Raw genomic sequence first — 72,089 nt, 5'->3', positions numbered from 1 at the left:
CAGCGGGCAAAAGTTGCCGGCCATATTAGGCTTGCGGCACTTCTGGAGAGTGCCATGCTCTTTGTAAGTAAAACATGGTTAATATTCACGGAGTTTTATAGCTTTCTACTTCTATACACACAACCATAGTGCTGTATGGTAAGGTCTTTCGCTCATAGAGAAACTGAAATCTGACGAACTGGTTGCTGATGGAACTCACAAACTTCGCACATGGCGCTACTGATTGAGATAACAATCTCTTGACCTCAAACTGTCAAACTGGACCCACTTCCTACTTCATTCCATGCCCTTTTCGTAATATCTTTACAGGAATATTTGGGAGCCTGTGATTAACAATTATTTCTCAACATCTGCCACAAATTTTAAATTAAAAATCGGTTCGCCCATCCATAACTTTTGACGTCTTGATTTTGTTATTGCTTGTTCAGTTGTTCAGTTTTGGTAGGAAAATAATGATTTTTCATTGAATGTACTGATATTGGCACACCTCTTTTATGGGGGACTGGAAACTGAGAGACTGGGAGACTAGCATGTCACGTCTCTTCAGTTTAGTCGCGAACGTTTTAAAACTGAGAGATTCCAGTCTTACCTTGAGAGAGCCACCATTGAAATACATTAGCTAGATACTGGCTGGAATTTTAGTTTCAGTCTCGACTTATTTGAGTATTCTCGTGAGCGCAAGGCCTAAATGCACCAAAATAGATTTGCTGGAATGATAAACAAAAACTATAAACAAATAATATTTCATTAGTTCACAATAATATGGCAATCCGTATTTGTCAATATTCATTTGTCAACAGTTTAATAGATAATAGTACGGCTATGCTAAGAACAGGCCACAAATAATATTGCTAGTACATAATTTGGTGGTCAACAAGTTCAATTAATAAAAAAACATATTATTTCCAGTCGGAAGAGCCGATAGACTGGTGTTCGAACCGTTGGGGTTGGACTCCCACGGAACTGGTAGAACAGGAAGCTGAGGAAGAGTCCAAGGTAGATTTGAATCTGACATCGGGTCCCGGGACACACGAAGGCCTGCGGCCTCAAGAACTCCGTGAAGCCAAAGACCGCTTGCTGGTCGACACCAGTGATATGCTTAGGGTGCCGCTCTTCACGGCCGAGGCACTGCTCAGGGATAACGGTAAGCTGAAAAGAAAGATGAGTGTGTGCGTGGCGAGCACATGCGGTAGAAGTGAAACTGTTTATTTTGCTTTTCCTTTTCAACAGAATTCTCCTCGTCACTGTAAACCATCTTATAAAGTTACTCAATAGTTGCATAGTCTTAGTGACATATTTGTATATTATGTAAAAGACATTGGTGTAGTACTTAACAAGAAAGTCCCAGAGCATTGATTAATTACAATATTTTAGGAATCCTCTCATCCTAAAATGTTGTGTTTCAAGAATTTTAGAACGAAGTCAGACAGAAGTTAGCCATATTGTCAGTGTATAAACGTAATAAAGATTGTAATTTTTCCCATAATCAGTCCGGAATGGGACTGTTCAATCGTTTTTTTCACATTTTCACGATTAGTTTTTTGGACCCAAGTTAAAAATAATAACGACACAATTTTCTATATTCATCTGGCTTAACATTAATGTGTCTAACGTAATATTGATTAAACAATTTTTTGAAAAAGAGCCGGAGCGTCGTTCCGGAGTTTCTTTTACAGTTACACATTCATGTATTATTTTGGCTCTGTTTAGTAGACAAGGTTTTTTTCAATATTGTTTTGGGCAGTATAAATTTCTAGTAAATGTGCAATATTTTATATAATTTTATCGTTCAACAGAATGGTGCAAGGATGTTCTTGTGGAAAGGTGGATGAAGGACGCTTTGAGCTGCTGCCAGGCAGCTGGAGTGTCCCTTCCTCTTCCGGGGGCCGGCTCACTCGACAGCGAACATCCCGATGACACTATTGCTGGACAACAACAGCAAAAGACTATCGAGGTAAAAATTTTCTGCTTACTCATATTTTGGAAACATTATTTTGAAAAATTTCGAATTGAATTAAAATATTTTTGCCCATTTTAAATACCTACTATAAATTCTGGATCTTTATTATTTTTAATTTCTTTAATTGTGTTAATTTGTGGTTAATTCATGGTAGAAATGCATTGTATTAATAATTTTAACAAAACAAAATTTTTTGTACCGAATCGACTTTTTTATAATTTTCAATGTCAATTCGACATTTTCAATGATTATTTTTATTTAGTGATCGGTACACACATAGTTTCAGCGTCTGTTATTTTTTATTGTTATTATTAAAATCTCACATACATGTTGGAGTAGTGGCAGATCATCACTGCATCAGAACATGTTCCTCGCGCATTCGATTCTGCTTCTGGAAAAATTCGCATATTTTGTTTCAACATATTTGTGATTCACAGCTATCTTAATTGGAATTATTAATTATTATTATTCATTGTCGAATTTATTGTTTCTTAAGACTTTTCACATCAAAATAAACGATCTGTAATTCCCGTAATAATATTATGTAATTTAATTGTAACATTTTCAGTGTGGAATATGTTGTGAAGATGTCCCTGTACAAGAGGCAGGCGGAGGGTCGTGCGGACATGCGTACTGCGGCTCGTGCTGGCGGCGTTACTTGTGGGGGCGCGTGCGAGATGGAGATGCTCGGCCCGTCTGCCCCGCGCCCCGCTGCCGCCGTCCGGCCCCTCCCGCCCTCCTTCAATCTTGCCTCACACCCGACACGCAGAGGAAATATCTTCTCTTTGATATCAAGGTATAATTGAAGATGTTGAAGATCAACTTTCTTCTATGATATATGAAAGTGAAGTTCAAAATAACGTTACTAAGTCTGACAATTAAATTAGTTGCAAGTCATTTATCTTCGCAACTTCACTTTTGTGGTCTGATATTGAAATGGCTTGAATCAGTGTTGGGCTTAAATACCACAGAATGAAATGTGGCTAGAGCACAGGTGTCAGTTTTCCTAGTGGTGTGACCACTTAACCAAAATTCAATACAAATTGATACTGCCACTGCAATCCGTTGTTCTGTTGGAGGGCGGACGCCTTCCTACCTCCAGCCATCCGGTGTGGTATCCGGGATATCCTTTGGCAATTGCACACTGGTGTGAGCAAGTTCCAACTGGTGTTGCACATTATTGTTCAAACAAATTGTAACATCTACAATCTTACTCCAATTTATATATTATTTATTCAACACATGGATTTTATTAATAATTACTCTGTTTATATTTTAGGCATTTGTGGAAAGCTCCCGAGGAATGAAGTGGTGTCCAATTGCCGGCTGTGGGAGAGCTGTACGATTATTAGAACCAGAATTATCTGTGAGTCAATTGTATATTTTCATTCTCCTTAAGGCCTTTCACCACATGTGAAAAGATCCTAACTCCCTCGCCAATGTAAACGTAAAATGTGTAATCTCATGTCGGCAATAAGTAATAACAATACATCAGATTGTAATAATAATGTGTCGGTAATTTATTTTCAAAGTGAATCTAAAGCGTAACAGTAACAAAAAACGATTACCACTATCATTCATCGATAAAATCCTATGACAGTTATTTTCTACCTTTGTTAGCATTTATTTGGCTCAACATAGAGGTTGATGGCCCCTAATTATCACTCCTGCCCCGCACCACACCCTAGTCTTAATTGGACGTGTCATGGGACACTATGTTTGAATGTGATGCATCAGCAATTTTTCATACCTATGTCTCAGGAGCAGTTGCCCAAGACTGAAGTCGCCATGCACTCAAGTATGGTCTGATTGAGTTTCAAAAGATTTTTTTTTTCTGTATACATTTAGGACATACTCAGATGATGTGGTTTCCATCTTGTATTGCTTAGCAAGTATGTTATTTTTTCTCCTTTCATCTTTGTGTCAGTGAATATAAAAAGGTATATAGACTGAAACCTTTCACAAATCAGCAATTATCGACCACTCCATAAATAAATGACATATTCTTTGGTATTGACAGGTTCCAGTTGCTGTGGCTGCCAGCGGTGATGACACAGAAGATCCCTGTACTGGCGGCTATCCAACAATATCCAGGGGTGTGGACTGCGGAGATTTTCACTTCTTCTGCTGGGAGTGTAACGGTTTGTACAAATATTGCAATCATACCTTTTATAAAAAAATAAATGCGTGATAAGTATATACGACAGAAATAAAACTTTTTGTTTTGGTCTCGATTTTCATAATTGTCAATGTATGACAACTGCACACAGTAATCTCGTCACCACTGTAAATCATCTGATCTTTACATCTACTAAGGTTTTCTGCATACAAAAAAGAGGACGAGTTTGTATATCTGGGATTGACTATTAGAAGAAAAGGCGGATTTGAAGCAGAGATAAGAAGGCACACACAGATTGCAAAAAATGCGATGACATGTCTTTTTACAACTATATGGACGAATTGGGGAATTTCAATTACAACAAAAATGATGCTTGTGCAAGCATTAGTGTTCTCCATATTTTTGTACGGTTTTGAGTCATCGACCCTGAAGGCAAGGGAACAGAAGGCATTTGATGCCTTCGAAAGGTGGTGTTGACGCTGAATGTTGTGCTTAGTGTTCTATAATATTTTCAGATTTACCACAGATGCAATGGTGCAATTGGTAGTTCGCTCGGCTGTCAACCAAAAAGTCGGTGTTTCAAGACCGACCGTGGGCACTTTTTGAATTGGCTATAATAATTTTTTGTTACACGTCGCACATAAAAAAAAATCATTTAATAAATGGTAACCGTGCATTTTTTATATGTTTTGATTCTTGCAGGAGAGGCTCACGCTCCACTGGGCTGTGCGTCATGGGCCCGCTGGACAGCACGTGCCGGCAACGCCCCACCCGCACCCATGGCTGCCGCCTGCGGGGCTGAGAGCGCCGCTTCTAGCCTCTGGCTCTTGGCCCACTGCAAGCCTTGCCCCTCGTGCTCCTGTCCCATTCAGAAAAACGATGGATGTAACCATATGAAGTGTACTAAGGTAGCTCAACAAAGTTTGAAACCTAAATGCCAAGATATCGAGGTTGCTTATTAATTAGGTACTCTATGCATGGTTGACAGTTTATCAAAACAATATTACTTTTGCTGGTTAGGAGTGCTGCCATCTTTCAATTACGATATTCCATTTTTTTTAAATATTTAAAAATTGATAGTATAAAAAAGCACATTATATTCAATACATACTCACAAATCAATAATAGTTAATATAAACCTTCAATCATTTAATGTTTGTTTTATCAGTGGTTTATTTAAATAAATGCATGCACCATGGAGACTGTGCCCTGAATTTATTATTGAAATGGCAACACCCTCGTCTTGATCGTTATTCGTAAATTTCTCCACCGATTATCAATCAAAATAAAACTAAGTACCATCGACAATAATTTTATTGTTCTTAATGGTCCGAAACTATTTTTACTTGATTTTTGTTTACAATACGTATTTATTTGACACCAAGTCCTATTAGTGTCATTTCTGTTTAAATTTTACCATGTTTCGCTATGTCAATAATATTAATACTAATTTATTTGTTTTAGTGCAAGTTTGACTTCTGTTGGGTGTGTCTGGAAAGTTGGAAGCGTCACGGATCGGCAACAGGAGGATACTTCCGCTGCACGAGAGAAGAGGCCGCTACCAGAGCTGATCAGTCGAGAGGTGCTGCACTCGCCGAAGCCAGGGTTAGATTAATTGAATTGCTAGTAACATGCTGTATTGTAGCATATGAGTGTCTTAAGTCAAGTATGTTTTGTTTCATCTAGTAAACTTTGATACCAAATACAATATAAAAACGTTTTTACGAAAGAATAGATGACACTCGTGATGGCATAGTTGATAAAGCACCTGTCTCTAAAACCATGAATCATGGGTTCCATCATGTGGCTGACAAAAACACTTGCTATATTTTCAATATGTGTTTGATCCAATGCAAGGACCCCAAGTGTTGGGTGAATTGTTAACAAATGTTCCCTAATATAACCTACACTCTATAGAGATCCATAATGTTCTGTGTAGACTTAGATAAAGACAGTTTTGGAAATGTCTCTGAATGTACAGGTTCAAAACGTGGAAGCACAGGAGCAATGGAGGTTTGCGGTGCAGTGCGCAAGGTTCCGAAGACACCAATTGAGATGGATCACGGAGAAAACCTTACTGTCTGCTATCCCTGCCAAGGCCAGGTCACTCGATCCTACAGGTAATCAATAATGACTTCTAATCAACTGTCACTAATCATTATCAGACAATCGTTGGTCTAGCGGATTTTCAGGCAGCCATGTGATCATTTAGTACCCCTTGGGTACCACCGTATTCTGAACTGTATTAGTCCAGCAGTTCTCCACTTGCCAAGTGACATGTCCAGCCCATCAGTTTGACAACCTTTATCACGTATGAGAAATGAGTCACATGCGAATATGAGATTGATTCAATTACATCTGTTGATTCATTCAACGATTAGGTCATTTGATTCACAGGACTTCTATGTATACAAAAGGTGCGCAATATTCGTAAAATCATAACAGATATCTCTGACTCTGAGTCACATCCCATTTTAAGCAAGTGGTTTAAGGGCCCGCTGAAGAGCCCGCCATTCAAATATAATTCAGTATAAAAAGGACCTCGGCGTCGTCGTAACTATGTCAATTTAAATCGATCTTTTCGCAAAAAGCAAAAATCACTAATCATCGGAGATTTTATTTCAAGAAATATTATTATTATTACTGATAATTTCTGCCGCGCAGAGAATTATTATTATTTTATGAACACCTGCGAGATGAAGCCGATCAGAAAACAGGGCTGTCAAAATAATATTAAGCATTCATATTTTTTAAATGTTAATTTCATCATGGTTTTTAATCAAACCTGTGCAAGTACGTACTGATAACTTGGGTGGATTTTGTAGCAAACATACTATTGATATATATACGGGTATATTATTATTATAACCCAATTCAAATTGAACATAGGTTGATACTCAAATACTATTATAGTATGTTTATGATTTCGAGAAAATAATACGATGGTATAATTAATCCATATCAATTATTTGAAAACATTACATTCGCACTTTGCACAAAATTACAAACACATTCGAAGTTTGCCGCACACGTACAGACCACGTGATATTTGTTTACGCAAAATCGTCGCTTTTCAAAATGGCGAATTTGATTACCAGATTTTACTGCGATGAATCAGTATGTTCCTTTTTGTCTTTTTTTATTCGTAGGTTTGTTTACTATGTACACCGAGAAATTTCCATTTATAAACTCGGAAACGATTTTTACAGAAGAGTTTTGGAATATAATGCAACCAAAACTGGAAAAAAATTCTATCATGGGTGTTGACTTCCTGAATTAGCTAACCCCAGGTCCATGCCACTACGTGAACCACAGTGGATATTAAGCCATTTCCACACTGGCAACAAGTTGCTGGCAACCTCATTAAATTTTACGATACTTACCATAATTGCTTAAGAAATTTTACAATAATTATCGTAAAATCTAACGAGGTTGCCAGCAAATTAACTTGTTGCCAGTGTGGACCCGGCATTAGATGCACAAAACTTAAATAATATATATTATAAATAAAAATTTAAAATTATAAATATATATTATGATTTATGTCTTTGACAGCCCTGATGAAATAAATGTGAAATATGAGTTGGATCAGTCACAGAGCAAATTTATTAACACAAACAACTTTGACACGACCTTTTTATATTAACTAGTAGACCAGATATTATGGACCACATGTTAAAAAATCATATTTTCAATTCTCAAGGCCAATTCTGTAGAACGTCCTCTTAAGACCTAACTCTAACGAGTCCACATATTATATCTTCAGACTAATCAAATGGTGTATGGACGATTAGTAATGAGACTGTTGTATTAAAGACTCCCTCTCAAATGCAGACCTTTAAAATCTCATCCTACTGTGTCCACATATGACTTGAGCGGCAAATTAGTTAGATGGCAAACAGAAGATTAATATTGAGGCTGGATCATTTCAAGTAGAGTGTTTGTGATTGACATATTTGTAGTACATGGTAAACATCATCATCATCATCATCATCATCAGGGGCGCGACAACCCGGTGTGGGTCTTGGTCTCCTCCAACAGCTCCCTCCACCTGTCCCTATCCAGTGTGGCCGCTTTCCAATTCGGTACCCCCAGAATACGGCAGTCACTGGCAGCTCCAGCAACCAGTGAATCTTTGGCCTGCCTCTTCTACGCCCTATTGGATTGCTGGACATCACTCTCTTTGCCGGTTCATTGTCATTCATACGGTGCACATGACCTAGCCATCGCAGTCTTCCAATCTTAATTGATTGAACTAGTACATGGTAAACAATATAATATAATTCTATTTTTTCAGGTGCAGCATGTGGTATCTTGGAAGCTGCTGCCAGAGAGTTGGCTCTGTGCAGGCGATTGTTGGCAGGAGCCTGTGCATATACTTTTGTTATGCCGTCCACTGCGCCGCACAGAGCGGCTTTTCATTACGCTCAGGTAAGTTATCTCATTTCAATTGTCAATTTAAGTATAATTACTTGGTCAGCAAGACTAGAAAGGTCAGTGAGAGACAAAGAGAAAGCTGAAATGATGAACTTCACAAATTAATGGAATCATTAGATTTAGATTATAGCCTTAAACACTTTCAAAATAAAAAGCCTCTGCCCTATGTATGGGCTAATCAAGGATATTTGAAGGAAAATATACAATGTTGAACAAGGATTTGCGATGTAATGAGTTTGGTAAAAACCTCAAATGGAAATGGGCTGGACACATAGCTCGAAGAAAGGACAATCGCTGGATAAATTTAGTCATTCAGTGGTATCCAAGAGGCACAAACCGCTGGATCGATGAAATGATAAAGTTCTGCAGAAGTACGTGGCAACGCAATGCACAGGACTGAAAGAAGTGGAATCAGTTTGGAGAGGCCTTCATTCAGTAGTGGATAGATTCAGGCTGATGATGATACAATGTTGAGCTCCATGGCCCATATGAAGTTTCCAGCGCAGTTCAATCAATTACGATTAGGATACTGCGTTGACTCTATTGTATGAATGACTGTGCACCGGAAAATTGAGTAGGTATATTATAGTGTTGTATGGTGTTAGTAACAAAACTTTTGGTTCAAATTGAAAAATACATTTGAAAACAAAAGCACAAAAATAAAATCACAGAACTAGTCATATAACAAGTCATGGTCACAGTGAGACCGGCAAGGCACCAATCCACACAGCATAACTCAACAGGCAAAAGGAGTGATCCCTCAGGAGAAAAGGCCGTCGAAAAATTTACTGGCTAATTAAAGCTACCGATAAGTGTCAAATGTTTATGGTACCAAATGGAAAATTAGTCACATAAGATAGGGACAGGTGGAAAGACTTGTTAATTGACACCAATCAGGTTGTCGTGCTCCCGATGGTTATTAATATTTACTGCATAATATGAAGAAAGTACTCAAGTAGGTGAATCTTTTGTGTGATTTATAGGAAGAACTGGAGAGATGTGGTGCTCGGCTGGCATTCCTGGTGGGCCGTGAGATAGTGGAAGCTCCTCTGAAAGCTTTACAAAGAACATCATCCATTTGCCGACGGTGGCGATTGGCTCTCGTGAGAATTACTAGACCGCCTCCACCACCTGCGGCATTGTCAGCTCCTGAATTGAGATTAATGGTAAGTCATGGAAACATAATATTAACGATAGTAAAGTTTATTAAAGTTAATGATTAAATTAGCTTCAAGCTATTTTGCATTTCAGATTTATTTGTAGCAAACATTACAATAGTATCATCCAAATCTGCCAGAAACAGCGAGCATTTCAACACCATTTTTGATTCCCTATACATACATTGAACACAAAACAAGGTTGACTTGTACCAAAACCAAAACATTTACATTATAATGCTAATACGCCCATGGTAGCCAAGCGGATAACGTGTTTGCCTGTAATGTCGTGAATCCCAGATTCAAATCACATGTTGTTTTTCAATGTGTATTTGGACCCAGAGTACGGACAATTAGGTTGAGCAAGTGGCTAACATCCATTGTTTCTTGTAAAAACAAAAATCTGTTAATACAACCTGCACCCTGTGTTGGCCCATATTATGATCTCGTTAGGATCGGACAGAGTAAAAAAAAACTCAAGGAAGAGGACACACCATGTAGACTGATAGTTGACCAAATACACCGAACCATCATTCTTTTTAAATATTTAGATGAAAGCTCATAAAATCGTAAATGTCGTACACAATAATGAAATGTCAAAACAGTTGCCAAAGATGTTTCAATGCGCCAACATACAGAATATTGAATTTTCTATGGCTGACAATTCAACCTGATGGAAGATGTTGCAGAATCGCTATCAAGTATTGTAATGCACATTGCACTCTTCACTTATAATATTTCTCTGATTATTTTAGCCTTACTACTATACTATATCATGACTACGTGTTAGCGGCGAACCGCGTAACTACGTTTCCCCCCGCACTTTCAGGCGTATTTTTATGGCCCCGACTCTTGCTAAAGTCTAGCCAACTGCATACAGCACAATAAAGTCGTAGCCAAGGTATAATGGTTCTACTATACTAATTGTTCCTTGCATCTCACAGGCCAGGTTGTATGCGAGAGGACGGTTGGATGCCAGAGACCCTTGGAGATTCTCGTTAGGGCCGAGAGGTGAACCGCTTCGATTACCAGAACCGACCCCTGATCACACCATACTACAGGTAATTTTTTATTTACTCAATCCCGATGCTTCCACTTATGCATCTTCATACAGATTAACTTTAATTCGGATTTCGACCCTCGAGTACTATGTATGTTGTTTTTATCAATAATTTAATGAAATATTATTTAATATGTAATAAAAGGATATTGATAACAATAAATTAATGTTATGCAGGAACCTCAACTCACCATTTCACCCCGTTCGGCTCCAGAAAGATCAAATACATCGACGGATGCAGATGGTATGTTTGAATCCCTGATTAATATGACTATGTATATTTCATGATTGTATGAAAACCATCTCATAGACAAGATAGTTACAAGAATACGACAATATTAGGCTTGTCATGTCATATGCTGGATTAAAACAAGATACACAAACAAATCTGTTCCATATCGACTGTGGAAAGGAAAAAGGATGTAATCCACACATCAAATTTTACATGAGGCACAAAACGTTTTTGTTATGGTTTTCGGTCAAAGTTAAAATTCAAAGTAGACAAACCCTTGAAATGCATGATAATAAAATTATTAATTTGATATTACTAATCTGATATTAATTATTGAGTTAATTAAAGAAAACCCAACAAAAAATAATGGTTAATTCGTTTTACCCACTTATTTCTTCTTTCCTTATTTTTTTTAATTTTCAGCTAAATTTATATAATAAATCGGCATTTGCAACTTACATCCTTTGGACACAACGTGTATTTAGTCGTGTACGTTATTATCCAATAAAACCTGTTTTTAAAAAAACTGTGGGTCATGTCCTTTTTCCTTTCTACAGTCAATATGTATTTAACATCTACAATTTTTTTATAAATCAATCAAATATAATTCCGTTAATTGAAACACGCTAAGACAGAATTATGTAGAATACACATTTGTGATATCTTTACATGATGTTCGTTATAATTATTGGTGGTGAGTTAATTAATTAACCGGAATGAACATACGGGCACGACCATCGAGATGCTGAACACGTTCTCTGGGACTGCCCGCTGATGGGATCAGACCGAGCGGAGCTATTTGCCACGGTCTGTCGACACACAGGCCCAATTGGCTATGCCGACTTGATATCATTTTAAAAGTTTGCTGCGTCGTATGGATAATGAAATAATTCCGATCCCTCCTTAGATTCATCACTTTCAACTCCTGACTCCTTTGATTCGGCAGAGTTACAGTATACAAGTACAGATGACACATAATGTCACTAAAGATAAATGATGGCAGAGCAAGTCAAAATTCTTTTTTTATTTTCTAAACTCTTTTATTCACCAAGGCATGGTCTTGGGACAAGTAAGTGTGGCACTAAAATATTTTTCATTCAGACACGTTTATAGCATCATGGAAGGTGGCTGTGCATAAATCGCGGTTGTTATACATGACGGGTGTAGATAGGGTAACTCAAATCATTGGTACTGAATCTACTAATATACTAAATTCGTGTCCTTAGAAACTGGTATAGGTTTTAATTTAAACAGTCACTTGTCAGATTTTTTTACAAGTTTAGTGGGTTATATTGACAAATTACTTCACATATAATAAGTGATTTAATTTTTATTTCACGATTGCCTACTATAATATTAAATGAGTCAAGGATTACCAGATTACCAGACAGAATAAGAGCGGAGTACCTAGTGTAAATAAATATAATCTGAAAACATCTTCAGAAAAAATCAGATTAACCATTTTAATGTAATTCAATTTTTTATGCAATGTAAAACCAATGTTTTATATATTATAGTGTACCGAATAAACGTATCGGAATACAACATGGACTTGATCATCGCACTAGAGATGTCAAGGCTTCAGATGCTGGAAGAACAGGCAAGAAGAGGAGCCGATCCTGACACTTCTTATTCGCCAGGTTTGTAAACACACCTATCATTAGTAATGGTGATATTTTATAACTTAATAAAAATAGTATTTTATTCATTTCATGTAATATTATGACTAATTTTTTTAATTCATTGCTTATGAGAATATATAACTAAGAAAAATCGATTCGGATTTCAGCATATACCTAGCCATCAAGCTACTGACCCGAGTGATGAAATGAATTATATTTTATAGAAATTATTTAGGAATTATTAGGTTTTCTTAAAGTAAAATGCGTAATTGTGTCCACAGATGTCACCTTAAGTCATAGTCGTCAACGTCCTGGTCGGCTCAGCATTTCTGTTTCCATTGCAGCACCGCCTAATTATGGTGAGTATTTAAATAAAATATATCTATTAATTATATTATTTGTAATAATGATAGAATTTAAATAGACATTCTAATTGGTGTAAGTTTTGGACTATTTCAAGATTCATAATATGGAATAGTACAAAATTTACATTGATTAGAATTTTAATAACCATTCGTCACCCCCCATCAAACTCGCGAAGGAAAAGATGTGTTCACCTTCTCGCTCAGTATGCTGGTTGAAGGCATCGTCTGTTTGGGGACTTCGGAGTAATAATATAATAAACACCTCGGATGATGGTTTGAAAACGGCGAGATTTATTTAAATAATACTGGTGAAGTAATTTGTATACACTTTTATATTAGGATTTGCGGGGAAACGAGAGATTAGTGTATGGGAAAAGAGCAGAAATTTACTTACATTAAGACTGAAAATGATTTTATGCAATGTTTTTGATGTAAAAGTTCTGAAAGGGTTAAGGCTATACCTCAGCTGAGGCATGGTCTAAAAAGATCGTGACTAGGCGATGCGAGGATTGTGCAAATGACGCGAGCCGAATGAAATATAATTTGTCATAAAAATTCAACATGCGTCCTTTTAATGTTACGTTTATTATTATATTCGTAATAATAATAGTATAATCATTGACATGTTTTCTTTTTCAAGTACATGCGGAACGTTTTTTAGTCATCTTTACACGATTTAAGAATATATTCTTCCGATGCCATCACAAAACAAATTGACGTGCTCACAGGTCGACTATCGCTTTCCGACTGGCAATGCGGCCGAAATTACATCCCACACACTGTTGAAAGTTATTTGCCGTTACACTTATGTATGCTCTTAAGTGCTAGAAATTGGTCCGTCTCGTAATCGACTCCTGCTCATATTACTATGAGCCTGCTCGAAAATGGTTCCGGCGTAATTAGACCCCCAGAGAAAACATCCCCAAATGGGGACAATTTGGGTGTCTGACACATTCCTTTTCAGTTCGTCATTCGATGTAGCTTCTTATTGCATGTAGAACCATCCAAAGTCTAATATTTATGGGGGTTATGATTCTGGGGTTTAGTTCACAATTTTAGACTTATACAAGTTGTACTTACAATCACTATGATTAGCCAACCGATCGATCCAACTGAGGGTTCAATTGGACCGAGAAGCTCTTCTTTGAAACCTTGTTACTGTAATGTTTGTCAACACTAATTCAATGAATTGATGTATTCAGCAGAGGACAAAGTGAGTCTATCAGATGACCAATTGAAACTGGCGATTCAGCTGTCTCTTCAAGAGATGAGAGTACCTCGCGGGACAGACGCTTCCGACTCTGACCTACTTCATAGTGGCCTGGATTCGGAAGCGGGAGGATCCAATGCTGCGGACAGGGCTCAGAGAGGCAATGGTGACCCGGGGAAAGACACGGATGCTGACTTTTCTAGGAGCGCTCGTCTTATGAGACAGGTTAGTTATGATGGATGGCGTAGAGAATTAAACCTTTTGCCATAGATTTTTTTTGATTCATCATGGTATACGTATTGTTCTCTGAGTAATGAACTAACCTTACTCCACATTTATTTAAAAGAAATGGTTAAAACCTTAAAAACAGTGAATTGTAGGACTGAGGGAAATGGATAGATATGATATAAAATGTATTTCGAAGAAAAGGTTTCTATACTTATAGTTAATGTCTTTTTTTGTTGAAAAATAGCTCTGCAGCCTATATGTTAAATGTAGGTCAGGCATTCGAGAATTGAATAGTCCTTACCTTTCGAACCAATGATTTTTTTCAGAAATATTTAAAAAATTACAAAAAATCATTTGAACTTTGAACTTGCAGGAAGAGAGATGGTCAAGAGCTGCTGACATAACGGTGGGCTACTTTCTGAAAGCGCTCGGGGGAGCTCCTCTAGACTTACCCAATCTGGCTCTGGGACTGGATTTGCTCACCCCTCGGCAGGATAAAGCGAGCAAAGATTTGCTTTCCCGACAGGTACATAATATGTAGATATTTAGTAAGTCAGTTTTTTATGAGACATTTTTTTAGTGCTCATAATAGAGAATTCACCTTTGAATTTGTAAGTCGCAGGTTAGAATCCTGCATCTTGCAATTTTACAAGTTATTTTTTGATGGTGCAAGTTAAAGACCTAATGTGTTTGGCAAACTCGTTACTGTAAAGCAGCACCGACTGAGAGTCCCAGATATTCCATACTAAGTTGAATGCAGCTCAGTCCATTCTGATTCAGATAGCGAGCTTGTTTTGTGACGTGCAAAGCTATCGTTATTTTCATCTTCTGTCGATAGTTGATCAGATGGCAATCTTTATTGAGAAAGATTCTATTTATTGCACATAACGTTGGGTTTCTTCATTGTTGATTTTGAGATCAATAAATATATACAAACATTTTTCTCACGCAGATGGGAGGGTATGAAGATGGTTCAGGATCCAGCCAAGGAAGGGATGATCAGATGACAGCTGGAAGCAGTTATGCAACATCAGGCTTCTTTACTTATTGCCGAGATGGTATGCTACAAAATTTACTAACTACACTATATTGTTATACCTGTACATAAATTTAATATTTGGACGCATTGTCAAATAGAGGTATTTAAAGTAGTTAATTGTTATTGCCTATTTTATATCTTTTAATAATAAAATTTTGTAGACCTATCTTGTTTTTGGATTAATGTTGTAATTAAAAATATACCTCTGAATATTAAATGCATAAATCTTATACAATGCAACATAGATACTAGTAGATAATATAGCCTTTTAAAAATCTGGATAATGATATCCGTAAATTTTTTTTTTATCTATAATCTATTTTTGCAGTAGATGATGAGGTGGAGATAAAAGGTCGTTGTTGCGTGGATGTTTGGAGGAGGAGATTAATGATCAATACAAGAATACACTGAATACAATAATAAGGATGATAACGTGAGATTATAATCGCGGGTAATGATGTTACTGGTGAGATCGATGTGATTAAGAGATTGGTTGTATTAATGTACTGAGAGACTTGATTCGAGTGAAAGACTCGTCACAACAATAGTGCGTCTCGTGACGGACTCGATGAGTCGAGTGAGGATTTCTGCATTGTCCTTCCAATAAATGCAGTACATATATTACAAGAGTTGCAATTACCAATCACAGCAGACCCAACTGATTTAGCTATGATTAAGGAATTGCTTACGAATATTATTGCTTTGTTTCGACAACAAAACATACATATTAAAGTGTGTCACTCATTTAATGCTGAGCGGTATCATTGCTACATGTTTAAAAAGAAACTTATGTTCAATTCTATTGTTTCTGTCTCAATAGTCCGGTTTTAAAATATATATCGTTGCCTTGGTGGTGAACTGATCTACTACATATAGGTATATTTAAAAAATGATTTTATTTGATCTAATGAACTATATTACTGAAATTTACATTGTCTTGGTGGTGTAGGCACTGATCTATGCTACATTCGTAAACTTCAAAGATACTAACACATACATCACTACATGTTTTTTACACAATATTTGAGGAGTTCCTTAGCAAACACAGCCAAGTCAACACCTTAGTATCAAACACAGCCAAGTCAACACATTAGTATCACACACAGCCAAGTCAACACCTTAGTATCAAACACGGCCAAGTCATATATTCAAGCTGATTTTCTGACAAAACTAAGCATCTTCAATGCAATTTTACCTTTTCAATTGTCTTATAAAATGCCGTGAAAAGGTAGTCGAACAAACTTTCGCCTCTCCTTAAAAAAAAAGTGAACATGACTTGGCCTTGTTTGATAATGATCTCCTTATTTCCATTTATATTATTATTATCCTGTTCATAAATACATGTATCATACATGGTCAGTTCACCATGAAGAAGACGAATTATACAACAGGTCTGTTATACAACAAGTTCACCACCAGGGTGACAATATTTCATATTATCGGTGTTTAGGCTCAAACCAAATAAGACCCCCTCTTCTGCGATCGGGAGCGGCAGGCCAGCGACCTCCGCTGCTACGCCAGAGCTGTGGCAGTCGAATGCGCCGTTCCTGGAGTATGGGAGACATTTCTGTTAGGAGTACCAGCACTGAAGACACTAACACGTGAGATATATATTTTTTACCATCTTTGTGAATGGGTGAATGGAAATTTAATTATATTGAGGCTGCTAAACCAAGGGGGAATTAGGGATGTTATGGCAAAAAGAGTTATTTATTAGGATCGGATATGGTCAAAAGAAAGAAGAAAAATTTCACAGAATATGTTACTTTCAAATGTCTGTATATTCTGCTTTGGAATGAAAATGGTGATTTACCTTTTTTATGAATTTGAACACAAAAGTAGTACCTTTATCAATTTTAATCGACACCTTTACTCTAAGGTACTGAAGTAAGATATTATTCAGTAATAGCTAGGTTTCTATTAGTTTTTAGGGGTCGATTATTGCAGTAGGTACATGTCAACACCATTAAATACATTTTGCTTGTTTATCTTTATAGAGACCCCACCATATGTTGAGAAGATTGAGAACTACAAAGTTCTAAGTGTTTGTTCTTGGCGAAACAAAAGTAACAATGAGGCAGCTTAGAATACTACTTCATTGTTGGGTTTGTTTTCTCAAGGATGAACACGTCTTATAACTAGGGAATCCAATCCCGAGCCAAAATTCTGATCCCGGGATTTCAGGATTACGATTTGACAATCCTGGGATCCCGGCCCGGGACTGGTCCCGGGATTGGCATTTTTTTCCATTGTTAATATAAAATTTTTATATTTACAAATAACATTGATAAAATCGGTCAAAAATAAATCTAGTATAATTTATACTATTTAAGACATTCATTGTTAATATTGTATACGTACAATCTTGGAAATACATAAGTTTAATGGAGTAAATAATATTGTAATATAAATAATAATGTGAATTTAAAATGAGATTGCTGTTTCTGATAGTAAAGACTTAGTGAATGGGTTAGCGAGATTTAAAATAGTAAAGCAAATCATGGTGTACTTATAGCCTTTCTGCTTCATAAATCTAATTAGTCAGCCAAATATGAAACTGCTGTAAAACGTATGAGATCATGGTGGAATTACTTTGTTAAAAGAGCGAAGCGTTGTTTTTTTTCCAATCTTTCTGATTTTTATTAATTCATGTGAAAAAATAAAATGAATCGGCAACTTATACATGGGTATAAATCAAACTTCATTCAGACTCAGTTTATTTCTAATGTAGTTATTTGTTATTGAAAGTATTTTTTCTGTTACGTTTTTATTTTATTTTCCATAAAAATTGATAAAAAAATCAATCCCGAAAGATTCAGGATTATGTTTATCAATCCCGGGATTCATAGGTATCGAAAATAGCTCGGGATCCCGGAATTCGAATCCTTACTTATAATCTTGTAGTATTAGGGTTGCGATATGTAGCTTATTAACAGTATTACTGATCTCTCATTTCCACTCTTAATGGCATGTTGTTTAATTTTCAGATACAATAAGATGATGGAGGATTCATTCATTGGATCTGAGTTAGGTAAGCCCCAAAGATGTTCCGATTTGATTTTATTTATTTTTAACGACACATTCTAACTCCTGGTGGAATCATGCTAGATTACCAGTAGTTGTTGAAATTTTATGTTTTGATACAAATCATGTGTCAGGCCTAAATTACATGTTATGAATTATTGTGTTCGATCCAGAGCAATGGGTCGGGCAAATGTCTAACAATCTTTCGGAAAGTCTGTTAATCTTCACCTGCCTATATTTTGCTCTACTTAAAAGTGAAAATGGTAATTTACTTAACTTTCCAGTACATATGTAGAAGGGTGCGAGGGGTGGAGGTAGGCTGGCTGTTAATAGTGCACATGGTGCTGGTTAGTTTTTAAAATTTAATTAAACCATGCCAAAACCAAACCATAATAGTTTAGGTATGCTATGGGAGATCCGAAAAAAATAGTGCACATTTTTTCAGTTATACTTATTTGTTTTTGTTGAATTAAGAATACATATTACAGATGGCGTTGGTTAGTTTTTTAAACTGTCTTACCTACTGTTATCTACCATGGCTTGAATTAGGCAGGGTTTAATGGAATTTTAAAAACTAACAAAAATACGAAGTACACATTGTGGTTTTTGTTCAATAAAAACAAATATGTTTGATTGAAAAAGTTTAGCGTGCACTGTTTATGTTGGATCTTAATACCCTACCTCCACCATTCGCAACTGTAGTAGGACTAATTGAAACTTGGAATAGGTAAAATGTACAGGAGTAAAACTTGTTTTTGTAACTTTCAGAACAACTTCCTCATGAAAATGCAGATCAAAAGCCATCGGAACCTACTCCGGTTCATCAGCAACACCAGCTTTCACAGAAGTCTCAAACGCAATTCCCACCTGATGACAGAAAAATCCACGACATCACAATCACAAGAAGTACACAGCAGACAAGTGATAACTCCCCGCATAACCGTAAAACAAATGAGCTTGCGACAAATAATAACAACGCCGTGAAAAATAATTCTTCATGCTCAGAACATTTGAAAACTATTAATATTACAAGTAACCAAATGTCCACGGCACCGTCGAACGTTAGTAAATCTGCAAAAGAGAGGAGAATGCCACCGTCTTTCCCGATGACCCCTCCGTGGGGGCAGTTCTGTTGCGAGAGGAAGTGTGTCGTCACCAGCAATAGCAACATACTTGGGCAATCTCCTCCGCCCAAGGGAAAAGAAAATCGCCAAAAGATCGGATTGATTGTACCCGACGCGGAGCCACCTGCCACTGTCAGCGTCGATTGCCGAGGGAAGATCAATTCGGGTGCATCCGTATTTGATTTCAGTAATGATAAAACTATACATCTACCTGACTTAAATTCGAGCCACTTGAAAGTCAACACGTATTTGACGAGAATCGCGATTAATAAACATATTGGCCTGCTCGGAGAAACGTTACCAAAGTACTCCTTGAATCAGAATGAAATTATCGGAGATAATTTTCGAAGGCATTCAGATCACATTCCTAGGTCTGAAAGAGGACAACACCCGCCACCCGTGAAGGCGTCTAGTTCAGAAAAACACATCGGCGAAAAGTCCTTGTTTATCATTCCTGATAACATCAGTATTAAAGCTGACAGTGGCAATCAAAAAGAAAGCCCTTCGAAGAAATCAAAAAGTGGTGAAACGAGGGGCAGGGCTTTGAGTATAAGAATTTGCGATGTGGACAAAAATACCAATGCCGTAACAGAAGCGACTCCTCATAAGATTCGACGTGGCTTAGAGACGGACAGTAGCAACGAATGCGAATCGGAAACTGGGATTCCGAAATCGCCCACGCTTTATATTTCTGGAGTGTCTATTTGCAGAGAGACCACTTCGCCTAAAATGACCACTTCAACGGTGATCCCTGCGGTGGGATCAGATTCAAATGTAGCCCAATACTTTGCACGAAACGATTCCTTTAGAGTTAGTAATACTGCTTCTGAGCAGCAACAGAGATCTCCGAAGATAAGGCAAAAAAATTCGTGGAGAGAATTAGATGTCGTTTCTTCAGAAACCTTTGAACTGCCATCGAGTCCGGTTATTGTGAGAGTCACTTCCCCGTCTCTCTCTCCATGCAGTGAAAGAAATATTGTCGGGGAGACTTCGACAGGTTCTCAAGAAATATACACGCCATCACTGCTGAGATCTGCGACTCCGACCGGACCGGTTATGTCAGCTTTTGTAGATGACGGAACTTCTAATCTCGGTATGCTGGATATAACCGTATTGCCCCCGTCACATTTCAGTGATGACGTTTTCTTGGATGACGACGATCCGGGCCTGATGATGGACTGCGGGGACGGTGGATTGCGATTGGAAACTTCAAACAGCTCCAGTCGATGTTCATTGAGGGGAACCGTCTACACCGGTTGCCACAGCGGAGGCATAATGATAAGTAATGTGGCTTCGATAGGAGTTACGCAACAGGATTGTTCGAAAGCAAGCTGCAGTCAAGAATACAAATGTAGTTCGCCCAAACACACAGGAGAAGCGCTGTATGAGAATATATATCCGCAGTCTGTGATCAACGACCAGATAGCGTTTGAAATGTCTTTGCCGAATTCGCCGACTGGAGTAGGTGTCATCAATAGCAGCGGGGCGACTATTCAGAAATCATGGTCCGCGAGACCGCTGGCGAGTGCTCAAGAATTCACCGACGAGAATCAAGCCAATGCCAAATTGAAATCGAAAAGTGCCAACGAACCGGAGAGGGATCGGGAAATGTTTCACTTTCCCAAATCGTCAACAGACGGCGCGTTGAGTTCCGTTCTACACGTGCAAGAGTCTAATTTGAGCTCCGACGATTTCCACGAAGCTCTGTTTTTGCTAGAGCGTTCTCCCAAAACGCGAGATTCCAAAAGGAGAAAGCGAAGCAAGAAACGAGACAAAAGCGGCAACGACAAAGACGGAAATAAACGAGAACGAGACAACGGTGACAGAAAGTCAGATGTTAAACAGATCGAAGATAATAATTGTGACGTTAACAAACAAGAGAAGTGTTCAGATAAAGTAGTGAACGATAAAGTTGATCTGAAAGTTGAAAGTTGCTGTGAAAATGTGGTTGAAAACGATTCTCCGTCAATTGAACAAGACGAAGCTAGTTCTGCACTTTAAAATGGTGAAGGATTAACTTAAAATAATGCCCTGAGAGCGATACTTACATTATCACATTTTTATTATTGTGTACATATATAGTGTACACTGTCAAACGTAATCCAATAATATTATTCGTTAAGAAAAATCTGTTTAGAAGTTCAAAGTGTTCATGAGACATTGGCTGTGAGAATGAAGAGGTTTATTATCGAATTAAATTTTCCAGAGTTATCGCCGACTCCATTAAAAATCTGGAGATTAATTAATTACTATTAGACTCTTGTCCACACTGAGCTGAGTGGAATGGAATATAGCTGCAAAATTTTATACGCTTCCGCAGATTTACTGGTCACACTAGCTGTGGATTTGTAGAAATACCGTTGACTGAGTTTGTGTCATTTAGAGGTTTTTAATTATTTTTTCTTTTATAAATCTTTATTTTTTGGTACGTAGCAATCGTTAGAAATGCAGAAGTTCTGTCACTAACTGCGAACTGATTTAATGCTCCCCATAAGCACCGAGTCAAGGCGATCCAATTTACTAAGCTTATCTTTTCGATTAAGTTGACATTCACAAAACACATGTAACGCAAGGCACTAATTCACACAGAGTTAACTTAACATTGTTGGTTGGAAAAACAGTTGCTGCTTTTGGAAGCAGCACAGCTTGTCAAAACATACTAAAATTTGTAGCTACCAGACACATATCGTCGTTGAAACTAGAAAATTGTGTAACTCCAAAAATGCTACTTTCAGGAGTGACAAAAAACATTATGGTTTCATATACAAATATATGGTTATGGAGTTAAATCATTTATGATTTAACAATGTTACATTTTTTTTGGAATTACATCATTTGCAAGACAGGAAGGTATTAACAACGGCCACCAGATGGCATTCAAAGTCAATTTTCGATTAAAACGGGAGTTATGCAATATTTTTCATGTTTAAACGACGATAAGCAGTTTTCAGCTATGGTTTATGTATTTGCTGCTGCAGGCTTTTCATTGTCAATTTGCTTGGCACGACAATGCCAACGCGAGTGGCTCATAAATATGAGAGGTTGAAAAATATTCTTCAAACAATTGTCAACACTCTCCATCGGTATATTTTTAATTTGACAGTTGCAAACGATATTTTCGTACTTATTTTTATTAAGTGCCATTGTAAATTAATCACTGCCTCTTTGTGTGATTTTTTTTCAATGACGTTTAGCTGGTTTGTGTGTTTGATGTTTTGATTCTATGGAATATATTACTCTTGTAAATGCAATCAGGAAAGCAATTCTGGTTGATTTTCTAAGCTGAGATTAAGTTTGAGCGCTTCAATTCGTCCCTAAGATGACACGTGCAATGTATCATCTCAACGGTAGCGAATAAAGACACAGTGATTTTCCATCTTAGACGTCTTTCGTTTCACTGTATTGCGGCGTTGCATAGAATTTGGATTTTAAATAGAAGGAACCTTATACGTTATTTCTATTATAACATTTGAAATTATTTAGCAAGCGCGTGAAGCATGGTTAAGTTGGTAAACTCTACAAATATGAACATCGCTGAGATGGCATTCCGATTTTCCTATTCACGCAATATGGCGGCCATTTTGTATGTCCATTGTGATTACTTACTCGAATGCAGTTATAAATGGTTTTACACATTTTATACGATTTTTCAACTAAATAATAATGCCGAAATGTAGTATTACTGACTGTTTATCTACTCATCGTAGTGGATTTTTTTTTTTTTTTTTAGAATTATTAATAACCATGTCCTTGCTTTTTCGTACAAGGTGGTTTGTTAGTAATTTTGAACAATCACAAACACCCAGGCTTTGAGAAAAACACATAAATGTTTTTGTCATGACCGGGAATCGAACCCAGGAACTCTCGGGTGGAAGGCGAGCGCCTTACCAACTGCACCACGAGAGCCGATTGTTTTTTGTGAAATAAATGTCATAGCAGCAGCAGTGTGAAGTTCTTTGCAAATTAACCTGCAATGCAAAGTCATTTGTGGCTAATTTAATTAATGGGCAGTGGCCCTTTTTTTGCTTCAATTTCATACGTTTAGGTTCGTCTGTATTTGTAACAATACAAATGTTGCGGGACGCAGCAGAAACAACGATTTTATCATTACCTTAATTCGGCGCAGTGTGGCAGGCTCTTGATAATTAATCATGATGAATATTATTAAAAAAAGAAAAACGTTAAATTTACATATATCATAAATAAGTGTAAATATAAAACAATTCTGGATTAAAAATCATGTTTTAAAATAATAAAAATGTGTAGTGCAACTTCCCGTAGTGTTGGCTGTTACAATAAATACCTAATAATATGATTATTACTACTTATTTATTCGAAAGAAAGACTGACGAAATTTATATTTCAAATTATATTGATACAATATGTTGTAATACTTACCCTTAATGACCGACCAAAATGTCGCTTTTCAGTAAAAGATTTGATACACTTAATCATTTTTACCTGGTCTGGGGTCCATATTTGCCATATTGACTATATTCAGTGCAATATTTATTTATTTTTCAATCCACCGCTTCATTGTTATTGCAAATATTTATTACTTTTCAAAAATGTATTCTAAATATGAATTACTTTTCAAATTTGTATTCCAAATATTATGAATTTTCAAAATTGTATTCCAAATAATATGAATTACTTTTCACATTGTGTTCTGAATTATTGTGATTAATAATGTGGTTTATTGAAATGTTCCTGCTAAATAATTATTCCTAATTATGAACATGTAGACTTGAAAAAAGCCAAATATATACTAAATACTATAAAAATTATATAAAACTCCTGTATTGGCAAAAACCAATTAAAAAATTTGGGAAGACAATAGGTATCAGTATTATCGGAGTTGTGCCATAAAATTGAGCTTGTGACTGTCAGGAGACTGCGTTTTGTAGCATAACCCGGATGACGTTTTAAATGTGTTTTAGATGAGTTGAATCCCGCCCGTAGTGCAGTAATTGGTCACGGTATTCGAATCCCGTGTCTGGGTAAAATTCATAATATGTAATATTAAATGTATATGAATCCAGAAGATATACTCAATGGGTTGAGCGAATAATAAACCTCATAAATGCCTAAATTGTTGCAATTTGAGGGCCGGTGATAACAGTGGCAAATGGTGGAGGTAGGCCCACTAAACTTTATCAGTTATACATATTTGTTTTCATTTTAACTAAGACTACAAATTGCAGATAGTCTTGGTTAGTTTTTCAAATTAAATTAAACCCTGCGTAAACCAAGCCATATTAGGTAATGGTCAATTAAATCATACATAATTTTAGATATTTTATATATGGAAGAATATCTTTTATCTATTATTGTTTGATTTAGGCAGGGCATAATGAGTTTAAAAAAAAACTAACCTACACCATCTGTATTATTATTATGTATTTTTAATTCAACGAAAACAAATAAGTATGACTGAGAAGGTGTGCACTATTTTTGTCAGATCGCCCATATCATACCTAAACTATAATGGTTTGCACTATTTATGTCGGATCTTAACAGCCTACCTGTACCCCTCGGAACTAGGTAATAAAGCGCAAAAGAGCAAAGCACAAATAAAAATTATAGTCAAAATACAGTCTCCTCCAACTTACTAGCTCAATGGTCCCTATTTATGAAGTCATCAAATAATTTTTATCAAAATTTGGAGAAACACTTATATTCTAAGTGTTTCTACAAACCTATAATCCCATTGGTCAAATCTAATATAAAATCTCATGAAGTATATCAGTATTATTATTGTATTAATTATAAGACTTCTATTATGGCTGTTTTTTCGACTGATTTCGAATACGTTTACTTCCATTTTGGTGATTGTAAACTATGTTATTTGTAAAATGTATTGATCTTTTAATAATGAAATGTATTTTTTTCCGTTTTGTATTGATACTCATTGATTGCCCCAGGGAATGAATACCCTAGATCAGTATTTCCCAAACTGTGATATGCGAAAGAGTGATCAAACTTTTGCGTGATACAAATAGACCCTTTGGAGAGAAATTATAATTGACAATATTTATAAGCCAAGATTATATTGTGTAAAAGTTACACGGATATAATCTACTTTCCCAAAGGGGTACAAATGAACAAGTTATAAGTTTGGGAAATGCTGGTCTAGATCAAGTTGTGATACTATAGAAAAAAATATACTTTTTTCAAGATTTTCTTTTGCAAGTATAATGTTTATTGATTTCATTGATCTTAATTTTCGATATTTATACGGCACGCGGGGCCTTAAATACAGACTTCACGAATCAATCGGTATAATTGTTTTTATCTGAAAATATTGTGATATACTTGGTGTTCGCTGGGGCTATCAGTAAGGCTGAAAGCCTAATATAATTACGATTATTAAGTTGTTGCCATATATCCAACGACGTTGCCATATTATGTATTATTAACATTTCTTATTTGGAAATATTTATTAAGTTTTACAGATTGCCGGATAATAAACTCTTAAAGCACGTTATAGACAACTAGCTAATGCACAAAAAATATTATCTATGGTTATTGCGAGCGCAGTATTATGCTATTCATAATTTTGTATTTATTTAGGATAAAAAAATATGTTACATCACTTACTGTTGACTAAGGTTCTAGTATACCTAAATCATGCATTAATAATAATATGCAGAATAAACAGACTTAGTTTTACCAACTAATATTATTAAATAAATAATAAAATACCATTTTCGTACTTCTTCCTAGTCCATATCCGCTCCTTAGTTGGAGTATTTGGATACCATGCAGCGTATTCAAAAATCCGTCTTTTGCCTATTTTCCTAAGTCATCTCAGCATTAAGTACGTAGCTTTGCTGTATACACTCTGTGGGTGGTATTTAATAGCGTTCCAGGAGGCTGGATTTTGGTTGGCTTGACTAATCGACAGGCCAGGTTGAAATTCTCTCTCGAAGCATCCGTAGGCCGTGACCGAACCGGGCCCAATGTCACTTTTTTTAATTTCAGTTTTAAAGTGACTAGAGGGTTACTTTTAAAGTTATACCACCATGTACCCAGTATTCGTTATAGCATCTGTTCTTGAAGCTCAGTATTCGGTTGCTTTAAGCCTTCGTAAGGTGTCATGACTCAAGCAGCACCGTCAGAATGCAGGCGTCAAACACATGGCATTTGGTTTCAACCGAGTATAGCCATGAGTCCCAAGCATTCAATTGTGTTGAATGTTGCTGCAGCCATTACCATTCACGTAGCAAGATTATTTATATTATCGGTTTAATGCAGACTATATTTTAAGAATTTTTGTCAGCCAATTGCCCAGTCCATCAGGTACTTGATCAAACAACCAATCGAAATCAATACCGCACCGATTGTTTCAAAGACAGACACTCAAGTGTTATTCCACCGTGTGCAATTAATAATTTTATTGCTTGGAGACAGAAGTTCAATTTCTGTTTTAGGAAGATCCTTTTTTTATTTGACGAATAAAATAGTTCTGCTTGGAATTTTTCTGTCATGAGTTTCTACTTTGGTAGACAAAACTTATAATTTGGATAATAAATACCCTTTTTGAAGGCCATTGCTTGCGATATTCTGATTATTTTTTTCTAATTGCTTGAATAATTATTTTAATTTATGACTGCGATTTGTTACTGTTTTTTAAAATATGGAGTATTAAACATTAAGTCAACTAAAACATGAATTAATATTAAAGAAAAAAAAATAGTATTAATCTCGTAGTAAATTTTAAGACTAATGTTAATGATACAATCGCATTACAATAAATGTATGCCAATCATGATTTATTATTTTTGAAAGTTACCAAAATATTGCCAGAAATGTTCAATTTTCATTATGTAGGTTAATATTAAGACCGTTTTACTAACACAAGTTAGCCATTTCTGAGAGAAATATAAGGTGAGTAAATATATCCATACATTGTTAAGATATCTTGCCAAAATGCCTAATAAATATTTTTCATCAATACAAAATATGTTACGAATTGTTTTTATCCAGTCAGAATTTCAATATCACCTAAACAGAAACAAAGTCACTTATAAGTAGGCTTGCAATACATTGCTGGGATTGTGCCTCAAATCCCAGGTGGTTTAATAATGTACCTACTTCTTTTTTGATTTACATACAATAGATTGATAATTTGAGTTCTATTTCTCTTTTGATGTCATTTCTATATTGAGTTTAGAAAGGAAAAAAGACATAACCCTCAGTTTTTTCAAAATAGGTTTTATTGGATAATATTGTTGTACACGAGTAAATACACATTGTGTCTAAAGGATGTAAGCTGCAAACGTTGATTTATTATCTAAATTTAGCTGGCAATTTAAAAAAAAGAAGAAAGTGAAGTGGGTAAAACGACTCAACCATCATATTGCTGGTTTTTCTTTAATTAACACAATAATTAATATCAGATTAGCAATATAAAAACCAAATTATTAATTATCATGCACTTTTCAAGGTCATAGTTATTTTGTATTTTAACTTTGACCTAAAAGCATAACAAAAACATTTTTGTGCCTCCTGTAAAATTTGATTTGTGTGGATTACATCCTTTTTCCTTTCTACAGTAAAGTTGAGTATACATATTTAGCCATACATGAATGGTGTGCTTTTTTTGTTATTGTCGATTCATTGCCAGATAGTGCCAAAAATTATATGTATCTCAAAACTTATTTTGAGATATTTACATATCAAACCTAATGCCAAAAAGATAATGGTACCGATGCTTCAAAAAAAAATATCCCATTTTGAAAATGGTGTGTGGATAATTCCAAATGTTTTTTTTAATCCCGGTTTGGAAACAAAATATGTTAAAGCCTACTTATAAGCTTTTTATATATTTTTTTTTCATCTGTATATTTCTCAGAAAATTGTTAACACTGAATAATTTTATTGTTATACATTATTATAACTTACATGTTTTAGTCTGAGGAAACAGGATTTTTTAAAAAATAAAATAAATAAATCAAAAAAAGGCATTATTTTTACATATCTACCTCTTCCTTGAGTTTAACCTACGCTAGGAACACAGTACCCTGCCGTGTTTACTACAAGAATGATCTGCATGCTGCAGGTTGACACTGCAATAAGCCTCGGGACATGGGTGAAGGAAAGAAAATCATAACAAATAAAACACCCAAAGTAGTCTCATAATTCAATGGTATTTTATTTAGAAATAGATACTTATACAATAAATTATAAAATAGACTAGTTCATATAAACTTATAGCATTTATTACAAAATAAGGATTATAAAAGGCACACACTATTGTATCCTAAACCACAACCCACTCACTCCTAAGTAACAATATTAATTTTTATATACAGTACACTCTCAGTAATCCGCCGCTTGATTATCCGACAAGTAAATCAGCCGTTATTTTTACTAGTTGAAAGAACAAAATTACGCTCTATAATTCGCCGGTATTCGATTGTCAAGTTCAGTAGTATAATTTAGTATATACTTGATTTTGATTATAAATAAAACCGTAATTTGCTAGTACAAATTTCTCAAAAAAGAACTTTTTTTTTACGAAATACCTGTTTTTACCATTTTTATCATATTTTGTATGGATGCACTATAATCCGCCGCTTTCACTAATTGGACACTTGTCCGGTTTTTGGGGTGGCAGATTACTGAGAGAGTACTGTATCTTGATTAAAATGGTGAGAAACAAACAAAACTACATAATATGTAAATATAAAATTATATCAAGGAAGCTATCAAACGTTACCCTCTTATGCTTATGAAACACACGAGTGAAATAGATATATTATATTTCATGCAATTTTTTTTTACTTAATTCAAAGTTTTATTGCCAGGAATGAAAATATATCGACGATTATTATTTAATTAAAAATTTTATGTGAGTGAAAGAACTACAGTTATTAACTTGAATTTAAATATATACACCATACATAACTATGTAATGATTATAATATTATTATTTCATGATTTATGTTATTTACCGAGTAGGTAACTAAACTACCTTAAACATAATGATAACATTAACGTAATCTATAATCAAAATAATGCCAATACATAGTTTTTTTTTTCATATTTTTATTATATCACAAGTTATATTTAATTAAGTCGAATAATATTTTGGAAATTAGACAGGGCGCAGAAATGTTTTTGTACCCGCAATAATAGAAACATTAACTAAAATGTTTATAAAGTTGAAACTCTCTTTCAAGCCGTCAATTCATTACAGATTGAAGACTATAACTATTGTTATTTTAACCCATTGCTTACGGGCCGCACAAAATTGTGTTTCTGCTAATTACTTTTCAAATGCAAATTAACACGTTAATTACAAAATTAATTAAAAGGGCCCGTAAGCATTGTGTTAATTGGACATCTGTCGAAATTTTAATAATTAATCTCAGTTCAATTCGCCATTAAGAAACTATTACATTTTCTTTCATCAGATCTGTTTATAATCTTAATATTACATCTACTAGAAAGGTATCGATTGGATAATTTAACACAAAAATATAATATTTAAGTACATAATATACATATTGCATGATAAGCTAAGTAAAAAATTAATCATATATTTCCAGATGTTACTTAAAAGCCACAAAAATATATGTTTTTCTTAAGTTAAGTAAATAACTTTGAAAACATACCAAAAGGCAATGTAACCAATTTTGTTATCAAGCAGAAAAAGTATACAATTTCACACAAAGTGTTCATAAAAATGTCAGTGAGAAAAATCCTAAAACAGTAGCCCCATTCTAACAATCGTGTTTACTAGTAACATGAAATTCAGCACATGCATGCGCACTTTAAAATTGTATGCCATTATTTATAGCTATACGATGGCCTAATGTTAATATCCCATAAGTGACTTTTTACAAATTGTGCAGGAAGCTAAAAAAAAAAAAATTTAATATCCCGTATCTGACTGTTTATGGCACACACATGTTGTAACTATATAGCATGCCAATAACCCGTAATGTAAAAAGAGGTAATAGTAGGACATAGCGCCTAATATAATGATAACATCCAATAAAATGTGATACATATATAAAGATAAACATCCAAATTTGTTATATTATTACTTATTGTTTTACCTTTTAAATAATTCGAAAGTGACGTTTTGAAGCTGATTTCAACACACGTCATGAAACACGCTTGACAGCAGAGAGGCAAGATACAGGCTATTACAGGTTTATTCCTGCAATGTTCAGATACGGGAAATTACTAAAATGGCTGTATTATTTTTGTTAAAATAACTACCTACAGATACGATAATTTCGCAGTCGATGGGCAGTATTTTTGTTGTTTTTATTACATTAAAATGTCATTTTCGTCATATAGGTTCTAGATACGGGGTATTAACATTAGACCATCGTATAGCGACTTATATTGGATATAATATGCACATGCTAAATTTAATGTTTGAAATTTCATTGATATAGTCAAATTTCCCTTTAATTTAAATATAAATCATCCTTCTAACTTTAGTGTACATCCAACGAGTGGAGGTTGTATTAACAGATTTTTACAAGTAATAATAGTTAGTCATTCGCCCAATCCACTGAACCGAAAAAACAATTGCATTATTTTGATCAGCTGTACGTTCGAACCTACGACCCATGACTTCATATCTATAGAAAGACGGTCACTCTACAGACTAGGCTGACGTGGGTGAAAGAGATACAAAAAATGATTATTTCCATCTCTTATCTATCTGTGCATTTCGTGACTAGTGGACAGTAAACCCAGACTACATGAATAGGGCTACAACAGTAGGGGTAACAAGCGGAATAATGCGCTGTTAAATTATGACAAAGAGCAATATGATGTGCAAAATTTGTGATATTTTTAACTGGGAGCTGCCATTTTGCGAAAAATTAGGCAGGATTAGATTCCATAGTTATATAGCAAGCACTAAAATTAATATTGAATAATTATAAAATGTAGGTATGGAAGTATTATATCTCAATAAAAAAGTATTTTATATTGAGTATTTACGGGTTTAGTATGTACATGTACAGTGACTAATGATGCATCACAAAATTAATATTCATTACATACAATTAAATATATGCAATAAGGTGAACTTTTCTAATAGAAACTATCTCTTATCTCTCTGATAGTATTTTTCAGTCTACTTTATTTTATTATAGAATAGATAACAGAAAATGGAAATGTATTTATTTATCTTAATCCATAATGATACGACATTATTTGCATCATATTTTATTTAATATATATTGTATTATCATAAGTTATGGATTCATAATCATGATTTGAATTCAAATGTACTTATAAGTAATTTGGCAATTTTTCAGCACAGAAAAGCCTTTTTTAGGGTAATTTGTAATGCAGACTTTAGTTTAAACAAAAAAATCTGAATAGAATATAAATTTCATAGATTCTCTGTCAATCCTAACTAGTCATAGATTGTATAATAAAAGTGATTATAGCTTATCAAAAAAAAAAATAATATCAGGACAAAGACATTGATAAATTACAAGTGCAGTAAAACCCCGTTAATACGAATACTTCGAATTAATTCGAAATTCGCTGTAAATCGAAATCTATTTGTAGCATTTTCCACTAATTCTATGATGAAACATAACAGTCAACACTGATATTAATATGAAAGAAATTGTACCAGAAATGGAAAACAAAACAAAATTGCAAAAAAAAACTTATTCTTCAAACTCTTCGTAATTAATTTTTTTTTTAGATTTCAAATTAATGGGGTTTTACTGTAGTGAGACTTTACTCTGCTCTATATAAGACACCCACGTGTGTCGTAAAACTTACAAGAATAACTCAAACAGGTGCCCTAGTCTAAAAGGTGTGCGCCACAAATCCCAAAGGTTTTTATAGTCCAAATCAGATATGACCCTTTTTTTACTAAGGTTTTGACTGCGACTTGCTGTCATATCACCATTTCTTCTCCAAATGAAGATCCATTGTTCAGACCTTCCTTCCTCTTCTGATTAAAAACTAATTAATAAAATGAAAATTAAATGTCAACGAGAAATGGTGGTAGCTGTGTCTAGTTTGTTTCCAATGTGAAAAACCGTGTGGTAAATAGGTAATAATTTTAGGGTGCCATGAATATAGATTATCTGGGATTCACAGCTATGTTAAAACAAAGTGCCAACTTTTAAATGCTTGTATTCTGACGATGCAGTTTGACAGTAGCGAGTCAAAGCAACACACGCTTAAGCGAAAGATACTGGATATGTGGTGGTATCTCAGAGTATTAATATAAAGAGAATGGCTATTTTTCGGCAAAATGAAGTCGTGTTTCTTGTATATAACGCACAGTAGAACCTCAATTTTATTATTATTAACTTAACTATAAAACGTCATGTTACTTCTCAGTACGGCTACCAAATTTGCACACAGCATAGTTAACATATTTTCTATTAAATTAACTAAAGATAATTAGCACTAACTTTCTATTTAACACAAAAACAATAAATTTCAGCATATGGTTGCAGTTTTTAAATGAATGTAGTCATTCAAATCAATAATTACCTGCGACGTTTACAAAAAATATTTAATTCAGCCGTCGAAATTCTATCTTACCCTAACACATATTGCGGAGATATAAGCAAGTCAAATGCTTTCTCACTCGCACGTGTGGTTCGTTTTTGTTCATGCCTTGGGTGGTATGGATTGAAGATAAGCGACAGGGATTCTTGGGGTCGCCGTGTGGTGATCGCATGCTCTGACTGATGAGCAGACATGGAAGAAGACGAAAATATCTTTATAGACTATGGGCGCCATGAAGTGAAAAAGATATAGTTATAAGTTACTTTATTTGCTATCGTGTGCCACTAAAATGACAGGTAAGCAATGTCTCACTTAAGTGTAATAAATCAATGGAACGATAATAAGTGTAAAAATATCAAGTTTGATTATTGCCTCCGTGTTTCAAACGTCAATCGGTCGTTTCTTTTTTAACTTATATGGTCAGTATGACTTTCTTCCTGTGCAGGAACACGGCGATGGCTAGCCACAAGGCGACCGCCAAACTGTTCATTGCCAGCAGCTGCATGTGGGAGGGATGTCGGATCTTCCACTCGAAGGGGAACCTTTCCTTCATGAGATCCTGCCCGATGTAGAGGAGCAGTGCGTTACGGCCGGCGTAATAGAAGGGACGGCCACCCCACACCGCATACATGTCAACAGCGAGATATAAAATGGCCTGAAATATAAGACAGTTAAAAAAGTCAATTACCATTTTTACTCTGGTTGCTGAGTGAATCATATGGGACTCTATAGGGTAGATGTTATATATCAGGGGTGGCCACACTTTTATATTCTAGAATCGACTAGTTGCAAAAATTATTTATGGCGATCGGACTTGATGTCACTTGTAATTATATCATGCGAGAACAATAAAAACCCATTTTTTTATAATTCAAATATGTAAGTATGTACCTATGTATTTTGAAAACAGATATTTTATACATATAAAATATAACGACACAAAAAAATCGAATTAACGACAATAATATAATATTATTATGTCTTTCACTTCTAAAAAAATTAAGTAGGTACACATTAATTGTAATTTCGACATAGTTACACAATTTACATGTATATCGAACATTAGAAATTTTGTGGTAGCCAAGTAACAATGCAACCCTTTCTATACATGAATTATCATTTAATTACATCAATAATCATACCACATCAAATTGCATCGCACAGCCATGTGTTTTAAAATGTGAATACCCCGACTTTTTTTACTATTCGAGCAAATTTGTGGTTAGTGTTTTTCTCACTTAACTGGTCGACCCGCTATGCCGGGCCCCCCTCAGGCTAGAGCCCTGTCAGACCCCCTTTGCGGGTGCCATGCCTGCCGGTGTATAATGCAACAACTGATACAAGTAGGCATTGCTTCCTAATTTTTACATAAAGTAATAAGCCCAACATGATTTCCAACCATTGCAGGAGCTCCATCAGACGTTACCGATACTAGTTTATAAATAGGAAATCGAGTATGATTAATATACGACTTAAATGCATTAATAATATAATATCTTCTATTTTGGATCGTTCCATCACTGGTGAAACTGTTAATAATTCTTCTGAATGTCTTTCATGTCTTTAAAAACCAATCGAATTAAAACACATACCCGTGTAATCTACCGACTCGTCAAATTGCAATGATAGGAGTTTAAATTTATTTTATTAATGTTAGCCGGTAGAATTTCTTTCCAAGTTTAAGCCCATTACTTGTGTTCTTCGCATGACTGTATTTCTTGATAATGATATGTAAGAGAAGAGATAAAAACTAGCGGATTTTAAGAGCTGGAACGTCGAGTAGTTTTGACTGGTTTGAACAAGAAATAGTATTTTTTTTTTCCGACCATGTCCGATCCGAATAGGATCATATGGGCCTCCACAGAGTAGAGGTTTGTATTAACAGATTTTTTTTTACGAGAAATGGATGTCAGCCACTTATGTCCGATCCGAATAGGATCATATGGGCCTCCACAGAGTAGAGGTTTGTATTAACAGATTTTTTTTTTACGAGAAATGGATGTCAGCCACTTGCTCAACCTATTAGGTCCATACCCTGACTCACACACATATTGAAAAACAATATGTGTACTTGCCAGACCCAGGATTCGAACCTGGGACCCACGGCATGATAGTCCAACGCTTATGCCGCGCGGCCACCGTGGGCGTAGAAATAGTATAATAATATATTATTATGTCCGCGATCAACGCACTGGCCATCCCTGTTACATATTATGTAGGAATAGTTGTTACAAATTCGCCTAACCCGTGGGTCTTACCAGTGACGAAGGGTTGAGGTAGACTGTTGAGATCTGACATAAATAATAGTAAACACTAAACTTTGTCAGTCATTCGTATTTGTCTTCATTGAACTAAGACTACAAATTACAGATAGAGTTGATTAGTTTTGAAAATTCAATTAAAACTTTCGTAAACCATCTAAATTGTGAAATGAATGAATGTGAAATGAATGTGAAATTGTGTTAAATGCTTACAGTTTTTACAGACGCAAGTGATAAATGTGTGAAAATTTCTACAATCGAATCTGCTATGCGGAATGCGTTTGGCCTTCCGCTCACGAAAATACTCAAAAAGAACAAGACTGAAACTAAAATTCTAGCCGGTATCTAGATAATGTATTTCAATGGCAGCTCGCTCACGGCAAGACTAGAATCTCTCAGTTTCAAAACGTTTGCCACTAAACTGAAGAAACGCAACATGCTAGTCTCCCATAAAACAGCAGTATCAATATCATTAGATTCAATGAAAAATCATATTTTCTTACCAAAATTGGTAGCACTGAACTGAACTGAATAAGCAATAACAAGTCTAGACGTCAAAAGTTAAAGATGGGCGTACCGATATTTTATTTAAAATTTGTGGCAGAAGTTGAAAAATACTTCTGCCTGTATAATTACAGGCTGCCAGAATATTCCCGTAAAGATACTACAAAAAAAGCTAAGAATGAAGTAGGAAAGACAATGGGTTTGACAGTTTGAGGTTATGAGATTATTATTGCAAATGGGTTTCAGTAGCGCCGTGTGCGAAGCATTAATCATTGGCCAGTTTATGAGTTCCATCAGAAACCAGTTTGTCAGATTTTAGTTTCTCTAAGAGCGAAAGGCCTGACAGTCAATTTAATAATAATTTTTAGGATTTTTTTTTTAGATTTACATTCATATATTTGGGTTCCATCTATATAGGAAAGGTTCTCATTAATGTCTTTGGGTATGATGGTTCTTGTGTTAAATTAATACATACCTGAATAATAAATGCAGTGCTGGACGCTGCAAGGCAGTAAGAGAGCGACCAGAGGCTCTTGTTGATGGGGATGGGGCCGCCGTTTTTGGAAAAAGCGCATAGACCCCCGGCAGCCAGCCCTGTCAGCAAACCCCACAGCAACCAGCGGGTTACACGGGCTCTACAACCAAAATATACCTTATTATTATTGACTGTCGATAATTAGCAAAAATAAACTATTTCCAGAAACATTATTTTATTTCAACCGTGCATAAATCAAATCCACACCGAGGGTGCTAAAAAAACGGGCATTATGATGGGAATTAGTTATTTATGGAGTTAGATTCTTTAGAATGTTATCTTCAGTGTCCCAAAGGAGTGTTCGGGATGTCCAGAAAAGAATTTTCGAGATATCGAGAAATTTAAAAAAAGCCTGTAAAAATCCTAAAATCAGCGTAATAACAGAAAAATTCCAAAATAAGATTTTATTTTATCTACACTGCAAATTTTTTTTTCTTGGTGTCAAAATACCTTGTGAATGAAGGAAAAATAACTTTTTTTTTTTCGAAAATTCCATTAAATTTTGTATTTTACTGCGTGGTGTCACAGATTTACGACATTAGGAAATCTTACATTTCAGTATGACAAAATACAAAACCATATGATAACAATTATAAAAAACTAATGTACACACCTTATTCTATAACATATATTCCTATATAACCAATTTCAATCTTCTATACATTTTTTTTATTTATTTACAAATGAGGATTTTCGCGTACATACAAATTCGTCAACTGTCAAAGCAGAAATGCAGAGACTATAATGCAGAAATGTTTTATTTCTTGAAATGTCCAAACAAAATCGGTAAAGCAGGATGTTTATGGTAAAACAGTTTTCTAGGCATCGAAAAAGGATATTATTTGATAATTTACACAGATGGCATTGGCTATATCGAAATAGTTTGAAATGTCGAAAATTTGCGACAATATGCAGCAAAGGGTTAAGTAAGAAGACAAACAAGAAAACACAAGTAATTCAAAATATTACTTATTAAAATAGAATTTCAAAAAACAGACTGTCTATGGCTGCGTCTGACATCGCGTACGCTTTTGAGACACAAAATTGCGCTAATTTTGAGTCGACGTTGGCATAATTGTGTTAAGACGGTACTTGGCAAATAATTTTCAACTATAGGTGCGACGAAATTTTGGACTCGCTAGCAATCGGAGACCGAAAGCGAGCTGTGAACACGTTGATTTGTTTTGTGATGGCGACGGGGGTATTAATTCTTAAATCGTGTAAAGATGACTAAAAAACGTTACCCATTTACTTGAAAAAGAAAACATGTCAATGAATATATTATTATTGTTACTAATAGAACAATAAACAGAACATTAAATGGACGCATGTTGGATTTATATTACAAATTATATTTCGTTCGGCACGCGTCATTTGCACAATCCGCGCATCGCCTAGCCACGATCTTTTTAGACCATGCCCCAACTGAGGTATAGCCTTAAATGCCAAAAAATGTTAAAAATCAGTCTTTGAACGTTTTGTGTTGTGTCCACTTTTTTCATATACATTTAGTTCGTAATTGTATATCTATTTATAGAATTAAAATCACACGATTGCACACTCGCACACACTCAAACTCAAATGTTAATTTATTTCAATTAAAAAAAAATCGTTTTTCAATTAATTTGATAATAAAGACATCCGGAATCTCGAGAAAAGATTCTCGAATTCGGGATTTCCCAAAATGTTAAAAATTTCAATTCTCGAGAATTCCCATCGTGAAATTCCCCAAACCCAACTCTACCCATGTATAATTATTACAGGAATGTATATGAATATACGCTCAATGTAGTACGAATGACAAATCTCGTAGCCTAAACCTCGTATTTGCAACAATACACTCTTGCAAAGTGTAATGATTACCATTGTTGAGGCAAAAGTCACTACGAGTTTTCAGTTGAATACATTGCCAATTGATTCAGAAAAAATCATTAAATCCGACAAAATATTGAACTTAATTAGAGAGCAAAAACATGATTTATGTTGATTTTTAGTACAGTTTTAAAATTTCAAAGACTATTATTTATTATCTCGAAACTACGTTGGATGATATATATATTCCCCACAGCAACGAGCTAATTCCTGAAGTTGTTATAAAATCAACTAAGTATTTACCTGGCATGCGTGTAGGCGAGCAAAATCCTGGCAGCCTGTGCTCCCAGCTGGACGACCAAAGCGCAGGTGAGAGTTCCGAGGAGTCCTTCTGGATCAAAAGCCACCTCCGGCTTGTACAGTTCACGGAACTTTCCTTTTTTGTAAATGTGGGACTCTCCAAACACTTCCCTGAAAGGAAATAATTATATTATGTTGAGCCAATGAACACAGGATTATTAAACACATTGACATACGTTAGTATAATCGCGTTTAAAGCAGGACGTCCAAAGACGTCATTTTTGTATGAGCAGCATACCGTTCACGGAAAAGTTCGCGTCTTAAGACGTCATTGGCAGCGATCCGGTTAACGGGCTTTTACTGTATTAGCATTATATGTTAATTCAATCAAAATATTAATATTCTTACGGCTATCAATTCTATAACACTAAAAATATTATGCCATCAAGGATTTTAATACTAAGATTGTATAAGACTCCCTCTACCTATCAATGTATCCAGCCACGCCTCCGGTGCAATTAAATGCCGATGAATGGTTGTGCAGTCCGCCGGGTCCCAAGTAGCCGCGAGGACAGTCAGGAGTCTCCAACCCCAAGGAAACTCCCGTGTGGACTGCCACAAGTATTATGGTGGCTCCCCATTGTTTCCATGCCGAACGGAAGTCCCTCAAAAGTGCGGTACCTAGTACGGTAAAAAAAAAAAAAAAAATTAAAAGGTTATGAAACATATCGACTGTAAAAAGGAAAAAGGGCGTAATCCACACAAAGCAAATTTTACAGGAGGAGCAAAAAACGTTTTTTCAATGATTTTCGGTCAAAATCAAAATAAAAAATATACACAGACTTAAAGTGCATAATGATTAATAATTTGGTGTATTATTTTCCCAATCTGACATTAATTACGTAAGTTATTAGAGAAAAACCGTAAAAAATGATGGTAACATCCTTTTTCCTTACCAATTTCAAATGTCGTATTCATAAAATACAGTGGACTTACGCAGCAAATAGCCTTTTTTCACACTTATTTTTAATTAAATTCTTGGGAATGTATTTCTTTATAGTGTTTCACTAGGTGTTTATTTAATATTTTTTCATTTCCTATGGTTTAATTATATTAAGTTTAAAATTAGAACAATCATAATTTATTGTTTTCAGAAAAAAAGTATTTTATTAAACCATAAATGACACATAATCATTACATAATAGTAATAATGATAATAGTAAATATAGCAAATATTTTATTATATATAGATAGACATAGTATATTGATTCAAGCTAATCTTAGTTATTTACAATAATTATAACAAATAACCAATATTTGCGGATGTATTTGGTTCTTGACAATCACTTGTCACTGTGATCAGTGGCTATTGACAACAAATTAAAACAAAACGCATTTTACTCGAGATTTATGTTATTACTATAAATAATACGGTGCATAATTATAATTTTTGTCCATTACAATGATTTTAATCGTAAATATAAGCGTACATAGGACCAAGTTCAGTATAAAATTGTGTTTGACATGTCACATAACCTATAAACCGCACGGCGGTGTTTGAAGTAAATATAGCAAATATTTTATTAATTTTATCATCTAATATGAACAAGAGATCATTAACCAATGATTAAGACACAATATAAGTTGTAACATAATGTTTTATAACAATTTACAGAGAATTAACGATGACGCTTCACTTGTGCGGCATAAAAATTTCAAGGCGTAATTTTAAGGTCTTACCATTTTTCTTTGTGTTGTTTATTCCATCCATGTTAACACCACACATTTTAAGAATATTTTAACTTCTTTCTATTGCCATTTTCACTGGATTAGTATACTTTAAATGAATTTTAATGGAGAGAGTGTCGAAAAACGTGTTGGACTGTCAAACGAGCGGGCGAAACTATTAGGTGGCTTAATCTTCATTATGGTTCATACCTGAGCCAGCCGGCGGTCAGCGTTTAGTAAAACTGCCATTATCCTCATACATTTACGGATTAAGTTGCTTACCGCCCTTTTCCTTACCACAAAAGATTGCTTAAACGACTTATAATGTCATTGACGTGGTTTGAGCCCCTTTTCCTGGACGTAAAATTCACACGCCCTTCATTTCTAAAAACTAAAAGCTAAATTTTCATAATAATTCGTCATTTGCAGCTTAAATCCTTTGGGCATACCATGTATTGAGTTGAATACTTTGCTAATAACAAATAAAACCCACTTTGCAAAAACTGAGGCTTACGCCCCTTTTCCTTTCCACAGTCGATATAAATAATAAATTGTTGAATCAATAAAAATGTGGTTGAAGCCTAAATATATGAAAATGAAACTCAAAAAAAGATTACTAATACTAATTAGCTATAATGCAACAGTCTTCACACTGTTAACCACATGCATCTTCCAAAAACTATAAGCATTTAAAGATGATAAATTATAGATTTAGTCAGTCAAATCTTTTAAATTGTGGAGTCTATATTCAAATACTGATAAGTCCACAATTACATTTGTAGTCAATGATGTTTCCTGTAGTGTAAGCCAGCTCGCACATCTAAATTCGTCTCGACTGCAAGATGTCGATTATGTCGATGTGACTTTGTTGGTATTCACAAAACACACGTTATCTAATGGACTTGCACACTGCCGGAATATTACATTTTAGTTTGCCAAGAGTTTAACAAATATCCATGCATATATGATTACACGAGGAGACACCACTTTTTGTGCAATGATGTTTAATTTTTTGATAATTTTTTCGTTTTTAAACGTTTCGAGAGTAATACTGTAATGGACCAAAATCAACGAACCTGGCATATAGTTGTGGGATGCATTCATTGCAAAGCATTCCAAGCCGCCGACGATAAGATAGACGATTCCTAATCTCTGGAGGACACCAGGAATCCTTAGCTCATCGAGGGTGCGTCCTGTTGAGCCAAGTACGATGCCTAGTCCTATTAAAATTGCGGAGCGACGAAGGACCTAGATGCAATAAAAAAAATATGATTTTATCATAAAACATTAACAGCAGACAAAGTATAGTATCCTATAAATATATTTGCACAAAAATGTTTGGTTTAAAACAAATAGCTCATTTAGCTTATTCAAGATCTCTAGTCAATATAAAATTTGAATAAAAATTTGTCAACAAAAAAAAATGTTGAATAATTGTAACCACTGTCAGCGCTTTTGTAATATAGACGATTCAGCTTAATTGCATCACCGTTTAATTGGGACAACCGGTTATTTGTGACAAATCTCAAGGAATGAAAACATAACCACGGAACTAACAGTAATTCACATTGCTTAATTGGGACAGTAAATTTAAGATCAATTATGTGAAAAAAATAAAGCACAAGAAAATTAGCATTGAGCCTGATTTTAAAGGGCGTGTCTCTAAAACATGATTTCAAGACATACCAACTTTTGGCAGTAAATCTCAGGATATTATGTTACACATAATCTCAAGAAAAAACTTGAATGTGACATGACCTCGTTCGTATATGCGAGCACTTCAATTGCATGTTGCGTTGTTTTTAATCAGATATCACATAATGTTTACAGTTGCGTGGGTGTGGCACTGCAACAGTCTACCACAACCATTGCCGCACTGTATTCAATTACCGCTATATACCGCCTTGCGTGTGCGACGTATGTGAAAATTTCGTTTTTGTAAATTTTATTTAAATATTTATTACCCATGCCAAATTTGACACTTTCAAGTAAAATTCCTTTGCTCAAGTCTATGACGGTTCGCTGAAATGGTGTACTAAAATCTACCATATCATGGCATTTTCCGGAATTAATTTGTAAATAAGTAGGTACCTAATTATTTCATGTTAGAATTTATTATTCTCCTGAAATAAATCAATTTTTTTTTGAAAGAAAAATATTCATTGTAATATATTTTATGTGGAATTTGCTTAATTGGGGCAGCTCCGGTTAATTGGATCAAAATTCCCTAGTCCCGATGTGTTCCAATTGAGCGGAATTGACTATATTAATTTTAACCATACACTGCACTCTATAAAGCTCTACTGAACGAAGCCCCATTTTTTAGTAAAATGAGTTACCAGTTAATTCAATCTACCTAATATAGTAACAAATAAGCTAAAATTAACATTTTTTTTATAATATCTTATCAAAATTTACATTAGAAGAGAAGTTGAATACGATTTCATTATTGATTAAAAGCTAGCGCTATAGACCATTCAGATTGATGGTGGACTTCACAACAGTCCTCCGTGAATTTCTCTATTCAGAGATTTCTCTCTTTCCAATTCGCACCGTGAGTGTAAAACCAACGCATCTGCAAAAGACATATTTTGGATATATTGGGGTTTGAAGTCTTCGTTTTGTTAGGAGAAATAGATTTTCTAAAAAAAAACATAATATTTGGTTTATACCTACATTATATTGCATGTTCTTTCAGTTACTTAACTTTTACATGATCAGGTTCACGACTTCTGCAGTTGTTTTGCATTTAATCTCGAAATTGAAAAATTTGCAGATACGTTGGTTTTATACTCACGGTGCGAATTGATCACACTCAGCCTATCTGCATCCTTGTTGATAAACTCCAACCATTTGAGCAGTGGGTCCCAAGGCTCGAACGCCTACATAAACCTTATGAAGAGCTCTAAATCCATCTCACAATAAACAATGTAACCGGCCCACCTGAGTCTTGTACTACGGATGTGTCACTGTTACATAACTTGAACGGAGGTGGAGCAAATGACATCACCATTGTTTAAATAAATTTGGAGATAAACATACTTAATAATTTAATAATGACCTGCAAGAAAGCTTTCCATCTAGTCATGGCCGTCCTCAATCTGGTATGCAGCGAGAGGCACACAGACACGCCCATCAGCCATGCAAACCACGGGAAGACAAGATCAGCGATAGTTAGCCCGTTCCAGGGTGCGTGTGTCAGCCCTTTGTAGCCTCCGCCGCCGTAGTTAACCAGCACCATGAGCGAGATTGTGAAGCCTCGGAACACGTCCGCAGACAGCAGGCGAGTGCTGCCGCGCCGTGTTGGACTGCCATTTGTTCCCGCTGCCCCTAGTAGTTCCGCTTCATTTCTTTATTATAAAACAATAAGATAATAATTATGTTATGATAGACGGCTTTTTTATAAAAGCACCGAATTTGTCACATTACTTTGATAAATCGGCGAAAATTCTTAATAAGACACTTATTTAATTTAAAAATTGCAACAACACAGGGTCATCGATAAATGACATCACATTATTTTAAACCCTCCCCAACATCACAAATCTTTTACAACCCTGTCTAAATTATGTCACATTTTTGAACTTCCTATTTATTAAAAAACACATTCACTGAAAAGGATCGATTTCGATACCCAAGTATAACGTTTTCACAAAATATATTATTCTCAGAATAAAAATGACTTTTATACACCCCCACCACTAACCCTATCATCACATTATATTACACCTCTCCCCTTTCGAGTGTGACATCATATATGGACGACCCCTAAGTTATACATTCATCCTTGTGTTCATGTGGTTTAAGCTACGTATACGTGATTGGCAAATCTGAAAATATAAGATATACACATTATATTATTCAACCACAAATTTACATACCGGACAATGACCTATTTACAATGCGTACAGTAGTGATTGGCACATTCTCCTATGCATGTGGAATGCGTGTAATTTGTTAAAAGAATATTCAAGCTTTCTTGACTTATTTTTTAATAATATACAAACCGCCACTCTGTGGAGGCCCAAATGATCTTCCAGTGGCGAAGGGTGGAGGTAGGCTGTTAAGATCTGACATAAAAAGTGCACAGTAAACTTTTACATATTTGTTTTCATTGAACTAACTAAACATTTAACTACTGGCTACAATGTGTAGATTGTGTTTGTTATTTTTTTAAATTCAATTAAACCCTACTCAAGCGTCGCTTCTTTACGAGCTGTTTGTTGGCGAATTTATGATCTGCCTGTAAAGTCGCCCAGTGTAATCATCGAACAAGCTAACAAGCAGGTTGTAAAAACTCTACCGAGAAAAGTTGAAAGCCGGTCAATTTTACACGCTACACGCCGGCGTGTGGGCCTACTGCGTCTGCGCAGTAGAGCACAGTACCAACCTCCCGGTAAAAAAACGAACTACGTTCTGTCAAAATAGTCGCTGGCTTGTGGCTTCTCAGCGAATGGAAAGTTTTGTGTGTAATCATCAAATCGCAGTAGCTGAATCGTCCGCTTTTAAATTCGCCAACAAACAGCTCGTAAAGAAGCTCAATGTAATTGACGCTTTAATCCAAGACATATTAGATAACAGTCAAACAATATTCGTTTATCTATAAAATATCTAAAATTATGACATTAACCAATACATAATTTTAGATATTTTATAGATAAATGAATATTTTTTTATTGATTATGATTTGGTTTAGACAAGGCTTAATGAATTTAAAAAACTAACCAACACCATCTGTAATATTATGACGTATTCTTAATTCAACAAAAACAAATAAGCATGACAGAAAAAGTGAGTATTATTGATATGGGATCGCCCATTGCATACCTAAACTATTATGGGTTGCCTTAGGCAGGGTTTAATTGAATTTTAAAAATTGACCAGCACCATCTGTAAATTGTATTTGTAGTTCGATGAAAACAAATAAGTATGGATGAAAAAGTTTAGTTTGTACTATTTATGTCAAACTTAACAGCCTACCTCCACCCCTCGCCAGTGTGATCTTCTTAGAACAAAAGATCGAACCTTAATCGGCAGAACAACGTAAGCGACACTTTTTGGTAAATTGCGTTTAATTAAACAATAATTACCCGCCGATCCATCTCACTACTGTCGGAATAATCTACGAAGAATAGTATCTTCCTGTAGATTTTTGAAATGTTAAAAATGTATATAAAATTTATACTGAAAATTTGGATTCTTTGAATGAATCACTAATGTCGTGATTCGGAATGTTTTCAGAAACGTATTTAATAGACAGTAAGTTCAACTTGGGTTTTCATCTACCAAAAAAGATAATAGTGTTCTTTTTGCGAGAAAGTAACAAATATGTCTGGTGACGAGAGACTTCGGCTAATTGAAACGGATACTTACAAATGTCCCCTTACCGTAAAGGATAAATGCATGATGTTCTTTAATGATCTGGCCAAAAGTAAAAATCACAATGACGTTTTGTGCGCAAGTTTTGACCTCGAGAAGGTGCTAAACACTCCCTAGTCGAAATACGCATACTATAATGAAAGTATCTACGAAAGTGGAACAAATAATGGATACTGCTTTTTATGGGCTGAAACTGATGGTAAACGTGGCAGTAATGAGATCTCCGTAATCATCAATCTTTGGACAGGACTGACAAAGCGGGAAAAAATCAAGGAATTATTATACTGTGATTGGTCAGAATAAGAACCGGGCAACACTGGGTATGCTATCTTATTTTATGAAAAATTCAACTTTCATTGAATTGATAGAAATACATTTTCTATTACCAGTGGGTCTATTCTGTATTTATCGACCGCTAAAGTGATCAACTGATAAATATTATCAAACTTAGGGTAGGTTTGTATTATAGAATTAGCACTTATTGTAACAATTACAATACGTTGCAATAAGTACTAACACTTTTATATAAGCCTACCCTAAGTTTGATAATATCTATCACTTTAGCGGTCGATAAGTACCTATAGAATAGACCCACTGCAGCCCTATGTTCTAACTAGTGATATCAAGTCACCCAACGACATGATGTAATTGTGACGTCAGCCAATACACGCTCGAGGCAAGCCACCCAACACACACTGCTCACCATAGATATTATTACGCTGAAACACCTATTTGTGTATGGGGACAATGAATAACGCCAGCATTTGACTAGCGTTATTTTCTCGAATGCTATTATCACTACGGTAGTACGTCACAATGATGTCATATGACGTCATGTCGACCGGGCGACTACAATCTGAAAGTAAAACTGAATAGTTGATTACAATTTTATTTTATCATAATTAGTAGGTCCCCATATTTAATTATGTACGAGTAGATACGTGCCGATTTCATTTTGAAAAATAACAATACCTGATAATATTAATAATATAAGAGAAACCTTAAAAATACCAATCATTTATTTTTATTTTACCTATATGTGATTAAGTATCTACAAGCAAAAATATTAATTTAAAAAGTCAAAGTATTTTTAATTTATTTAACGCCCCCTTTCGTAAAATAAATGGGTGCTTATGTTATTTATTTTAATACTTAATTAGTAATGCCCTGTCATGATAATTAGCATGAAATTTATAAATAAAAACGACTTACGCCAAATAGCGTAAGCGACATGCCTGGAAAAAATATCGCGTCATAGACATAAGCAAAACAGCGTTACCGCCACTATCTCGAAAACTAAAAGCACTAATGCAATTGTTTTATAATTTCCGTATAGGCAGTAACCAATTATTATTAACCACATTAACAGAATTCATTTTTGGAACTAATTACGGAAATAATTTAAGAAAAACCTTCTCCTCTAAAATTTATGAATTGTCGCTTACGTTGTTCTGCCGATTAAGGGTCGACATGTCGCCAATGATAAGACTACTCCCAAAGAATTTAGACTCTAGATATGAGAAGATCTTTAAGTACTCAAGGCTTATTTTGTATGTATGTAGTTAGTTAATTAGAAGTGACTGAAACTAAAGCGGGAATGCCATAGTAGAAGTGTGAAGTTGTCTTCAAATCAACCTGCAATGTGAAGTCATATGTGGCTAACTTAATCAGTAGATCAGAGGTAATTTTTTGTTTGTTTCATTCATTTGGTTTAGGATCCATGGGCCGTATGTATGTGATTCTGAAATTATTTATAATCTATTTAACCGATTTTCCACCATATAGCGTATAGCACTGTTTGTGATGTAAGCAATCTGACTTCACACGTCGTTCAAAATGGCTGCTTTATATGTCAATTTCAAATGTCATTTTGATAATGCATTCATTACAACAAACATTTGCTTGAGGCCCTCATTCATTTTGTAGACTCTGTAAAACATTTGCGAACTTTAAAAACAGTTCCTAATCGTGCTGTTTATTCATTTCATTCATTCATTTATTCTTATTCCGTTTTGACATCTCATAATAGAAGTGATTGAAGTGAAGTTAGTCATAATATAACTGTATGTATTGCCACCAAATGGAAATGTTAACTGGGAATACTTTATCCTTTCGTACAGTAGAATTATAAAATAAATGTGATAAAATAACTGAAAAATTATTTAAAGTTCATAATAATTATTCATTTATAATCATTAAATTTATATGGTACCATTCGCATACTTTCAGACACATTTACAATTTCAAAATTTTAAATTAATGATCGGGGAATGAAATATTATAAGTTTGCCGTTATATGGACGCCATGACACATTATGCCGTCGCTAACCAACGGATTACATTTGCACTCATGCATACAAATGAGCAGTATTTAGCCTATAAAGAATTTGGGAATCTCATGCATACGACCCCATCTATATAAAACAGTGCTATAAAGGGTGCTGGGTAGTCTAGGGGGGCGGTAGTGCCCTTTGAAGCAATTGAAAGGGGGTGACATTGAATATTAATAATGGGGGGTGGAAGAAAATAAATCAGAAGAAAATTTAAAAATCGGTTTGTACATGTTTCATGACGCGTTGTGTAACATACGGTTAATTAAATTTGCAGTGATCAGGTAAGTACTATATTTTCCAATACACCGTTTACATGTGCACGGATTTACTGCGGACAGTATGTATTATCGCGGCCATAACACAAAAATGCATGTGTAAACACACATTATCATGCAGATTGCAGGATTGCATGCATGTATCAAAAAGTTTAGAAGCTTGAGTTTTCATGTGATAATTGGACAGTGCAATATCTGCGCCTGCGCTGTAAAACGGTAGTAGCGAACCTGCTGGTAAACAAAAACAACTACACCGTGCTCATTTTGAACCTGTCAAATAGCACCATAAAATGTCAACATCGCGTGTCGCTTACTCTTGAAAAATGAGATTGGCGAGACAGTCAGCACTTTTACATGTAAACAGTTATTATCGTGATAGTTTAAAATAAACACTATTTGTGCAAGTAAATGCATGCACGTGTACAGGCGCTATTATACAGGCATGTGCTGATGACAGCCGACAGGAATGTGCTGCTGATAAAAATATAATTGCGCACCGCATTCATCCTTCGCATTAGGACGATTTTTTATGTTATTCGTAATATCTATATTAATTATGTTTCGTTATCTTAATTTTCTACGTTTAATGCAAAATGTTAATATGGTTGAATTAAAAAAGCATCAGGACATCTTATTTACTCTTTATTAAGTTCCATAAGTAGAAATATAGATATAGAAAAGAAAATTTGTCACTGTATTTTTCTTTTTGTTTGCTTAAAGAAGGTAGATTTCCAGGAGGGCGTTGAGTACTTGTGAAGGGGGCAGTGGGCGAAATAAGTTTGGGAATCTCTGCATAGAAGGTTTTTCTTAACATCTTCGGCTACTCCCATTGAAATTGAATTATTGGCATTTGATTCTGTATATTTTTTTCACATGAAATTGCACAAGACGTGATAGCCTGTTATATGAAACAAAAAAACTGGTAAAATTCCTAATGCATTTTATCAACCTAATAGAAAATTAGGTGAAAGACTAGATGGACATTTAATTGTTTTTTCCATTACCATTATCAATCTAAATACAAACCCAATCAAATATTAGTATGTACAGTTAATAAATAATAATAGATATTGACTACTTAATATAAACAAATAAAATATGTTGATTCGATTTGATATTCTATCAAAATGACATCATCGGTCAGCAGCCATTGGCTAGCCGTGGTGACCAAAAATAGAAAACTGAAGCAGAATAATCTTTCAAGAAAAGACAGGACATAAGTTTTTAATATATTAAGTTGGTTTCACTGTTACTGTCATATAACCATATCATGTCTATCTCAAAAGTCATTACAGCTGAGTATAAAATATTGCCGGTGTTGTCATTAGTATAAGAAAAAAAATCGGAATAAATTGCTTGAATAATATTTATATCAGCCATTTAAAGGCGGACGTGCTCAGCGTGGGTCAAAATGGAGCTTTTTTTCTATTTTCAAAGCATGATCCTGGACATACCTTAAACGTTGTATATAATCTATTTATATATTTTTGAAGCCTTATTATCCGTTATATTTATTTTAAACATTTGATGACTGCATAAAGTATTTTTATTACATAAAATAGTATTCTTTTAAACCTCTCGCTCTAATGTTTTAGAATATAGTCATATTTCAGTACATAAATGTGTAGTGGTGTTAAGATTTTTTACATTTATTAATTTTTAAACGCATTTATAAAACCATCAGTAAAATATATATCGACATTATTATAGTGAAATATTTACGATAAAAAATTATATTGATAATCTCTGTGATCCCAAATTTGACAAGAATTAGGCATTTTATTATTCAAAAAATGGGCAAGATTAACACATTTGAAGATAATTCTAAAGATACTCATTATAAGCTATGTCTTTGACCATTCGAGTGTGATAAACATCCTACGAATAATGATTGCTTTATAATAATTATTGACCTAAGAATAAGGTAGTGTTTTTTTGAAATACGCCATTTCTTTTGGCATTCCCCAGTGGTTAAGCTACAACATACGGCCGTAGCCATAAATTGACAAACTATAATTGAAGTAGGGAGTAAAATGATGATAACGCGCGTGTTTGAACATATACCGTTTAAAAAAAAAAATTCAGTTAGGTATTCAAGATGATGATATAATTAGTAATAGTAAAACGATTATTAGATTCTTGTAAAAATAAACATTTAAATATGTACTTAATATTGATTTTATTTCAGTAATTTTGACAATATTATTATTCACACAGTTATTATGTGTTAGTGCTTCATATAAGTATTTTTATGTTTGAAAGATGTGTTACTTATTATAGCTCTACAAATAATCCAACAGTCCAATCAGAAATAACATGCAATATAAAATAACTGTAATTTCTGGAATGCAGGAAATATTAATTTATAACATGACAACACTGTATCTATCAATTACAGTTGCTTTTTTTGGACACATTTGAATAGACAAGGGCAAATTATAAAATATAAGTGGAAAGCAGTAGGGTAAATTCAATAGTAATTAACTCATCGTTTATGATTGATGATTGCTCACAACGATTGGGGTGAATCTGCAAGTCGCTGAGACAATTTTGCACCATTAAGGTACCTTCAAAATCATTTTCCCAAAGACAGTTGAGATCAGACTCATAAATGATATTCCAAAGCAAATATATATATTTTTAAATTTGTACTGCATTGATCGAGATGCCATAAAATATAGGTGTATGGTCACTGTGTTATAAATATAAACATTAGATGTTTTCTATGCAGATTATATTATCTACTGTGGTCGATAGGCAGTCATGTGATAAGTAAATAAAGTACTTACTTTATTGATTCATAAGCACACCAATATAACCTCATAATATTATATTTAGAATACTAATAGTAATCATTAGATTATTATAATATTATTATTCATTGAAGCTAGTAATTTATTAACAAAACATTAATAGATCAATATTATAGTATCATACCAAAGCGGTTTTTTAATCCGAATTGAAATTCTAAAATTGATTTTTAATGAATTTATTTGTTAAATTCGAAACATCAATACAGTACACTCTCAGTAATCCGCTGCTAGATTATCTGACAACTACTATAATCTACTGTTATTTTTACTTGTTGAAAGCACAAAATCAAGCTCTATAATTCGCCGGTATTTGATTGTCAAATTCAGTAGTCCGCCGCCTACAAGTACACAAAGCAGATGAGACGGGTTTATTTTGGAAACTTCTCCTTCGTAAAATGTACGTTCATCATGACGAAAGTAATGTACCAGGGAGGAAAGTGCCCAAGGACCGCATCACAATTATGCCGGCTCCAATGCAACCGGTCACGCAAAATGAAGCTTTTGGTCATAGGGAAAGACAGGAATCCTAAGCCATTCAAGATTATCTGCCTCACTGAACAACTGGTTGTGTCAGTGATTTACTGTTTAATTATTAGTTAATAAACTTAGTTTATAAATATGTATAATTAAGTAAATACTTGATTTTGATCATAAATAAAACCGTAATTTGCTAGTACAAATTTCTCAAAAAAAAACTGTTTTTACGAAATACCTGTTTCAATTTTTACCATATTATTATTTTGGCTATATGCGTTATAGTCCGCCGCTTTCACTAATTGGACACATGTCTGGTATTTGGGGTGGCGCATTACGGCGTGTACATTGTGGCGCATTGAGAGAGTACTGTACATGGCATTAACATTTGAAAATGATTTCAGGCATATGTCCACCACGGCTGTTCTTCACGAAGCGCATTCTGGATGTCCAATTTTGGCCACTTTTTCGAGCACTGCTGATCGTATATCACGAACAGCACAAACAATATTGGCTTCTAAGGTGTCAATGGTTGCTGTTTTATCAGCATAAACCAGTGACTTCGACATTGAACGAAGACTACAAACTGCATTAAGTTTTAAATTATTATTTTTATTACGTTAGACAGAGCCTAAACCAAACCATAATAGTTTTGGTATGCTATGGGTGAACCGACAAAAATAGTGCAAACTTTTTCAGTCATACGTGTTTTCGTGGAATTAAAAATACACATTAGAGACGGTGTTGGTTAGTTTTTAAAATTAATTAAGCCCTGCCTAAACCAAATCATAATAGATAAAAAATATTCTTCCATCTATAAAATAACCAAAATTATGTATGGTTTAATGGCATAATTTTACATACCTTATAGATAGACAAATACTTTTTGACTATTATCTACAATGACTTGGATTACCCAGGGTTTAATTGAATTTTAAAAACTAACCCAATACTATCTGTAATTATTTGTAGTTGTGCACTATTTATGTCAGATCTTAACAGCCTACCTCCACCCTTCACCACTGGGACCCGTTCATTATAAATAGTATTCGGAAAAGACGAATATATCAAACTATATTTTTGCAACCACATTGTGTGGATCTTTAGCGCTTGTTATGTTTTATTTTAATTAATATAACATCTTCCCACCAAAAACTGACGGTTAACACCACAAGATTAATATTATTAATTAATACAATCACATAAATTGGTAATGTCAAATTCATTATGGGGTTGTCTTTTATTAATACATAAGCCAATTATTGAGTCTGATATTTTGAAATAAGTTCAATGCGTTATATAATATAACATAGATTGTCAAATTTACAAATAATCAAGTACTCAGGTCAAAACGTAAACAAAAGAAAAGTGTTAAGTAATTAATGATTATTGAGGTATCAAGGTAACCTTTGATACCGGGTACATATAGTACCATGATAAAGTAATTTTAGGAATTACTCTAGTGGTTAGGTTTTTCTGGTGAACTGTACAATTGTCCATTAGGGCAGAGGTCGGCAACATGCAGCCCGTATTAAATAATAAATTTGATATGAATTAAAAATACTGTATCATTAATTACCGGATAAAAGATGGATTACGTCCTTACACATTGGCGTTTTTTAGAAGCGCCGCAAACACCAGGTTTCCTATTTATATACATTCAGATGTGACGCAGACATACTTTATGAAGAAATGGCACCACCGTTTAGGAGGGCTCCCGCGTAAGGAGACTTAGGTTGTCCGATGGTCATGGAATTATCCAGAATACGTGGCCGACGTAGATATACGGACGTCAGAGTTTTGATAATCATTTTTTGTGTACTAACTCTAAACTAAACATACTATTTTATCTTCACATTTGTCAGATAAATATTGATTGTAGGGTAATTTATTTCTATTTTGAATGCAAGTAAATAATGATTTTCAAATTTTCTACAAAGTTTTCGATCAAACTATTGAAAAATTTTGGCATAGATAATATATGTGTTTCATGTTGAGGACTTGCTCTGACTGCATGATTACGACATCATATTATTCGCAAAGAAAATTTAGCAGGTTGTAATTCAATTAATAATTTCACAAGCATTTAATTTCTAAATTAATCAATTAACGTTTTGATAACTAAAATAAAAATCTAAATAATAAATAGCTTCTATTCATTGAAATAAGGTTTATATTTTGTTTTATTAGCTCACTTGCACATTGAAAATCATTTTGACTTAGTTTTGGATAGTCATAAACTAGTATAAGCCATAAACATAGTCATAAACATAAACTGGTCGCTATGTTGCAACTTCTTTCGTGCCCACACGCGAGACTATACCAGGACAGTAACGTCACGCAGTTAGCCGAAATGAATGAAAAAGTAGCTCCAGCACATTTTTTGACCGATACTTTGACACTTTTTTTCAATAGCAATACTGATTTTGGATTTTTTTTCAGAAATAAATCCCTCGTGGACAAGCATTATTTGATGCCGATACATGTTTTAATGATTTTTCTTTCGATATGACATACCTACCTGCACCCCATGTCGGTGAAATTTGTTGCTTGCGACACCAGCTGTTTTTTTCAAACTAAAATGTCACATTCGGGCTTTGTGTGGAGGTACATTAAATTACATGACGTGTTTTGTGAATGCCAACAAAACCACATCGACTTATTCGAGACGAGTTTAATTGTACGACCCGGCTTAGCGTCTCGTCAACCTACATTTTTTACTTTTCAATGTTTTATGCAAAATGAAATTAATTGAAACTGCAGTGCAAAGGTCAATTACTTACTCACAGACTTGTTTTCTGACGATGTGCTTTTGAAGCTAAACTATTATGCATGAAAAAAAATTTGTCACTTTTTAGGTTGGAAATCTAGGTAGGTATATCTACAGATAGCAAACACAAAAAAGCACTTTCGTTGGTATTGTTAAAGATAAGTAGGCCAACTGAGTTATCATCAAGAATTAATTAATTTTCATAAACCTTTGATTTTCAACCCTTTTAACGCAGACATCAATGAGGTATCAAATCAACAATCGATGGAAATTTTGGATTCACAAGATAATGAAACATTTACCAACTATTGGATTAACCAGTTTTGCGAAGAAGATGACAGTAACATTAGGAACCAGTACTTCGTGTTGGATTTTGGTTTGTTTTCAAATTTACAAACTAAAATTGAATGGTGGCAGTCATTGTTACATAATATATTTCTGTCATCGATTGATCAAATCGAATTGTGTTTATTACCGGTTATAAAATACAATTTTTAATTGTTTCTTATCGGCAATCTGGGACAGTACTATGTAGCTATTCTTTAGCTTATCATCTGCTACATTAATTTGTCTAACATTGTATTGAAAAATGTTTATTTAAATTTTTATATTTGGTAAATATGCCGCCGATGCCAGCATGAGATTTTTAAACTTTTTTTTAGACCAAACCAAACCTAACCTACCCCGACATAATATAATCTTAGTTTGTAATAATGATGCATCAAAATGTATGAAAATTTCAAATTTGGAAAAACAATTATTGAATTATTGGATCAAAAAGCATCTGAGCCGACAGAAAAAGGTGTTGACCTGTTAATTAATATTTAATTACCACATTTAAATATCTTGTTAATTATATCTAATGGCCTGGTAATGCAAACGTGCCAGTTGCATCATTAGCACTAAATGAGTTAAATATAATTCAGTGATACGGAGTACTGTAAGTCATATTAGAACATCTCAGTTAAGGCTAACTTAACGTTAACAACTCTGCATTTGTCCATAACTATAATATTTGACTAATTTTACTCTAAGTACCTCTTATAGTAATACAATATGTGCTACATATGGAGAGCATTTATAATAGTCAAATTATTTTCCCATACCTTCTAAACAGTTGAATAAAAAACTCCGTTTGAATCAGTCGTTTCCAAACTCCTTTCACAAGATACCATAAAGTCGCAATCGCCAAGGCAATCACGACGGCTATCAATAGGGGTAAAAGCGGCTCGTCTGGTTGGTCTACTACAGTTATGCCTGAGCAACCCTTCGAAGTAATATTCATATTATATCTCCCGTATTCCTTGAATGCGAAAGTCCCATTGCAAATGGATCTCTCGTCGCCATCTTTAATGTCATATCTCAGTGGCCAAATAGTTTTCACTATAAAGGAGTCTTTTCCATCCGTAATATCGGATGCTTTGATATTATCACAGCCGTCACATTCCGTATATTGTTTCCACAACGATACATTTCTATCGGAGACAACTGTAAAACAGGATTCGTCGTATTGCAGCGTTTTTGTGTTACACTTCCGCGAATAAAACATTACGTTGCGGAAATTCTTCATTTTGATGGCTGTTTGATTTGAATTCACGATACCGGTAGCGGTAAATAATGTGATTCTATATTAGAACACTATTTCAACGTATTCACATGACACGGAATTGTTAAATGTCTATCACAATGGATTAAAAACGGTATGTCACACTCATGTTGACATCACAAAAGTGCAATAAAATAAGCAAAGTACTATTAATGTAGTGCTGCCACATGACAAAAATATTTTTCCGCATAATTTATTATCCTAAATATTAAAACCTCTTTGTAATTTACTAATAAATCAAAATGTCATTGTACTAGGTATTTCGAGGGAGAATGAATAATTATTGCAATAGGTAAAGGCTCTTGAATTTGACACCTTATTAAACAAATATAAAAAAATATGTAATATGAATAGTCCATTGGCTCAATAGGTAATAATAGTTAACATTCAGTGCTGATTTTAATAACAAATATTAACAAAATAATTATTTGAATATTAGGATTGAAAGCATATTAATATTATTATTAAATTTATTCATATATAGGTACTTAATAATTATTATTATGATAGAATTGCTAGATTATTATCTGAGGCTGAGCTCCGGGGTTGATTTGTATTAGAATCACCAGCTGCTATCTATAATAATATCATATTGACTATATATTTTTATAAAGTTTTATATTATATTATATAATTTCATAACTATAATAAGATAATAAATTTTAATTGATATCTATTTGATGCAATATTATTTTGTGTATATTTTTGAGTGGAGATTGAAAGTGGCACATTTCACAGGCTCAATAGATACGTACGTACATAACTTAATAATTATAAATTACGTTACTAATGCAAACGATACAATAATAATAGAATCTTTAGAAAAAATAAAAGTGTTTATGAAGGCCTTAAAAAAGCTATGAAAATTTTATAAACCGGAGCACTAAATAATTTTCCGAAAATAAAGTGAGTTCGATTGTTTTTGCTAGATACCCCAAACGAATAAATTAATGCAATAACATATCCGACATGCATAATATTATCTACTGAATATTGAGTAGGTAAAATTTTTATTTCTATGAAATTTAATGTCCATCTTCTTATTGTGCCATCCCCTAGCGGAGGTCAGCCACCATCAAGGAGATCTAGGATTTGTCATCTGCTACCCGGAGCAGTTCAGTGGAGCTGCACTCGTACAAATCAAGGAGGTTCTTAAGCCACGAAATGTGGCGCCGTCATATTATGCTATGCTTACCATTGATCTTTCCTTGAATGACAAGTTGGGGAATGCTGTACTTGTGTCCTCTCATAATGTGGCCGATGTACCTACTATAGTTTCCTGGTTTTGATACTACGTAGAACTTCTCGGTCCTTCCCCATTCGATTGAAAACTTCAACATTTGTCACCCGGTCAGTTCAAGGAATTTTGAGTATCGTATCACACTTCACCGTGAAATGTTGTAAATTATGACATTTATGGTCGTATATTAAAGACCGTCCAACCTCTTTGGGTCGTATAGTACAGAGATAAAATTAATGTCTAAACAAAACACGGTTTTGTCGGTTTTCAGGAAGCCAGGGGCAAATTTTTTTTAAAAATAGCCGATATAGGTACTGGATTATTTGTTAGGTTAGGTTAAGTTAGGTTTTCATTCTTGAATTCATGAATTTTGCCAAAAACGGCTATGAAAATAAGGATGACCGTATAGTAAAGAGTCATCTCTTTCCGATAAGAAAGCTCACGGCGAACTGTTATACCTACGTACAATATTTACATGTATCTACCTAACCCTAAACAATATCTACGAATGACTAAAATGATTACATTTGGAAAAAGTTTAATATGAAATCATTTTGAATTTTTAAAAATCTAGCTTCAATATTGTGAGCATAATCATATTCGATATAAATAAGAAGGCTTTCAAAAGTTAAAAACATTTAAATTTTTTGGAAATATTTTTTTTTAAATTAACATAAAACTATGCCAATAATTTCAATAAACAAATATTTTTCATACTGCCTTTTAGATTTTCTCACTTAGCTTATAATCTCATTTCTTATTTAAAATTTTTGTATTTTTTTTTTGATAATAACATAATTATTATTAATATTTTCATTTTAAACGTACTTTCTCGAAAAATGATCGTCAACACATTTTTTGCAACTGCAGTAGGTACTTACTGTTGAAAATAATTTTTCACGATAATTTTTTTAGTATTTGACGTAAATCATTTTTAAATAGGTACCTAATAGTTTGTAAGTTTTGACTAAAGAATTAGTTAAGTGATATACGCTCGCAGGTGCGGAGTGTTATAGAACAAAGCAAAATAAATTCAGTAGAAATGGTCTGACATCCTGGAATATTTTATGAACGAATCAAAAGGAATTTTATTTCGTTATCCCCCCTTTGCTGGCGCCACCATTTCGTTTTGCATATCTTTTGAACGAGAGATATTTTTTTATGATTTAATTATGCAAATTGATTCACAGAGCCGACGATATTATTTCCTCTCGTTGTACTTTGCAGTCTTGGAACGCGTGCCGTTTTGTACTTACTGGTGGATTACGGAGCCATTTTCAGAGCTGCATTGGAAAATGATTTATTATACTATCATTGAGCTAGACCAGTGTTTTACAATTAAATTTAGCCATGAGACTTTTAAACTATTAGTAGGGTAGCACCAACGGTGGCTTTAAGGACTTTTTAAGGACTACGGGCTAGATGCTCTAACTGCTTTTCAGCCTCCCACTATAAAAATAAAACATAACCCTAAAAATTTAACTCCAACGTCCAACGTACGTAGTCTAACCCTATCCAATTATTATTGCATATGACTGTGATGACACATACATACATCATGATATAAATAAGTGATTTTATTTTATTGTATAGAAGTAAGTATCTATTTGATTGAGTATTAAATTTATGTTATAGATGTCTTTGATATTATTGCAGGGATTTTGTTATGAGTGTTGTTAACTTTTATATTCAATTTATGAGAAATACGTAAAATTTTGCTATAATTTAATTTGTTTATTTAAAAAAAGACACATTGAGCACATAACAAATTATTAATTCAAGACGTTCACAACATAAAATTTAGAATAAAAAGTAGGCAAAATCAACTTAGAGAAAAAAATAAAACAAAAAAAATATTTTTAGAAAAGCAATAAAAAAACAACACTAATTAAAAAAAACAAATTAACCAATAAAATAGAATTTTAAAAACAAAAAACATAGTGCATCGCTAAAAATGTCTACATCTCTAGGGAGTACATTGACCAGCTGCACAGCCTTCGCTATTGGTGCCTGGTGAGCCTGACATTACGTTATGTGCGTCTAAGAAAATCGCCGCTGCGTAGCACATAAAAATTTGCCACATGTGAAAAGTTTTCTTAGTTTCAGCCGTTCTACGTCAAATTGAAAATCCTTTTTCTACTGAAACTGGCTGCTTCTAGATTTTTTTAGGCTTTGTCCCCTTTCTCTGGAACAGGAGATTCAACTGCTTTTGTCCTATGTTATATTCATTATTCTGTTTTCTTTTTCAGTTCCTATAAAATACAAATGCCAAACAATTTGAAATCATAATTATGTTTACATTTAGTGTTCCTTCTTTTAAACAATTTATTGTCAAAACGCAATCAATCTGTAATGCTATTTAGATTTGAAGGGGCTTCCTAGTATCTGAAATACGGATTCAAACACAGATTGTCACTAATGGTAGTGTCTTCATTTTGTTTGTTGTATGTAGGGAATCCAATCCCGAGCCAAAATTCTGATCCCGGGATTTCGGGATTACAATTTGACAATCCCGGGATCCCGGGACTGGTCCCGGGATTGGGATTTTTTTCCATTGTTAATATAAAATTTTTATATTTACAAATAACATTGATAAAATCGGTCAAAAATAAATCTAGTATAATTTATACTATTTAAGACATTTATTGTTAATATTGTATACGTTAAATCTTGGAAATACACAAGTTTAATGGAGTAAATAATATTGTAATATAAATAATAATGTAAATTTAATATGAGATTGCTATTTCTGATAGTAAAGACATAATGAATAGATCAGCGAGATTTAAAATAGTAAAGCAAATAATCCTGGCGTACTTATGGCCTTTCCGCTTTATAAATCTAATTAGTCAGCCAAATATGAAACTGCCGTAAAACGTATGATATCATGGTGGAATTACTTTGTTAAAAGTGCGAAGCATTGTTTTTTTACCAATCATTCTCATTTTTAATAATCTATGTGAAAAAATAAAATGAATCGGCAACCTACACATCAAACTTCATTCAAACTCAGTTTATTTCTAATGTAGTTATTTTGTATTAAAAGTATTTTTTCTGTTATATTTTCCATAAAAATTGATAAAAAAATCAATCCCGGGATTATGTTTATCAATCCCGGGATTCATAGGTATCGAAAATAGCTCGGGATCCCGGGATCCCGGGATTCGGGATCCCGGGATTGGATTCCCTAGTTGTATGTATGCAGGTAGGTGCTGTAATGTACAATCGGTGTAATATTATACAAGTAAGTTGTGACTTGTGACTGATTATTACAACGGCAAATTAATTAGTACACACTCGGTACAGTAAAAGCGATCTGACTCAAATAATTGTCTCATCGGTCAGATAATAGACGTACCTACTAACTTTTTTTTGTTTTTAAAACTTTTAATGTTTATCAAGGCCATGGCCCCCACATCCTGAAACGGGACCCCAGGCCAAGATGTTTGTCGGGCCCCTTACCTATTGTTAAGGATAAGGTAATAATGTTCTACAGTAGTTTTCCATAACTGATAATCCGTGGAACCCTTAGGTTCCGTTAGGTAAAATTAGAGATATTTCGTCCATTTTTAGTGATACTTTGTATTTTTAAATAAATCTAGAATTATTGAGATGTCGGCACTTGGTATCTTATTATGAAGCACTGATCATGATCCTCTTTTCTGGTATTCAAGTAACATGTGCTCCTTCGTTGTATAGCAGTGGTTTCCAAACTTTACGTTACTACGCCTCCCTTTTAAAACAATCTAACCTTGGCGCCTCCCTCTCCATTTATTTCATTACTTACATTTTTACACAAAGTGATTTTTTTCTACTAAACGGGCTCGATATATAGATTGCATTGCACCTAATGCAGAAAATTCCGTTTAGCATAAATATTGTGTTACGAATGGTAGCAGTACCTAACTACTTGCATTGCTTTTCTTGACAAAGTATTATATTATTCTTAATTTCGATTCAACCAAAATTGAATGGTTTTTGATTCCATATAACCATTTTTATTAGTCAGGAAATACACTACAAATAATTATAAAAAAAAATTCTACGTCTGAATTATCATCAATCACACAAACACCACACAATCACATCAAATTGTGTCACACAGACTAATAGCACGAATTTGTGGTGTGTGTTTATCTCACTTAACTGGTCGATCCGCAACGCCCGGCCCCCAGGCTGGGGCCTTGGCAGCCCCCCTCTTGTGGGGACCATGCACAACAGTATAGAAATGAGGTATATAATAAAATTAGTCTCCATATCTTCATACAGGTTTGCAAACAACCTAACTTTTATAGGACTGTTTTTTTTATCTAGTTTATAACTAGCTGCCGTTTCATAAACTATGCACTTGCAAACTGCAAACCTGTGGCTACATTATTGTGTTAAACTTTTCGCGCCTCCCTTTGCAACAGTCCGAGCCTCCCTAGGGAGGCGCGCCGCCCAGTTTGGAAATTGCTGTTGTATAGGACAAATAGCAATTTTCATTAGTCAGAAAATACACTAAAAATAATTATAAAATTACATTTTACATTTTAATTGTCATTTAATTATATCAATAATCATATTACGTTTAATTGCATCGCACAACCGATTTTTAAATGTTTATATTCTGTAAAATAGCACCGCACCACAGGCGATTTTTTAAAAAATATTACAGCACATTTTTGGTTTGTGTTTATCTCACTTAACTGGTCGAATCGCCTCGCCGGACCCCCTTTAAGCCCAGAACCCCAGGCTAGACTCCTGTCAGCCTCCCCCCCTTGTGGGGGCCATGATCAAGGCTTTTATCAAGATCCCCTCGACTGACAAGGTGACTAATAAATTTTGACGTCCACAAATGAATGAGGAAGAACCGAGAATATCTGCATATCACTAAAGCTAGAATATTGATATAAGTGTACATTTATATTACACATACCTACATATTATACAAGCGTTTGTGCTGCTTCTAAAAAATGCATGTGTAAGGAGACTTCGGGCTTGCTGTCATTATTTTTGGAAGCTGCGTTTCCAACTTGTGAAATGACTCGTCTACACTAAGCCTACCTTAAGGCTATACCTCAGCTGAGGCATGGTGTAAAAAGATAAAAAGAGGCGCGTGTCGATTGGTGCAATGAAATGCTAAAAAAATACGATCGAGGTGCTTGAAAAATCGTTAATAAGATTGTTACAGGTGACGAATCTTAGATCTATGCGTATGAGCCCGAAAGTAAACAGCAGTCGACCGTATGGGTCTTCCAAAATGAGTTTAAGCCAATGATACTCAACCTTTTTTTTCTTCGGCCAAATACATATATTTTTAAAGTAACGCGGGCCGCATCACTACCGGTGTGACGAAAAAAATCATGAAACCCCCCCCCCCCCTTTTTTACAAAACATTTTTGAGATTTTAAAAATTATGCGTGTTTTTTAAATTAATCGTGTGCAATAGCAACACTCTTATACCTGGTCTGTGCGTCAAACTCGAAACGAATCTCAAGATATACGAAATTCCTGATAATAAATGTGTTTCGGGCCGCACATAAAAGCTTAAAGGGCCGCAGGTTGAGTATCGCTGGTTTAAACCAACAAAAGTTGCTCGCGCTCGAAGCGCTTCGAAGTAAATGGTCGCCTGTTTATTCAGAAAAACTGGCCATGTCGCAATTACACCTTTAGAGAATCATAGAACAGTCAATTCTGAATGGAACACAACCATTTGTTTTCCAGAAGTTTTTGGTGAAATGAGGAAAAGCAACTGTCGTCGTCAAATCATCCTTTATCAAGACAATGCGAGCTCTCACACATCGGCTCAAACAAGTGCCTATTTGAGCACTCAAAACATCAAATTGATGGGTCATCCGCCGTACAGACCCGAGTTGGCACCAAATGATTTCTTTTTATTTCCGACAGCCAAAGATAAATTGCGTGGTCAACGATTTTCTACACAGAAGAGGGGGTTGATGCATTCAAAAACCATGTTTTGGAGTTACCTTCTACAAAGTGGCAAAATGCTTTCCAGATTGGTGCAAACGCATGGAAAAGTGTCGTGGAGAATATTTTGAAAAACAATAAAACTGTTTTTATTGTAAAAAAAATCGTTTTTGTTTGTTATTCCCGAAATATAAACGGCTACCCTCGTATAACAAAAATGTATTATTTTTATTGTCAATTTAGATAAACATATTTTGAGTAATAAATATCGTTTCATATATAGGTTATTCGTAAGTTAAAAATGATTGATAATATGCTGTCCAGAGGAACAATACTGTCCAGAAGAACATGACCCTATGTCCAAAGGAACATACATGGTCATGTTTCTCTGGACAATTTAGGAAGTTTTATAAGAGTGTCTATATCTCCTTTATTGAAATACATGCACTAAAACAAAAAATAAAAGGTGATGCATCATTTATTTGAGCTTAGAATAGTTTTAACTTTTGTATAGTTTTTGAGAAAAAAAAATCAGGAATGCTTAAAACTGGAGATTGTCCTGAAGAACACAACTTGCCTCTATGCTCTTAACAAACTGAGTAAAATCGAGAATTAAAAATAAAAAAAAATCATTTTAGCTCCTGAGAAGGTCGCGTTACTTCTTCGGTAAAATAAATATGCCAGAGTATTTATTTAGCCGCTCTCTACCTTTGATAAATTATTCAGGTAAGTAAATAATAAATTATTAATATCAGGTAGAGTGAAATAAAACAAAAACGCTGTCTCCACCGCTCGTACATTGTACCCCCATTGTTTTAGCATTTGGCACCGTAAGAAGGCATTATTTATTATAAGCCCTTAAGTAGGTTAACATAAGAGACACCGTTATAGTGTGCAGTCGCTAAGTCTCTTACGGAACTGTTGCAGCAGCTCTTTGAAAAATATTCAGAGAAGGAAAACCAAAGCTTTTATCGTAACAGTACTAATATGAATTTATTTAAGCTCTAATAAGAACATAATACGACGTGCTTTTAAAATTTGATAACGATATTGTACTTTGCTGTGCCACTTTTGCGTGTGTAAATATACTTTTTAATATACGTAATTCGGAATCACAACTGAAACAAACATACATATAAGAAAATATCAGGGAAAAATATGGTGCCGGAAGAGAGTCACACCCATGGGATTCGGGCCAACTTATCCACCTGCTTGTCTATTCTATACACAAGCCTGCTCTCGGTCCGATACGGCAGCTAAATAGGGTAGAAAAGTATCGAATTATCAACACTTATTGCAGTGACATCCCTAGACAAAATGCCGCCCCTAGGCAGCGCAAAAATGACGCCCCATTTTTATACAGTATTTTTTATCATCCTTTCAAAATGTGTTGTATTTATACATTACTAACAAAATATTATATACCACTGAAAACAAAATTAAATCGTGGATGAAGAGCGGTAGGAGGGACGCTCTGTAAGTTTGGGTGCATCTTCAGTTTCGACGGCCAACGCAATTTCCGTGCGTAGGTACTGGTTAATAAATCAGACTGTAATAATTGTTCGTAGATCTGCACGTGTCGTTGCTGGTTACCAAGGACGTTGAAGGACAACGATGTAAACTAGACATCGCGAACATGACAAAATTAATACATTTTGTTTCCAACCAGTGATTTTTTCATTATTACTAAATTTAGGTGGCTATGTCTATATATACCAAATGATTCTCCTCGATTTGCCGCCCTCCGAGTAACTGCCGCCCCCAAGCGACGCTCAATCTGCCTACCCTAACGGGACGTCACTGACTTATAGTAATAATTACAATAAGTTAACCGTCTGAACTGTCAAAACTGTCTATGTCGGTCTAAATTTTATCACAGGGAAGAGAGGTGCAGTTAAAGCATGGCACTTATTATAACAATTATAACTAAATTATTGTAATTGTTACAATAAGTGTTAATAATTCGATATTTTCCTACCCTATTTAGCTGCCGTAGCAGACTGAAAGGAACTTTGTGTATAGAATATACCCGCTGCACCCTAGCTAATTATGACGAAATTCGTGTCCAGAAATGTGTACGTATGCAGTTCGCCGTATCACACTTCACCGTGAAATGTTGTATCGGAAATAGGTAGGTATATGGTCGTATATTAAAGACCGCCCAACCTCTTTGGGTCGTATAGTACCTACTGAAATAAAATTCATGTCTAAATAAAACACGGTTCTTGTCGGTTTACACATAGGAAGCCAGCGGTAAACACATTTTTAAAATAACCGAATACGTACTGGATTATTTGTTAGGTTAAGTTAAGTTTGCTTTTTGTTCTTGAATTCACTAATTTTGTCAAAATCCGAGAGTTGACCGTATGGTAAACGGTCATCTCTTTCCGATAAGAAAGCTCACGGCGAACTGTGCTACGGTGAAATGTAATATGTACAATTTGCGAATAAATTAACTAATGGCTAAATTAACTGCAGCGCTTCTTAAATTTGCGACTGGCGTACGTACCTAACTTATAGCGCATGAACCTAGTACGCGTGCATAGATTTACTGGCACTAGGGAATCCAATCCCGGGATCCCGAGCTATTTTCGATACGTATGAATCCCGGGATTGATAAACATGATCCCGGGATTTCGGGATTGATTTTTTTATCAATTTTTATGGAAACAGAAAAAATACTTTTAATACAAAATAACTACATTAGAAATAAACTGAGTTTGAATGTAGTTTGATGTGTAGGTTGCCGATTCATTTTATTTTTTCACATAGATTATTAAAAATGAGAAAGATTGGTAAAAAAACAATGCTTCGCACTTTTAACAAAGTAATTCCACCATGATATCATACGTTTTACGGCAGTTTCATATTTGGCTGACTAATTAGATTTATGAAGCGGAAAAGCCATAAGTACGCCATGATTATTTGCTTTACTATTTTAAATCTCGCTGATCTATTCATTATGTCTTTACTATCAGAAATAGCAATCTCATATTAAATTCACATTATTATTTATATTACAATATTATTTACTCCATTAAACTTGTGTATTTCCAAGATTTAACGTATACAATATTAACAATAAATGTCTTAAATAGTATAAATTATACTAGATTTATTTTTGACCGATTTTATCAATGTTATTTGTAAATATAAAAATTTTATATTAACAATGGAAAAAAAATCCCAATCCCGGAACCAGTCCCGGGATCCCGGGATTGTCAAATTGTAATCCCGAAATCCCGGGATCAGAATTTTGGCTCGGGATTGGATTCCCTAACTGGCACCAATAGTATGTAAATTAAATTACCGCGATAATAACTGTTTACACGCAAAAGTGTAGATTGTTTCGCCAATCTCATTATTCAAACGTAAGCGAGACGCGTTGTCATTGACGCCTGGATCACTCCAAATTTTAGTTATAACGTACTTGCACTTGCTAATAATTAAATTAAATAAAAATTAAAAAAAAAATGTGTTCCAGATAGTTAACGTAACGGATATCAATATATTATTATCACTAGTAAAACATATTTATAAAATTTTCTGACTGAGAAAATATTATATATTGTTACAGGGTTCTAAAGTTAATGATTTTTTCCTAATGGTACTATAAATAAAGTCATAGCCAAATAAGAGCCTTTCGCTAAACCACGACACTTGTGTACAGAACAGTGGAGAATTTCTGTTCGTGCATCGATGGTTTTTCTTGCATTTTCCGACTCATGGAGCCGCGCCTGCGCACGCGCACTTTTGCAGCTCCCTCACCCCACCGCGAATTTCCTCACATTTTCCCGCTTTAAACTAGAGATGGGCTGTGAGAGGGTTTATTTATTTTTGTATTTCGCTGTGTAAAATCTCGAATGTTTTTTTTACAACGTTTTTATTAGGTCGTATTCTTATTTGTCCGGTGGTTGTTTATCCAGTACAAATCTTGCAATCGATTTTTAACTAGCTTCCCGACTGGCTAGACATTTAAAACTTTTAGAATATATCAGAACACGATGCCAATGAATTCTTTTAATACTTTTAGCCATCTTTAAGTAGAACTGAATTCATTTTCAGTTAATTCTGTTTTGTATGAAAAGTTATTTCGGAAGAAATCCGTAATCCAATCCACTATTATTGGTTGCTAGGGGTCTGGGGTCCTAGCAACTAAATTATTAACATATACGTGCGTTACTATGGAAATCAATATGAAATGTCAAAATGACATTTCAGTATTATTTCTGTCAAGTACAATTTTTTTTGATCGTTTAAGCTAGTCAAGTCAAGTTTATATAATTCAACAAAAAAATTAAAAACGTTGTATATAAAAAGTTTATGTAGTAAATATTTTTATTTTATTTGTAACGTACAGTTATTTTTACTGGAATCTTTTTGTTATACAGTAATGCAGCCGATTTCATTATTTGACCAGCTATAGCCAGTAATTTCGTCAGCGTGTAATACGGAGATTAAAAAAAATATATAAATAGACAACGATCGGTTGCACTTTACAACTATATCATGGTTACTTTCAATAATAATTAATATAGGTGTATTATATATTATATGCAAAGATAGACAGATATATTATAATGAAGACAAACTGTTGTATTTAGAGTGCCTCCCAGTGTTGCCATCTTTTTCTATGCTGATTATAGTACAAAGGGGTAAAAATTATAATATTTCTGAAAATATATAGTACAGGAACATTTTTCGTCTTGAATCCTTTAAAACTATAGTATTTTGTTATATTTGGCGTAATTTATAGTATTTTTGATTTTTCGTGGAATTGAAATTTTAGTAGTGTACTATAATTATATTACGGTTGGCATCACTCGTGCCTCCTTTATCTGCACCTCACCTCACCGCACCTACGCTGCTATCTGACCATTTTGATAACCCGTGATTTAATTTTATTACTAGCTCTGACTAAATCTGTGCGATCGATAACGGTCACAACCTCATAACTACATTGTTGTTTTTTCGTCTCCTGTATAATTAGCGTTCTGTAGGTTTTGTTTTATCATGATCGAAATCCAAAATTAGATACCTCCTAAATCGTGTCCAAACAAGGGAAAATTTTATAAACTTCGTAAATACAAGGAATCGTTTTCATTTTGTACAGATAATAAAATTTCATTGTTTTTATTTTTTGAATTTCGAATAAGCATTTAAAACTAAAATAAGACAGTTTTTACTGTCTCCTGAAAGAAAGTTGTTTTGGAGTTTAGAGGTTTAGAAAATAGGCAAACGATAACATGTATGCAGAAGTTGCAGGCTTTAGAATCGATTATAATAATTATGTAGATGTACACATATAATAGTGCTCTAGGTAATTACAATATATTATGTTAGTATGTAATGAATAATATGATTTTATCGTAATTTCAACTCAGATTTTTGCAATACAAACTACCCTCGCGAGACAAAGGGTGGATTATAAAATGTAGATCATTCAACCCCTCACTATATTCGGTATATTCGGAGGCTTTAGGGGTGGTAGTCTGTGCACAGCAGTCGGCCGCCGCCCGCCGAAGGGTCGACATCATAACGTCGGGAAAGTCCGGAGCATAGACAACCAGAAACGTAATGACAACCAGCGCGCACCGCGGTAACATTCAGAACAAAATAATAATATAGGATACTGTTTGTATATTTATCTCTATTGTAAAGTGTATGATTAATTAATATTTTATTAAATTCCATACTTGGACAGTGCAGTGAGTCATAGACACGATTGGTGATTTAATATAATATATATATTTTTTTTTATTGTGGAATGGGTATCGACGTGAAATTATTTGTGAGAAAGTAGGTTATGTGTACAGGCCGTCATCCCTATTCCTGGAATTCATATAAAGGTATTGTAGAGAGATTTTACTTTGATTATCAATTAATAACAACATTAATAAATCTATTTCTTATATTTCTAGATGTGACCTAAATAGAAAATGTATATTACTAACAGTATATTTAGATTTTGTTTATGAAAAGGAATGCATTTATTTCTAAAAATAAAAATGAAAACATTATTAAATATTCACTATTAAAACTGACCATTTAGCATGCTTTGTGAACAATTCAAAATTCAAAATAATATTCTTAGAGCTGTTTATGTATACCCAATTATATTTTGTGAATATATTATTTTGTTGGCCATAAAGTTTATTATTATATTTAAGTTATACTCGTACAGTAAAACAGCTGATTTAATATGGCAATTTATTTGTATCTATTTACTGATTATGTACCATAGATAAGAATCAAAAGTTTATCACGTAACTAAATAAGTTTTTTAAATTCGACGAAATAATGTATTAATATAATAATCAAGGTTCCAAATTTGAATACGCCATGCAAATAAGGTTTAGCCGCCTGACAGTTTATAACAATAGTCGAAAAGTAGGTCAAATTTTATGTAGATTTTGATGATAGATTTAGGTAAGTATAACTATGTATATGAATATAACTGTCAACATTTCTAGTATATATTTTGAATTACAGTAATTTTTCTTATAAGTGCCGGCATAAGTGGGTCATAGCAATAACAACGATCTTTATTATTCTTTCCTTCATATCGTCAAATAATTAAATATTTGTGAAGACTACGATGTATTAGTTATTTTTTAATGTCACAGAAATATTATATAGTAATCTCTGAATACTATATTATATTTATTTTAAATATTGTTTCATACATCAGGTTGACATATTTTTACATATTATAACATTATTAAATATAAAAATTCTCAAAATCCAATTTTCTGTATCCGTGATGGAAGCGTAAAAATAAGTGTATTTGCTACGATTTCATATAAGAGTTTCCGACAATAGGGTGAAATTTTGGTAAATAATGATTCTTTTATCAATAGCCTACAATTTCTACACCTATGAATGGTAATATCATATAGAACACATTTTGGGAAACACTGATATACGTATTCAAGCAAATATAGGTACTTACATAATATATTCAACATAAAAATAATAAATAATTATAAATTTAAGGCATTTAAAACATGACATAAAACGGATAAAATAACTAAGAACAATATTTAAATAAAAGAAAATGTGCCTACTTAATGAAAGGAGTAAAAAAAGTACAAAGAAGTTTATTGGGTGAGGCAAGTAGACCATAATTTAAAAAACATAATACATATATAAAAAAACGTCTACTTAAACTCATGTGCACGCAAGTGGAATATATCAATACCCGAGACGATTTGATTGAGCAACGTTATCGCCCTCCCAATTGGTATTACAGGTGAACGAACAACAGAATATAATCCCGATTTCTAAGATAGTTAGTTATCAGATACAAACAGCTCAATACTATCAATAATGACAGAGTTCTCATTGACACCGCGTAGAAGTCGGAAAAATATTGATTTCGTGTAAATTTTAGACTACAGTTTATACGTATACGTCAGAAAAGATCAGTCGGATAGAACTACGGATAATATTCATACAGCCTCAAGCAAAGGAAAATATTTTGAATAGTTTCAATAATAATGCCGTACTTCAACAGATGCGGGGCCTAGACAATAAACTCACTCTCAACCCTGCTTCTAACTAATGAGCTTCTCTGATTTTTCGTAAATCTATTTGTTTACATAATATTATAAGGGATTTATGTATATTAAAGTTTATATTTTTTTTGCAAATTCATCCATAAATGCACTGTCAAATCGTCTGACCTCTACTGCAACCGAACAATATGTACTCGTATATATTAATGAAGGAAGAACGGCGCAATTAGCTTTAATTTATTATGATATTATTCAGTATTGTACTAGTTTCCAAAATGGTTTCTTTAACATTATTATTTCGTTACAATTTAATGCAAATGTTATGATTATTGTAATAAACCACACAATATATCAGTGGTAATCAAAACGAGTGTCATGAAAAAAAATCACACAATCACAATTAAATGCGATGATGCTCGTTATCAATAACAGGTTTGTATGCTTCAGAAGTTATTTTCTTCATGCGATAATAGTTCTCATATAATGAATTATGAATTAATATTGAATTATTTATCGATACCGAAATACCGGCTTAAAAATCCAAAATGCCGGTATTATTGGTAGAAAGCATACACGTTTATATTTTTAGAAAACGAATTTAATGTTATTTTTTCATTACTCACTACTATTATTGCATATTTAATTTAGTGTGTAAGTTTTATATTGCCAATATACAAATATATTGACTGAAACCAACAGAAGTTAAGTAATATTAAAACAAAATCTCTCAATTATAGTAAAAGAATTGTCGTGACGAATTACCATATTTCGAAAAAGAAAGCATTCGTGGCAAATATTTCCAATCCTATTTACTATTCATCCAATGTTGATAGTACATCCAACAAATGTTGAATTTGAGAGAAATTTTTCTGTACCCGGACTTATGGTATTTGTAAAAATTAGCAGTTCTAGAATATTAATGATCTATACATATTTATAAAGGTCAACACAATAAATATAGGTAGTTTTAAGGTTGCTATAAAATAGTGTTCAAGTAGATTTTAATAGTTATATTTATTGATTATATTGGTACTTATTTTTTCCTATAATATGTATTGGCGAATATCGGTATTAATACTGGTATTCAATAAAAAATACCGAAATACTGGTATTGATATATTCATTCGGTATTGCAATCCCTAATAAAAAACTTTCCGATTTTCTTAATTCTTGTAAATTCTGTTATAAAAGGCAGATTTTATTGATTTCGTTTTGTTTATTAGGTATAATATGCATACTGACAGCAGGAGTCCTCGTAGTCCAATGCGTAAGGCATTGGTTTCTCATTAGGGGCTCCTTGGTTGATTCCGGGTAAGGTCAACTACGTGATTTTCTCAGTGAAACGGCAAATAATTTTCAACAGTATTTGGAACGAAATTTCGCAGTCGTCGCCAATTGAAAGTCGAGGTGTGAGCACGTCGATTTGTTTTGTGATGGCGTCGGAGGAATATATTCTTAAATCGTGTAAGGATGACTAAAAAACGTTCCGCATGAAATGATGTTAACGCACGTGTTTGAACATGTACCGTTTAAAAAA

The 72,089-nt window shown here is 34.1% G+C and overlaps 1 protein-coding gene across 1 annotated transcript; it reads right to left on the bottom strand.

The window, feature by feature from the left end:
- Positions 1–32,269: 32,269 nt before the first annotated feature.
- Positions 32,270–56,013, bottom strand: LOC147077765 (heparan-alpha-glucosaminide N-acetyltransferase-like). The gene is made up of 7 exons (XM_085960748.1): positions 55,386–56,013; positions 43,297–43,585; positions 41,312–41,483; positions 38,993–39,188; positions 38,511–38,678; positions 36,336–36,495; positions 32,270–33,750 (listed from the first exon to the last, which is right to left on the bottom strand). Exons 1-7 carry the CDS (start codon positions 55,847–55,849, stop codon positions 33,508–33,510), a joined length of 1,692 nt encoding a protein of 563 aa, XP_085816874.1. The 5' UTR covers positions 55,850–56,013; the 3' UTR covers positions 32,270–33,507.
- Positions 56,014–72,089: the final 16,076 nt, after the last annotated feature.

Source organism: Rhyacophila brunnea, unplaced genomic scaffold (genome assembly GCF_057557595.1).
Source record: "Rhyacophila brunnea isolate RB1 unplaced genomic scaffold, BYU_Rbru_1.0 scaffold_12, whole genome shotgun sequence".
In the NCBI taxonomy this organism is placed as follows: domain Eukaryota; kingdom Metazoa; phylum Arthropoda; class Insecta; order Trichoptera; family Rhyacophilidae; genus Rhyacophila; species Rhyacophila brunnea.
This window is presented reverse-complemented; position numbering and strand designations above follow the sequence as displayed.

What these genes read in the sequence shown, in the direction of transcription:
- LOC147077765 (XM_085960748.1), bottom strand. Translation starts at nt 55,849, where the DNA reads ATGAAGAATTTCCGCAACGTAATGTTTTATTCGCGGAAGTGTAACACA. An exon ending in TTTATTCAACTGTTTAGAAG is followed by an intron (nt 43,586 to 55,385) that starts GTATGGGAAAAT and finishes TTTATAATAAAG; the next exon opens with AAATGAAGCGGAACTACTAG. An exon ending in ATCCCACAACTATATGCCAG is followed by an intron (nt 39,189 to 41,311) that starts GTTCGTTGATTT and finishes TTACCGTACTAG; the next exon opens with GTACCGCACTTTTGAGGGAC.